The sequence below is a fragment of the Vanellus vanellus genome (assembly GCF_965231255.1).
Source record: "Vanellus vanellus genome assembly, chromosome: 16".
In the NCBI taxonomy this organism is placed as follows: Eukaryota; Metazoa; Chordata; class Aves; order Charadriiformes; family Charadriidae; genus Vanellus; species Vanellus vanellus.
In genome coordinates, this window is record NC_138921.1 from 17,477,659 (window position 1) to 17,528,901 (window position 51,243).

The 51,243-nt window shown below is 53.4% G+C and overlaps 1 protein-coding gene and 3 long non-coding RNA genes across 6 annotated transcripts; all 4 read left to right on the forward strand.

Annotated features, from left to right (window-relative positions):
• Window positions 1-340: 340 nt before the first annotated feature.
• On the forward strand, window positions 341-6,133 carry LOC309678788 (uncharacterized protein; the record flags this gene model as incomplete). Its single annotated transcript, XM_082491940.1, has 5 exons — window positions 341-491; window positions 1,628-1,686; window positions 3,448-3,661; window positions 4,433-4,498; window positions 5,687-6,133. The coding sequence occupies 5 exons, from the start codon at window positions 341-343 to the stop codon at window positions 5,719-5,721; spliced, it is 525 nt and encodes a 174-aa protein (XP_082348066.1). The 3' UTR covers window positions 5,722-6,133.
• Window positions 6,134-8,293: 2,160 nt separating this feature from the next.
• LOC309678567 lies at window positions 8,294-13,774 on the forward strand. 3 transcript variants are annotated; one of them, XR_014269761.1, is made up of 5 exons: window positions 8,294-8,385; window positions 9,522-9,580; window positions 11,342-11,560; window positions 12,387-12,452; window positions 13,640-13,774. It is a non-coding gene; the product is annotated as an uncharacterized lncRNA (long non-coding RNA). The 3 variants fall into 3 exon arrangements; XR_014269763.1 differs by lacking the exons at window positions 8,294-8,385; window positions 9,522-9,580 and adding an exon at window positions 11,189-11,224; XR_014269762.1 differs by lacking the exons at window positions 8,294-8,385; window positions 9,522-9,580 and having other exon boundaries at window positions 11,111-11,560.
• Window positions 13,775-16,246: 2,472 nt separating this feature from the next.
• LOC309678606 lies at window positions 16,247-18,460 on the forward strand. The gene is made up of 4 exons (XR_014269766.1): window positions 16,247-16,333; window positions 17,470-17,528; window positions 18,006-18,100; window positions 18,444-18,460. It is a non-coding gene; the product is annotated as an uncharacterized lncRNA (long non-coding RNA).
• Window positions 18,461-20,622: 2,162 nt separating this feature from the next.
• LOC309678672 lies at window positions 20,623-21,953 on the forward strand. The gene is made up of 3 exons (XR_014269772.1): window positions 20,623-20,692; window positions 20,812-20,865; window positions 21,848-21,953. It is a non-coding gene; the product is annotated as an uncharacterized lncRNA (long non-coding RNA).
• The last annotated feature ends 29,290 nt before the right edge of the window (window positions 21,954-51,243 follow it).

Here is a 51,243-nt window from a genome sequence, read left to right on the forward strand (position 1 = left end):
GTCCCCCCTCGAAGTGCCTGACCCCGGGGAGCGCTGCGGGGACCGGGCTGCGCAACCGGTGTATTTTGTGCTGTGCCACACAAATCTCTACAGCTTTTAAGAAGCCAAAGCCGTGTTTTGGGGGATTACGGCCCCGACAGGCCCGGCAACGGCCCCGCGCCGCCGCGGGCGCCTCCTCACCATGGCAACGGCTCCCGGGCGGATGGGCGGTCCAATCACGGCGCGGGTCCCGCGCTCCGATTGGTCGGATCTCCTCGTCGGCGTGGGGCGCGGCGGCGATTTCCGGCGAGGCCGGGCCAATGGAGCGGGGCCTCTCTGGGAGGAGTGCGGACGGCCACCAATGGGCGCGCGGCATGGGCGGGCCGTGGTGGGCGCTCCGGCAGCGGAAGGGGCCGGGGAAAAATGGCGCCCAGTTCGAAGACGGAGCGGAGCGTCCCTGAGAGAAGCGGGGCTGGGCCGGGCCCGTGCTGAGGCAGCTGGAGCGCGCCGAGGTGAGCGGGAGGCCCGAGGACGCCTCGAGGAGGGCCGCTGAGGGAGGCTGGGGGAACGGGGGGCCTGAGCGGGGGGCACTGTAGGCTCGGAGCGGGGGTGGCTGGGCCCGGCTCCCCGTGGGGTGCCTTCGGCGTGTGGGGCTTGGGGTGCGGGGCTGGTGGTGCCGGAGAAATAAAGGCCGAAAGGGCGATAGTGAAGCGGCGCCCGGGCCGTGCTGGCGCTGCCCTGCAGCGCGGTGGGGTCGGGCCCTCCCCGAAAGTGTCTGTGGGCCCTGGGGGTGGCGGGCTGTAGGGTGGCTGCGCTCGGCCCGGCCCTCAGCGTGGCCCGCGGGGGCTGCCGAGGGGGTGAGGAAGCAGAGAGGGTGAGCCGGTTCGGGGCCCGAGACGGAGAGCAGGTCTTCTGCCCCTGGAGCTGGAAAGCGGGCTCCCAGGGCTGGTTTGGGGGTTCATAAACAGGCGGAGTTGTGTGGCTTTGGGCTGAGGAGCAGGGGTGCAGTCCTGCGTTTTGGGGGCTTGAGAACGGGCCCAGCAGGTGAGGCTTGGGGCTCAGAAGCAGGCACTAAATGAGCTGGTTTGGGGGTTGAGAGCAGAGTCCAGTCTGGCTGGTTTTGCAGGGGCCGGGGGAGGAGGCAGAGAGGGGCGGGAAGGCGTTGGGGGCTGCGGGGAAAAGCAGGGGGTGGGCAAGGTGCGTGGACCCTCCCCGCAGGTGGGGGTCTGGGGCTTCAAGTAGCCAGAGCTTGGCAAGCAGGAGCTGGAGGGAGATGGGGCGTCCTCTGTCCGGAGCGTGCATTAGCCAGAGGCAAGGCTCCCGGCGGCAGCAGTAATGAGCAGGAGCTGCAATTAGCCGGAGCGTGTGTTAGCTGGAGCACCCGCCGGCCAAACTGCGCTTCCCCGCAGGGCTGAAGAGCGGCCGGGCGCAGGCCGGGCTGTCCCGAGCGAGGAGCTGCGAGCAGAGGGGAGGCGAGCGGTCCTTCTGCCGGCGGGGAGCCCGGCCTCTTGCCGGGGGGGCTAAAACCCCGCCAGGCACCTGTCTGGGCCCCGCTCCCGAGGGCAGAGGTGGGGTGGGGGTCCCCCGGCTTGTGCCCGTTGTCTGGCTTGCGACAAAGAGGGTCATTTCTTGCCTCCTCTTTTTCCAGTGTCCCCTTGTGCGTCCCGGGAAGAAAATCCTGCGGGGTTGATTCCGCCAGCTGCTCAGGTAATGGCAGGCGTGGGGCTGGGGGAACGGGGAGAAACGTTTGTGAGTTCAGGGGCGCTACAGGTACTCCGCGTCAAACGGGCAGAAAAGGCAAACTTGCTGCCAGCGCAGACAAGCTCATGCAGGATTGCAGTGAACAGAGCATGCCTCCTTCCCGAATTGGTGCCTGGGTAGTTAGGAATGTCTTCCTCTGGGGTGAAAGAGCCAACTTTCCTCTCGGATAAATTAAGAGCTGCCCGATACCTTCTTTAGGGTCTGGTGTTTCTCGTCTGTTTGTTCGTGCTAATTTTATGGGCAAGTTGGAAACAGCCTTTTCTCTTTCCCTGTGTAACTGAATTGTTAGGAGTCTGTGGTGTGAGCATGGTTAATTTTGGAGCACCTAGGTGCCAGTGGAAATGTAATGAATGAAACGTGGTGGAAACTGATGTTTTGCTTGATTTTTACTTAACTTTTTTTTCTTTTTTTTCTTCGAGCGTTGATGGTATGTTGTCCTGTGGCTCAACCCACCTTCTGCTCCATGGAGCCTTCAATCTAGGGGTTTTAAGTCATAAAAACTTGTCCTTCCAGAAAAGGACTAGTCATTTGGCGGATTGAGGGGACGGCTCGGAGAGTTGCTGAAGTACACGGTCAGCGTTACAGCCAAATTTCACTTAATGTTGCTGCTGCTGGTCTTCCCAGGAGATTCAGGGTTGTGTGTGGCAAAACGCATCCCTCTGCGTGCCCTGCTCCACAAACGTCCGGCAGCAGGGCGGTTGGTCCCCGCCCTGGGTATTGGCATGGTGGTACTGCGATATTGTCCTGGTTTGAGCGACACAGGACTAATTTCTCTTCTAATACTTGGGAAGACCGCACTTTTGAGACGACTCTAGCGTCTGTGTTTGTGAAAATATTGACTTTCTTGCCAGCTATGGTGTGTGGGTCTCAAGGTCTCAGTGTTTTCGAGCTCCCTTGTTCCTGCTCTAAATGTCTCTGAAGCTGCTGCTGCAGCTGCGGGTTTGCAATTTGCGTTGCTGCGTGTTTGTGGAGTTCTCATTATGGATGACTTCTGCTGTGGCTGAGTGTCAGGAGGTGGTTTTCGGTTTAAAGCTTCAGAAATGGCATCCCTTGAAACCAGCGTCGGTGAAGCTGATCCTGCGCATGCGGCTGCGCTCGCAGGGATGCTCGGGGGCTCCTCATGCAAAGAGCGAGGTGCGCGTGGGCACCGGCAGGGTCACGCTGGGGTCTGGGCGCGTGCCGTACTCCTGCATTTGGGAGACGGCAGAGAGCGTGTGCTCGGTAAGGCGGAGGGCAGTCGAAAGCTGGCAGGGACCCTGAGCAGGTTTGGTGGCGCAACGTCAGTTTTAAAAGCTCTTGACCGTCTGGAGAAGGGGCCTGGAAGAAATCATTGCTTTTTTGGAAGGAGGCGGTTCAGCGGGATGGTGGGTTGCTGTACCCTGTAACAAAAATGTTCACCTTGGGCCGTCTAGGGTGAGGAAACCTTGGCTGTACGTAGGCTTGAGAAAACGCACCTGTCCGTGTCTGTCACCTGCGTGCAGCCGGGAAGGTGGCTCTAGTGCAACTGAAGCTGCCGGTGAGTCAACGAAAGGCAGGGTTGTCTGAAAAATGCAAGAGTTCTTGTGGCCTGCCCCAAGAAGCCTCCCAAAGGTGACGCCAAGTACTTTTTCCTCCGCTCAGCTGTCGTCTTGGCAAACCTTCAGGGAAGAAGGCAGCTTGAGATTCCTCCCCAGCTTTACGCTAAAGGTTTTTTTCCTCTCTCGGCAGATCGCCTTTCTCTGCGGGCGCCCTTTCTTCTGCCGTGACGGTACGGGACAGAGGGAAAGGATCCAGAGTGGTCTGCCAGGACGAGGTACGTCTCCCATGTGCGTCTGCCTTTTTCCTAAGGTCCTTGCCGTGTGGGCTTTGAAGCTAACGTCATGGATGTGCCGACACTCCTCCTGTAGTTTTTCGACGAAGTATTTGAACGCGAATACTAAAAGTAAGGTGTGTTCCGGAGCACGTTGCGCCCATGCAAAGCTTGCTTCCCTCCGCTTATTTTCTCCTCCCGCAAGCCTGATCTTTTTCTGTGTGCTTACCGTTAACTGGCACTGTGCAAATAATGTTGTACTAAAAGAGGGAAGAAAGCGTTCGTAAGGGTTCAGGTGTTCTGAAGAAAGAGATTTTGTTTTCGTGGTAAAAGCCTTATGCTTTTTCAGTCCACAAGTTTTTAAAAGATCTTCCAGTAGCTCTGGAAAACCTTACTGAGATACTAGCCTCTGTACGAAAAGCCGTTGAGGTCAGAGAAGAGAGAGGGGCAGAGCGGGGTGGCTTCTGCGTGTTTTCCAGGCTTTGCCAAGAAGCATTACAGCCTTGTAACTGGTGACAACGAGTCCCGATGTGGTTTTGGTGAAAAGAAGGCTTCCAAGGTTTTTGGCAACAAGACTCTTTTTTGGCAACGAGACTTTGCATGCTCTTCCTGTTTGCTTTCCTGTTTGCTTTCCTGTTTGCTTTCCTGTTTGCTTTCCTGTTTGCTTTCCTGTTTGCTTTCCTGTTTGCTTTCCTGTTTGCTTTCCTGTTTGCTTTCCTGTTTGCTTTCCTGTTTGCTTTCCTGTTTGCTTTCCTGTTTGCTTTCCTGTTTGCTTTCCTGTTTGCTTTCCTGTTTGCTTTCCTGTTTGCTTTCCTGTTTGCTTTCCTGTTTGCTTTCCTGTTTGCTTTCCTGTTTGCTTTCCTGTTTGCTTTCTTTTAAAACAAAGTCCACTTCCTTCCCAAGGCCCAAGCACAGCCCATCTTCCGAATTTGGTGTCATCGCCGGTCTTTGGGTTCTCTGTTGTAACAGGTGAGACATCATAAAACCACGTTCCTCTGCGCGTTCAGCACAGCCGAAAGTGTCAGCCCATCTGCTGGTCCTTTTTGGTAGCCTTATGGATTGTGGGAGCGGGGATTTGATCCCCCCACCCCCCCAGTAAACCCGTATGGGGTATTTTTTATCTTGCTGATTTTTCTATCCCAAATTAAACTTTAAAAAAGGTTACGATCGTAGAATTTACAACCGGACTTGTGTTGTTTAAACTGCAACTGCCAAATGGCTGTAGCATACAATCTGTTAGGTGTGCTTTGGCAATTAGGTATTTGTTCTGAAGCTTTAAAAACAGGGCCGTCTTTTAAATTACATTTAAACGTTTACCAAAGGAAATGTTTAAAACCAAATGCGTAAACAAAGGAAACGTTTAAAAAGTGGCAACTGAATGTCAGCAGGGTTTTATTGGCAATCTTGAGACGGAGTGCTCTGAAGTTCTTGAATGCTGTCTGGCTGTCAGCGGCGCCTTTCCCCAGCGGTTCAGCAGCATCTCTCCTGGGCAGGGCAGCCAGCCAGACGTCCCTGCTAATCGTGCAGCACCCAACCCCCCCCTCCCCCCTCCCGAGTCAAATTATAGCTGTGTATTTTGGAGACAGATGGTTTAATGGTATGGATTGACAGCTGGGCAAGTTCATTTAGTGCCAAAGGAAAGTCAAATACTTTTATAGTACAAGTATTTTTATTGGAGAGAGAGAGAGATCTCTCTAAGCATACGTGCTCCTCTTCAGAGTTTTACCGTTCCCTTTTGGCTGTACTGACCCAGCAAGGTGTGCAGCAGCAGTGGCGGCGGCGGTGGCACGAGGGCTGTAGCTGTTTGAGGGGGTGCGTCGCGTCGATTGTGGTCACGGCCCAGCCCTGTGCGGCAGCCTGGCAGGGGGATGTCCCCGTGGCAGCGGCAGCGCCGTGAGGAAGGGAGGAGGTGTTTGCCAGGGCCAGCCCGAGGGTTTACTGTTGTGCTCCGAATGGCACTAATTAGTCTTAATACTGACTAGAAGAGTTGCAGTCGCTCTGGCTTTGAAAGGCCGCGCTGTATTTCACGCTGAGCTGTTTCCCTGGAGTTCTGTAGCTCAGCTGCTGTCCCGTCCCTCGGTGTGAGGGAATTCCTCTGCTTTCTTCTGTGCTCTTTGTTAATCTGCTGAAATATAATTGGGGCTTTTTGTGTTTCAGGTGTCTCGCCGTACGGGTCTGGCGACGCTCAGTAGACCCCCCTGCCCAGGTTTGCCTGCCGGAGGTTGAGCTCCCCGAGGGGACGGGACCAGCCCTAGGTGCGGTGGCTTTGTGCCTTTTTATGTGGTGGGGGTGGTGGGAATAAAAAGGGGTGTGCATGTGTGTGTGTGTGTGATGATGTCATTTGGGGCAGCCCAAGGTCCCCGGGGATGAGGACGACGTGGCGGAGGAGCAGGTGAGTGGGGGCTGGGGAGGGGGTCACGCAGGGGTCGCCCCACAAGAGGCCGGTCACAGCCCCAAACTGTCTGCAAATTCGTGGGGGAGATTAAAAAACCTTGAAAGCTGTAAATATGGGCGTGAGGCATTGAAATAGGGCAAACCCTGTCCTTTTACTGTCTATTGATAAATGCCTCTTCGTTTATGTATCGCAAAGGAGTTCAAAATAAAAGCCTAGTTTAAAAAAAAATCTGCTCTATTACATCAAGGATTTCAGACTCTCAAAAGACGCGTCCCACAGCCCATTTCTGCCTTTATCGTTCTCTCTCTGCCTGACTCTCCCCATCCCTCCTCTTTCTTTGCTGTGTCTGTCCCCTTCAGCTCCTGGAGGTTTTGTGGTGTTTCCCAGGTTTGTCTTTACCCCGGGTGTATCTCTGTCTGTGTCTGTGTAAAGAGATACCAAGTGAAATGTCTATGCTGCGTAAGGTTTTTGAAAGGCTTTCTTTGCGTTTTTGTAGAAAGCGTTTAAAAACTCTCCCCTCCCTTGTAATCTCCCTGGAAGACGTAAAAGCAGTTTGAAAAGCTGCGGCCCGGAGCTGGACATTGCTTGGTGTGAGTGCCAAATAGCCCAGAGCAATGTTGCTCTTTTGACAAAGAAATGGTTTCCATGGAAACTTTTAAATACACCCAAGATGATGTATAAGTTTCTATCCAATCTACCTCTGGAACGTTTGTATTGATAGGTTGCAGAAACACATTTTTAAAAAGAATTTACTTAAATGTCTTTGGCAATTGTTCTTTTTGAGAAAACCAAACAGTTCTGCATAGTGCTTTGCAGTATTTAGTTAATAAGATTCTTGAGCTAAGGGAGGGCAAAGGGGTATGCGATAAACCCAGGTTTGACTGGTAAGGGTTTGGCGGGGCGGGGGAGGTCAGGAGAAGCGAAAACCACAAACCACACCTCCTCTGAATCACCCCAAAGTCGGCCCCGCCTCACGCCTCGTTTCGGCCCCGCCTTCTGCCCGCCTCGGCACGCCTCACGCCTCGTTTCGGCTCTGCCTCACGCCTCATTTTGGCCCCGCCTCCCGGCCCGCCTCACGCCTCGTTTAGGCCCCGCCTCCCGGCGCTCTTGGGCCCCGCCTTCTGCCCGCCTCGGCACGCCTCACGCCTCGTTTCGGGCCCGCCTCGGCCCCGCCTTCTGCCGACCTCGCATGCCTCACGCCTCGTTTGAGCCCCGCCTCCCGGCCCGCCTCGGCCCCGCCTTCTGCCCGCCTCAAGCCTCGTTTGGGCCCCGCCTCCCGGCCCGCCTCGGCCCCGCCTCCTGGCCCGCCACGACCCCGCCTCACGCCTCTTTCGGCCCCGCCTCCCGGCCCGCCTCGGCCCCGCCTCACGCCTCGCTTCGGCCCCGCCTCACGCCTCGCTTCGGCCCCGCCTCCCGGCCCGCCTCGGCCCCGCCTTCTGCCCGCCTCGGCCCCGCCTCCCGGCCCTCCTCGGCCCCGCCTTCTGCCCACCTCGGCCCCGCCTCGGCCGGGCCCGCCGCGTTCTCGCTCGTGCCGCCCCCTCGTGGCCGATGCGCGGTATCGCAGCGCCGGCCGCGCACGGGCGGCCGCGGGGCGCCATCCCTGGCGGCGGGTCTTGGCCAGGAGCACCGCAGTAGGCGAGCGAGCCCTTCGCGGGTGCGGGGGTGTCTCCTGCCCGCTGGCCGCCCGGGGGAGGCGGGCCAGGAAGCCTCAAACTGCCCGCTGCGGCAGGCTGCCGATCCGCTGGAGGCGAGCCGGCTCCGGGCAGCCCCCGGCAGTTACCCGAGAGCTGACAGAACGCAAGAGGGGAAGAAGGCGGGCACCCCCGTCAGGGGCAGACGCCGGGCGCCTCCGCAGCTCGTCAGAGCTCCCCCGGAGTCTCCCCCGTCACCCCCACCGCCCTGTCCCCCCCCCGCAGAGGCGGGCCCTCGCGCCGGCGCAGCGGCCGCTGCCCCCGGAGCTGGGGAGCGCCGTCCCCCCTCGAAGTGCCTGACCCCGGGGAGCGCTGCGGGGACCGGGCTGCGCAACCGGTGTATTTTGTGCTGTGCCACACAAATCTCTACAGCTTTTAAGAAGCCAAAGCCGTGTTTTGGGGGATTACGGCCCCGACAGGCCCGGCAACGGCCCCGCGCCGCCGCGGGCGCCTCCTCACCATGGCAACGGCTCCCGGGCGGATGGGCGGTCCAATCACGGCGCGGGTCCCGCGCTCCGATTGGTCGGATCTCCTCGTCGGCGTGGGGCGCGGCGGCGATTTCCGGCGAGGCCGAGCCAATGGAGCGGGGCCTCTCTGGGAGGAGTGCGGACGGCCACCAATGGGCGCGCGGCATGGGCGGGCCGTGGTGGGCGCTCCGGCAGCGGAAGGGGCCGGGGAAAAATGGCGCCCAGTTCGAAGACGGAGCGGAGCGTCCCTGAGAGAAGCGGGGCTGGGCCGGGCCCGTGCTGAGGCAGCTGGAGCGCGCCGAGGTGAGCGGGAGGCCCGAGGACGCCTCGAGGAGGGCCGCTGAGGGAGGCTAGGGGAACGGGGGGCCTGAGCGGGGGGCACTGTAGGCTCGGAGCGGGGGTGGCTGGGCCCGGCTCCCCGTGGGGTGCCTTCGGCGTGTGGGGCTTGGGGTGCGGGGCTGGTGGTGCCGGAGAAATAAAGGCCGAAAGGGCGATAGTGAAGCGGCGCCCGGGCCGTGCTGGCGCTGCCCTGCAGCGCGGTGGGGTCGGGCCCTCCCCGAAAGCGTCTGTGGGCCCTGGGGGTGGCGGGCTGTAGGGTGGCTGCGCTCGGCCCGGCCCTCAGCGTGGCCCGCGGGGGCTGCCGAGGGGGTGAGGAAGCAGAGAGGGTGAGCCGGTTCGGGGCCCGAGACGGAGAGCAGGTCTTCTGCCCCTGGAGCTGGAAAGCGGGCTCCCGGGGCTGGTTTGGGGGTTCATAAACAGGCGGAGTTGTGTGGCTTTGGGCTGAGGAGCAGGGGTGCAGTCCTGCGTTTTGGGGGCTTGAGAACGGGCCCAGCAGGTGAGGCTTGGGGCTCAGAAGCAGGCACTAAATGAGCTGGTTTGGGGGTTGAGAGCAGAGTCCAGTCTGGCTGGTTTTGCAGGGGCCGGGGGAGGAGGCAGAGAGGGGCGGGAAGGCGTTGGGGGCTGCGGGGAAAAGCAGGGGGTGGGCAAGGTGCGTGGACCCTCCCCGCAGGTGGGGGTCTGGGGCTTCAAGTAGCCAGAGCTTGGCAAGCAGGAGCTGGAGGGAGATGGGGCGTCCTCTGTCCGGAGCGTGCATTAGCCAGAGGCAAGGCTCCCGGCGGCAGCAGTAATGAGCAGGAGCTGCAATTAGCCGGAGCGTGTGTTAGCTGGAGCACCCGCCGGCCAAACTGCGCTCCCCCGCAGGGCTGAAGAGCGGCCGGGCGCAGGCCGGGCTGTCCCGAGCGAGGAGCTGCGAGCAGAGGGGAGGCGAGCGGTCCTTCTGCCGGCGGGGAGCCCGGCCTCTTGCCGGGGGGGCTAAAACCCCGCCAGGCACCTGTCTGGGCCCTGCTCCCGAGGGCAGAGGTGGGGTGGGGGTCCCCCGGCTTGTGCCCGTTGTCTGGCTTGCGACAAAGAGGGTCATTTCTTGCCTCCTCTTTTTCCAGTGTCCCCTTGTGCGTCCCGGGAAGAAAATCCTGCGGGGTTGATTCCGCCAGCTGCTCAGGTAATGGCAGGCGTGGGGCTGGGGGAACGGGGAGAAACGTTTGTGAGTTCAGGGGCGCTACAGGTACTCCACGTCAAACGGGCAGAAAAGGCAAACTTGCTGCCAGCGCAGACAAGCTCATGCAGGATTGCAGTGAACAGAGCATGCCTCCTTCCCGAATTGGTGCCTGGGTAGTTAGGAATGTCTTCCTCTGGGGTGAAAGAGCCAACTTTCCTCTCGGATAAATTAAGAGCTGCCCGATACCTTCTTTAGGGTCTGGTGTTTCTCGTCTGTTTGTTCGTGCTAATTTTATGGGCAAGTTGGAAACAGCCTTTTCTCTTTCCCTGTGTAACTGAATTGTTAGGAGTCTGTGGTGTGAGCATGGTTAATTTTGGAGCACCTAGGTGCCAGTGGAAATGTAATGAATGAAACGTGGTGGAAACTGATGTTTTGCTTGATTTTTACTTAACTTTTTTTTCTTTTTTTTCTTCGAGCGTTGATGGTATGTTGTCCTGTGGCTCAACCCACCTTCTGCTCCATGGAGCCTTCAATCTAGGGGTTTTAAGTCATAAAAACTTGTCCTTCCAGAAAAGGACTAGTCATTTGGCGGATTGAGGGGACGGCTCGGAGAGTTGCTGAAGTACACGGTCAGCGTTACAGCCAAATTTCACTTAATGTTGCTGCTGCTGGTCTTCCCAGGAGATTCAGGGTTGTGTGTGGCAAAACGCATCCCTCTGCGTGCCCTGCTCCACAAACGTCCGGCAGCAGGGCGGTTGGTCCCCGCCCTGGGTATTGGCATGGTGGTACTGCGATATTGTCCTGGTTTGAGCGACACAGGACTAATTTCTCTTCTAATACTTGGGAAGACCGCACTTTTGAGACGACTCTAGCGTCTGTGTTTGTGAAAATATTGACTTTCTTGCCAGCTATGGTGTGTGGGTCTCAAGGTCTCAGTGTTTTCGAGCTCCCTTGTTCCTGCTCTAAATGTCTCTGAAGCTGCTGCTGCAGCTGCGGGTTTGCAATTTGCGTTGCTGCGTGTTTGTGGAGTTCTCATTATGGATGACTTCTGCTGTGGCTGAGTGTCAGGAGGTGGTTTTCGGTTTAAAGCTTCAGAAATGGCATCCCTTGAAACCAGCGTCGGTGAAGCTGATCCTGCGCATGCGGCTGCGCTCGCAGGGATGCTCGGGGGCTCCTCATGCAAAGAGCGAGGTGCGCGTGGGCACCGGCAGGGTCACGCTGGGGTCTGGGCGCGTGCCGTACTCCTGCATTTGGGAGACGGCAGAGAGCGTGTGCTCGGTAAGGCGGAGGGCAGTCGAAAGCTGGCAGGGACCCTGAGCAGGTTTGGTGGCGCAACGTCAGTTTTAAAAGCTCTTGACCGTCTGGAGAAGGGGCCTGGAAGAAATCATTGCTTTTTTGGAAGGAGGCGGTTCAGCGGGATGGTGGGTTGCTGTACCCTGTAACAAAAATGTTCACCTTGGGCCGTCTAGGGTGAGGAAACCTTGGCTGTACGTAGGCTTGAGAAAACGCACCTGTCCGTGTCTGTCACCTGCGTGCAGCCGGGAAGGTGGCTCTAGTGCAACTGAAGCTGCCGGTGAGTCAACGAAAGGCAGGGTTGTCTGAAAAATGCAAGAGTTCTTGTGGCCTGCCCCAAGAAGCCTCCCAAAGGTGACGCCAAGTACTTTTTCCTCCGCTCAGCTGTCGTCTTGGCAAACCTTCAGGGAAGAAGGCAGCTTGAGATTCCTCCCCAGCTTTACGCTAAAGGTTTTTTTCCTCTCTCGGCAGATCGCCTTTCTCTGCGGGCGCCCTTTCTTCTGCCGTGACGGTACGGGACAGAGGGAAAGGATCCAGAGTGGTCTGCCAGGACGAGGTACGTCTCCCATGTGCGTCTGCCTTTTTCCTAAGGTCCTTGCCGTGTGGGCTTTGAAGCTAACGTCATGGATGTGCCGACACTCCTCCTGTAGTTTTTCGACGAAGTATTTGAACGCGAATACTAAAAGTAAGGTGTGTTCCGGAGCACGTTGCGCCCATGCAAAGCTTGCTTCCCTCCGCTTATTTTCTCCTCCCGCAAGCCTGATCTTTTTCTGTGTGCTTACCGTTAACTGGCACTGTGCAAATAATGTTGTACTAAAAGAGGGAAGAAAGCGTTCGTAAGGGTTCAGGTGTTCTGAAGAAAGAGATTTTGTTTTCGTGGTAAAAGCCTTATGCTTTTTCAGTCCACAAGTTTTTAAAAGATCTTCCAGTAGCTCTGGAAAACCTTACTGAGATACTAGCCTCTGTACGAAAAGCCGTTGAGGTCAGAGAAGAGAGAGGGGCAGAGCGGGGTGGCTTCTGCGTGTTTTCCAGGCTTTGCCAAGAAGCATTACAGCCTTGTAACTGGTGACAACGAGTCCCGATGTGGTTTTGGTGAAAAGAAGGCTTCCAAGGTTTTTGGCAACAAGACTCTTTTTTGGCAACGAGACTTTGCATGCTCTTCCTGTTTGCTTTCCTGTTTGCTTTCCTGTTTGCTTTCCTGTTTGCTTTCCTGTTTGCTTTCCTGTTTGCTTTCCTGTTTGCTTTCCTGTTTGCTTTCCTGTTTGCTTTCCTGTTTGCTTTCCTGTTTGCTTTCCTGTTTGCTTTCCTGTTTGCTTTCCTGTTTGCTTTCCTGTTTGCTTTCCTGTTTGCTTTCCTGTTTGCTTTCCTGTTTGCTTTCCTGTTTGCTTTCCTGTTTGCTTTCCTGTTTGCTTTCCTGTTTGCTTTCCTGTTTGCTTTCCTGTTTGCTTTCCTGTTTGCTTTCCTGTTTGCTTTCCTGTTTGCTTTCTTTTAAAACAAAGTCCACTTCCTTCCCAAGGCCCAAGCACAGCCCATCTTCCGAATTTGGTGTCATCGCCGGTCTTTGGGTTCTCTGTTGTAACAGGTGAGACATCATAAAACCACGTTCCTCTGCGCGTTCAGCACAGCCGAAAGTGTCAGCCCATCTGCTGGTCCTTTTTGGTAGCCTTATGGATTGTGGGAGCGGGGATTTGATCCCCCCACCCCCCCAGTAAACCCGTATGGGGTATTTTTTATCTTGCTGATTTTTCTATCCCAAATTAAACTTTAAAAAAGGTTACGATCGTAGAATTTACAACCGGACTTGTGTTGTTTAAACTGCAACTGCCAAATGGCTGTAGCATACAATCTGTTAGGTGTGCTTTGGCAATTAGGTATTTGTTCTGAAGCTTTAAAAACAGGGCCGTCTTTTAAATTACATTTAAACGTTTACCAAAGGAAATGTTTAAAACCAAATGCGTAAACAAAGGAAACGTTTAAAAAGTGGCAACTGAATGTCAGCAGGGTTTTATTGGCAATCTTGAGACGGAGTGCTCTGAAGTTCTTGAATGCTGTCTGGCTGTCAGCGGCGCCTTTCCCCGGCGGTTCAGCAGCATCTCTCCTGGGCAGGGCAGCCAGCCAGACGTCCCTGCTAATCGTGCAGCACCCAACCCCCCCTCCCCCCTCCCGAGTCAAATTATAGCTGTGTATTTTGGAGACAGATGGTTTAATGGTATGGATTGACAGCTGGGCAAGTTCATTTAGTGCCAAAGGAAAGTCAAATACTTTTATAGTACAAGTATTTTTATTGGAGAGAGAGAGAGATCTCTCTAAGCATACGTGCTCCTCTTCAGAGTTTTACCGTTCCCTTTTGGCTGTACTGACCCAGCAAGGTGTGCAGCAGCAGTGGCGGCGGCGGTGGCACGAGGGCTGTAGCTGTTTGAGGGGGTGCGTCGCGTCGATTGTGGTCACGGCCCAGCCCTGTGCGGCAGCCTGGCAGGGGGATGTCCCCGTGGCAGCGGCAGCGCCGTGAGGAAGGGAGGAGGTGTTTGCCAGGGCCAGCCCGAGGGTTTACTGTTGTGCTCCGAATGGCACTAATTAGTCTTAATACTGACTAGAAGAGTTGCAGTCGCTCTGGCTTTGAAAGGCCGCGCTGTATTTCACGCTGAGCTGTTTCCCTGGAGTTCTGTAGCTCAGCTGCTGTCCCGTCCCTCGGTGTGAGGGAATTCCTCTGCTTTCTTCTGTGCTCTTTGTTAATCTGCTGAAATATAATTGGGGCTTTTTGTGTTTCAGGTGTCTCGCCGTACGGGTCTGGCGACGCTCAGTAGACCCCCCTGCCCAGGTTTGCCTGCCGGAGGTTGAGCTCCCCGAGGGGACGGGACCAGCCCTAGGTGCGGTGGCTTTGTGCCTTTTTATGTGGTGGGGTTGGTGGGAATAAAAAGGGGTGTGCGTGTGTGTGTGTGTGATGATGTCATTTGGGGCAGCCCAAGGTCCCCGGGGATGAGGACGACGTGGCGGAGGAGCAGGTGAGTGGGGGCTGGGGAGGGGGTCACGCAGGGGTCGCCCCACAAGAGGCCGGTCACAGCCCCAAACTGTCTGCAAATTCGTGGGGGAGATTAAAAAACCTTGAAAGCTGTAAATATGGGCGTGAGGCATTGAAATAGGGCAAACCCTGTCCTTTTACTGTCTATTGATAAATGCCTCTTCGTTTATGTATCGCAAAGGAGTTCAAAATAAAAGCCTAGTTTAAAAAAAAATCTGCTCTATTACATCAAGGATTTCAGACTCTCAAAAGACGCGTCCCACAGCCCATTTCTGCCTTTATCGTTCTCTCTCTGCCTGACTCTCCCCATCCCTCCTCTTTCTTTGCTGTGTCTGTCCCCTTCAGCTCCTGGAGGTTTTGTGGTGTTTCCCAGGTTTGTCTTTACCCCGGGTGTATCTCTGTCTGTGTCTGTGTAAAGAGATACCAAGTGAAATGTCTATGCTGCGTAAGGTTTTTGAAAGGCTTTCTTTGCGTTTTTGTAGAAAGCGTTTAAAAACTCTCCCCTCCCTTGTAATCTCCCTGGAAGACGTAAAAGCAGTTTGAAAAGCTGCGGCCCGGAGCTGGACATTGCTTGGTGTGAGTGCCAAATAGCCCAGAGCAATGTTGCTCTTTTGACAAAGAAATGGTTTCCATGGAAACTTTTAAATACACCCAAGATGATGTATAAGTTTCTATCCAATCTACCTCTGGAACGTTTGTATTGATAGGTTGCAGAAACACATTTTTAAAAAGAATTTACTTAAATGTCTTTGGCAATTGTTCTTTTTGAGAAAACCAAACAGTTCTGCATAGTGCTTTGCAGTATTTAGTTAAGATTCTTGAGCTAAGGGAGGGCAAAGGGGTATGCGATAAACCCAGGTTTGACTGGTAAGGGTTTGGCGGGGCGGGGGAGGTCAGGAGAAGCGAAAACCACAAACCACACCTCCTCTGAATCACCCCAAAGTCGGCCCCGCCTCACGCCTCGTTTCGGCCCCGCCTTCTGCCCGCCTCGGCACGCCTCACGCCTCGTTTCGGCTCTGCCTCACGCCTCATTTTGGCCCCGCCTCCCGGCCCGCCTCACGCCTCGTTTAGGCCCCGCCTCCCGGCGCTCTTGGGCCCCGCCTTCTGCCCGCCTCGGCACGCCTCACGCCTCGTTTCGGGCCCGCCTCGGCCCCGCCTTCTGCCGACCTCGCATGCCTCACGCCTCGTTTGAGCCCCGCCTCCCGGCCCGCCTCGGCCCCGCCTTCTGCCCGCCTCAAGCCTCGTTTGGGCCCCGCCTCCCGGCCCGCCTCGGCCCCGCCTCCCGGCCCGCCTCGGCCCCGCCTCCTGGCCCGCCACGACCCCGCCTCACGCCTCTTTCGGCCCCGCCTCCCGGCCCGCCTCGGCCCCGCCTCACGCCTCGCTTCGGCCCCGCCTCCCGGCCCGCCTCGGCCCCGCCTTCTGCCCGCCTCGGCCCCGCCTCGGCCCCGCCTCCCGGCCCTCCTCGGCCCCGCCTTCTGCCCACCTCGGCCGGGCCCGCCGCGTTCTCGCTCGTGCCGCCCCCTCGTGGCCGATGCGCGGTATCGCAGCGCCGGCCGCGCACGGGCGGCCGCGGGGCGCCATCCCTGGCGGCGGGTCTTGGCCAGGAGCACCGCAGTAGGCGAGCGAGCCCTTCGCGGGTGCGGGGGTGTCTCCTGCCCGCTGGCCGCCCGGGGGAGGCGGGCCAGGAAGCCTCAAACTGCCCGCTGCGGCAGGCTGCCGATCCGCTGGAGGCGAGCCGGCTCCGGGCAGCCCCCGGCAGTTACCCGAGAGCTGACGGAACGCAAGAGGGGAAGAAGGCGGGCACCCCCGTCAGGGGCAGACGCCGGGCGCCTCCGCAGCTCGTCAGAGCTCCCCCGGAGTCTCCCCCGTCACCCCCACCGCCCTGTCCCCCCCCCGCAGAGGCGGGCCCTCGCGCCGGCGCAGCGGCCGCTGCCCCCGGAGCTGGGGAGCGCCGTCCCCCCTCGAAGTGCCTGACCCCGGGGAGCGCTGCGGGGACCGGGCTGCGCAACCGGTGTATTTTGTGCTGTGCCACACAAATCTCTACAGCTTTTAAGAAGCCAAAGCCGTGTTTTGGGGGATTACGGCCCCGACAGGCCCGGCAACGGCCCCGCGCCGCCGCGGGCGCCTCCTCACCATGGCAACGGCTCCCGGGCGGATGGGCGGTCCAATCACGGCGCGGGTCCCGCGCTCCGATTGGTCGGATCTCCTCGTCGGCGTGGGGCGCGGCGGCGATTTCCGGCGAGGCCGGGCCAATGGAGCGGGGCCTCTCTGGGAGGAGTGCGGACGGCGACCAATGGGCGCGCGGCATGGGCGGGCCGTGGTGGGCGCTCCGGCAGCGGAAGGGGCCGGGGAAAAATGGCGCCCAGTTCGAAGACGGAGCGGAGCGTCCCTGAGAGAAGCGGGGCTGGGCCGGGCCCGTGCTGAGGCAGCTGGAGCGCGCCGAGGTGAGCGGGAGGCCCGAGGACGCCTCGAGGAGGGCCGCTGAGGGAGGCTGGGGGAACGGGGGGCCTGAGCGGGGGGCACTGTAGGCTCGGAGCGGGGGTGGCTGGGCCCGGCTCCCCGTGGGGTGCCTTCGGCGTGTGGGGCTTGGGGTGCGGGGCTGGTGGTGCCGGAGAAATAAAGGCCGAAAGGGCGATAGTGAAGCGGCGCCCGGGCCGTGCTGGCGCTGCCCTGCAGCGCGGTGGGGTCGGGCCCTCCCCGAAAGCGTCTGTGGGCCCTGGGGGTGGCGGGCTGTAGGGTGGCTGCGCTCGGCCCGGCCCTCAGCGTGGCCCGCGGGGGCTGCCGAGGGGGTGAGGAAGCAGAGAGGGTGAGCCGGTTCGGGGCCCGAGACGGAGAGCAGGTCTTCTGCCCCTGGAGCTGGAAAGCGGGCTCCCGGGGCTGGTTTGGGGGTTCATAAACAGGCGGAGTTGTGTGGCTTTGGGCTGAGGAGCAGGGGTGCAGTCCTGCGTTTTGGGGGCTTGAGAACGGGCCCAGCAGGTGAGGCTTGGGGCTCAGAAGCAGGCACTAAATGAGCTGGTTTGGGGGTTGAGAGCAGAGTCCAGTCTGGCTGGTTTTGCAGGGGCCGGGGGAGGAGGCAGAGAGGGGCGGGAAGGCGTTGGGGGCTGCGGGGAAAAGCAGGGGGTGGGCAAGGTGCGTGGACCCTCCCCGCAGGTGGGGGTCTGGGGCTTCAAGTAGCCAGAGCTTGGCAAGCAGGAGCTGGAGGGAGATGGGGCGTCCTCTGTCCGGAGCGTGCATTAGCCAGAGGCAAGGCTCCCGGCGGCAGCAGTAATGAGCAGGAGCTGCAATTAGCCGGAGCGTGTGTTAGCTGGAGCACCCGCCGGCCAAACTGCGCTCCCCCGCAGGGCTGAAGAGCGGCCGGGCGCAGGCCGGGCTGTCCCGAGCGAGGAGCTGCGAGCAGAGGGGAGGCGAGCGGTCCTTCTGCCGGCGGGGAGCCCGGCCTCTTGCCGGGGGGGCTAAAACCCCGCCAGGCACCTGTCTGGGCCCCGCTCCCGAGGGCAGAGGTGGGGTGGGGGTCCCCCGGCTTGTGCCCGTTGTCTGGCTTGCGACAAAGAGGGTCATTTCTTGCCTCCTCTTTTTCCAGTGTCCCCTTGTGCGTCCCGGGAAGAAAATCCTGCGGGGTTGATTCCGCCAGCTGCTCAGGTAATGGCAGGCGTGGGGCTGGGGGAACGGGGAGAAACGTTTGTGAGTTCAGGGGCGCTACAGGTACTCCACGTCAAACGGGCAGAAAAGGCAAACTTGCTGCCAGCGCAGACAAGCTCATGCAGGATTGCAGTGAACAGAGCATGCCTCCTTCCCGAATTGGTGCCTGGGTAGTTAGGAATGTCTTCGTCTGGGGTGAAAGAGCCAACTTCCCTCTCGGATAAATTAAGAGCTGCCCGATACCTTCTTTAGGGTCTGGTGTTTCTCGTCTGTTTGTTCGTGCTAATTTTATGGGCAAGTTGGAAACAGCCTTTTCTCTTTCCCTGTGTAACTGAATTGTTAGGAGTCTGTGGTGTGAGCATGGTTAATTTTGGAGCACCTAGGTGCCAGTGGAAATGTAATGAATGAAACGCGATGGAAACTGATGTTTTGCTTGATTTTTACTTAACTTTTTTTTTTTTTTTTTTTTCCTTTGAGTGTCGACGGCATGTTGTCCTGTGGCTCTTGACCATCTGGAGAACGGGCCTGGAAGAAATCATTGCTTTTTCGGAAGGAGGCGGTTCAGCGGGATGGTGGGTTGCTGTACCCTGTAACAAAAATGTTCACCTTGGGCCGTCTAGGGTGAGGAAACCTTGGCTGTACGTAGGCTTGAGAAAATGCACCTGTCCGTGTCTGTCACCTACGTGCAGCCGGGAAGGTGGCTCTAGTGCAAGTGAAGCTGCTGGTGAGTCAACGAAAGGCAGGCTTGTCTGAAAAATGCAAGAGTTCTTGTGGCCTGCCCCAAGAAGCCTCCCAAAGGTGACGCCAAGTACTTTTTCCTCCGCTCAGCTGTCGTCTTGGCAAACCTTCAGGGAAGAAGGCAGCTTGAGATTCCTCCCCAGCTTTAAGCTAAAGGTTTTTTTCCTCTCTCGGCAGATCGCCTTTCTCTGCGGTCGCCCTTTCTTCTGCCGTGATGGTACGGGGCAGAGGGAAAGGATCCAGAGTGGTCTGCCAGGACGAGGTACGTCTCCCATGTGCGTCTGCCTTTTTCCTAAGGTCCTTGCCGTGTGGGCTTTGAAGCTAACGTCATGGATGTGCCGACTCTCCTCCTGTAGTTTTTCAATGAAATATTTGAACACGATTACTAAAAATAAGGTGTGTTCCGGAGCACGTTGCGCCCATGGGAAGCTTGCTTCCCTCCGCTTATTTTCTCCTCCCGCAAGCCTGATCTTTTTCTGTGTGCTTACCGTTAACTGGCACTGTGCAAACAATGTTGTACTAAAAGAGGGAAGAAAGCGTTCGTAAGGGTTCAGATGTTCCGAAGAAAGACTTTGTTTTCATGGTAAAAGCTTTATGCTTTTTCAGTCTGCAAGTTTTTAAAATACCTTCCAGTAGTACTGGAAAACTTTACTGCGATACTAGCCTCTGTACGAAAAGCCGTTGAGGTCAGAGAAGAGAGAGGGGCAAAGCGGGGTGGCTTCTGCGTGTTTTCCAGGCTTTGCCAAGAAGCATTACAGCCTTGTAACTGGTGACAGTGAGTCCCGATGTGGTTTTGGTGACAAGAAGGGTTCCAAGGTTTTCGGCAACGAGGCTATGTGTGCTCTCCGCTCTGCTCTCCGCTCTGCTCTCCGCTCTGCTCTCCGCTCTGCTCTCCGCTCTGCTCTCCGCTCTGCTCTCCGCTCTGCTCTCCGCTCTGCTCTCCGCTCTGCTTTTTTTTTTTAAACCAAGTCCTCTTCCTTCCCAAGGCCCAAGAACAGCCCATCTTCCAAATTTGGAGGCATTGCCGGTCTTTGGTTCTCCGTAGTAACAGGCGAGGCATCATAAAAACACGTTCTTCTCCATGTTCAGCACAGCCGAAAGCGTCAGCCCATCTGCTGGTCCTTTTTGGTAGCGTTATGGATTGTGGGAGTGGGGATTTTATCTCTCCCCTTCCCCCCCCCCCCCCCCCCCCCCCGAGTAAAACCATATGGGGGATTTTTTATCTTGCTAATTTTTCTATCCCAAATTAAACTTTAAAAAAGATTACGATCGTAGAATTTACAAACGGATTTGCGTTGTTTAAACTGCAACTACCAAATGGCTGTAGCATACAATCTGTTAGGTGTGCTTTGGCAATTAGGTATTTGTTCTGAGGCTTTAAAAACAGGGCCGTTTTTTAAATTACATTTAAACGTTTACCAAAGGAAATGTTTAAAACCAAATGCGTAAACAAAGGAAACGTTTAAAAAGAGGCAACTGAATGTCAGCAGGGTTTTATTGGCAATCTTGAGACGGAGTGCTCTGAAGTTCTTGAATGCTGTCTGGCTGTCAGCGGTGCCTTTCCCCGGCAGTTCAGCAGCATTTCTCCTGGGCAGGGCAGCCAGCCAGACGTCCCTGCTAATCGTGCAGCACCCAACCCCCCCACCCCGAATCAAATTATAGCTGTGTATTTTGGAGATGGATGGCTTAATGGTATGGATTGACAGCTGGGCAAGTTCATTTAGTGCCAAAGGAAAGTCAAATATGGTTATAGTATAAGTATTTTTATTGGAGAGAGAGAGATAGAGAGAGAGCGAGAGAGAGAGAGCTCTCTAAGCATACGTGCACCTCTTCAGCATGGAGTGAAGGACTGAGCTTTGTTGGTTCTTGTTCATTGCCCTCTTCAGAGTTTTACCGTTCCCTTTTGGCTGTACTGACCCAGCAAGGTGTGCAGCAGCGGCGGCGGCAGTGGTGGCCCGAGGGCTGTAGCTGTTTTAGGGGGTCCGTCACGTCGATTGTGGTCACGGCCCAGCCCTGTGCGGCAGCCTGGCAGGGGGATGTCCCCGTGGCAGCGGCAGCGCCGTGAGGAAGGGAGGAGGCGTTCCCCAGGGCCAGCCCGAGGGTTTACTGTTGTGCTCAGAATGGCACCAATTAGTCTTAATACTGACTGGAAGAGTTGCAGTCGCTCTGGCTTTGAAAGGCCACGCTGTATTTCACGCTGAGCTGCTTCCCTGGAGTCCTCCTGTAGCTCAGCTGCTGTCCCGTCCCTCAGTGTGAGGGAATTCCTCTGCTTTCTTCTGTGCTCTTTGTTAATCTGCTGAAATATAATTGGGGCTTTTTGTGTTTCAGGTGTCTCGCTGTACGGTATTAGTGACGCTCAGTAGACCCCCCTGCCCAGGTTTGCCTGCCGGAGGTTGAGCGCCCCGAGGGGACGGGACCAGCCCTGGGTGCGGTTGCTTTGTGCCTTCTTTTGTGGGGCGGGGGGGTGGTGGTGGGGTGGTGGGGGTGGTGGGAATAAAAAGGGGTGTGCATGTCTGTGTGTGTGTGATGATGTCATTTGGGGCAGCCCAAGGTCCCTGGGGACGATGACGATGATGATGACGACGTGGCGGAGGAGCAGGTGAGTGGGGGCTGGTTGTGGATGTGTGTCACACAGGGGTTGTTCCAGAAGAGGTATGTCACAGCCCAAAAATTTTTGAAAAGTTTTTGGGTGTTTATAAAACATGAAAACCTGTAAGTAGGGGCGTGAGGCATTGAAAGAGAGAAAAATCTTTAAATTTTATATATATTGATAAATAATATTTGTGTGTAATTTCAAAATAAAAACCTGTATTTTCAACCATTCTATGATTCTGTATTACAGAAGGGATTTTATATTTTGGAAAATATTTTTAAAATATTTATTTGTAAAAAGATGTTTAAGTGTCAAAATATTTTTCAACAGGCAATTAATTAGGTGTTCTATATAATGAATATTAATATATATTTTGTAATAGATACGTCTAAACAGATATTCTATATTAGTGTAAACCATTAATATATATTCCCTAAATATATCTATGTAAATAGACACATAATTGTAAATGTCTACGCTATGTAATGTTTTTAAAATGCAAAGAATGCTTATTTATCATAAGGATTTAAAATCTTGCCCTCGCTCTAATCTCTATTTGAAGGGGCCATGTATACAGAGCAGGAGCTGCCACCACTGCCCCAAAATACACTAAACCTCCTGACTCTGGGTCCAAATGGATTAAACCGGGCTGAGACCGGTCACTGCGCATCACCCTGATGAGCGCTCAGGGCCAGACAATGAATGGGGTGCTACTGCCCCCCTGGGAGCTGCTCACACGCAGTGGTGCCCCCCCCTTTCCTCTACCCGGTGGTGGTTTGCCGTACTCGCTGTTGCCGCCCGGCCATGTGCGCAGCCTCCCAGAGGCCAGGCTGGCACCCACAGTGCTGACTGAGGGCGAAGCAGCAGCGGCTGGGCTCTGGCGGCCTCCCCGCCACCTGGAGCGGGCACTGTGCCACCCGCCCGCAGCGATGGCTGTCCCGCCCGGCCCTGAGAGCGGCCATCATCGATCTGGTACTGTCTCTAACAGCGCTGCGGAGTCGCACTGAAGTTCCCGTCAGTTTTCCAGAAGTCCATCTGTATGATCCCGCGGTCCTCCAGCACACCGGAACTGCCCATCAGTTTTCCGGAAGTCCATCTCTATTGTCCAGGGGTCCTCCAGCACAGCGGAAGTGCCCGTCAGTCCTCCGCCATTGATTTCTATGGCCCCACGGTCCTCCAGGATACTGGAAATGCCTGTCAGTCCTCATGTCAATATCTATTGCCCCGCAGTCCTGCAGAGCACCCAAAGTGCCTGTGCGTTCTCTGGAAATGATGTGCTCCATAACAGCATGCTTCCCAAGCTACACGAAATGGTTTAGAATTAACTGCAGAAATATCTAAAGATTACAAACCTAAATCCACCAGTATGAAATTGTCTTTTCCACAATAACACATCGACATAATTGAACACAAGGGGTTTGATAATTGCTGGATGCAAGTTGAGACTCCCAGAAGGAAAAAAAACCAGGTTCAGTGCTTTATGGACTCCGACCTGAAGGCAGGTGAGAAAATGAGCTGCTGCTCCTGTGGTGGCTTTTTTATGCCTTCTGTGGTTGGCCCCACACCTTTCCCAGGGGATTGTGGGAAGGGCGGTGGGCAGTGCCAGGGGTCTACCAGCCACAGCCTCTGAAGAGGGAGGTATTTCTGCCCGTGGACTTCTGCTTTGTAGGTGCTCTATTGGTCTTTCAGTTGAATGCAGCTTTGGAGCCAGCTCAGCTATTTGGGCAGGTGTGTTTTGGCGTTTAGAGAAGCAGAGCTAATAAGTTTGTGATAAGACCTTCAGGGCCAGTTAAGGTTCAGCAGCCTATATAGTAGAAAGTAGACTTGTGTGCTGCTTTTCTTTTTTTTTTTTTTTTTTTTTTTTTTAAGGTCAGTAATTTTGTAATGAGTGTTCAGGGATGGTAAGGTGGTGTAATAGTACGCTTTTCTTTTTTATTATTCTAGGTGCACTGCATTTTCCTAGAATTACTGACTTCATTGAAGATTGAACTTTGTTTTTTTTTTTTTTTTCACCAGTTTTGCTGTATACGGTGTAAGTTGCTGATGTAATTTCTCTTAATAGGACCGATGATGAGATTAGCTAGCAGCTATGGAATGTTAGCATTTCTCAAGAAAGCAGCAGGAACATCAGGCACGGTGTCTTTCAGGGTATGGGATGGCTCATCACCTTTCTCCATTGCCCACAGAGTACCACATTGTGCCTAGAACCTTTGCAGCTTGTGGCAGGCTCCTCGTCGATTGTGTCAGGGCTTCCTTTACTTTGTGGGTTTGTAGCAGAGCCCAAAGTCCGTGGGAAGACAGAAGATAGGAGGTGCCTGCAGAACCCAGGGCACGGCTCAGAAGAGCAGCTCCTGAGGAGCGGCTGATGTAGGGGGTTCAGAGGGACTAATACAGGGCAGGAGCTGTCTGGAAGAAGCGGGGTTCCTTCCCTGACAGTTCAGGAGAAGAGAAGGGGTTTCTAAAGCTTTTGGACCGGGGGATGGCTAGGAAAGGGAGGAGCGTTCGTCAGCCTCTCTCAGATTGGATTTCGGTGTCGATGAGGTCTGTTCTGTTCTATTCTCTCTGCATTTGATGGGAGTTATGTCAAAGTCACAAGAGACGTAGCATAAACTATGCAGACCTCTGTATCACAATATGCAGGTCTGAATGTCAGCTGAGTCTCATCTCGTAAGACATGAAGCAGCACCGTGCTGCCTTGTGTTTTGTCTTGCATTGCAGCATGCTGTACCATGTTGTGTCTCGACAGTGAACTAAGAGTGTGTTGTGTTGTGTGGCGTTACATTTGCACGTGCACTGCACAGCTCAATGTATCTGTCTATTGCGTGGCATTGTAGAGCCAGTGTAGAGGGTTAAAGTAACTGAGGTTCCTGTGCACGTGAGTTGGAGTCGAACAGATCACAGTTGGATCGTGAGGTAACACGAGGTGAGCCAGTAACGCAGCTATGGTTTTCTTCTTGTTGCAGGCATGTTCTGGCAAGTCTCTATAAATTGTTGAGGCATTGAGGTCCGAGAAGCAGCGTGACAGGCCTCAGAGCTGTCGGTTCCTTTGGGGCAGATCAGTCATTACGATGCTCTGGATTTTCAAGTGCCACGGAGGATTTTGGGACTCCAGGTTGGCTTTTTTGGGGACTGGCTCTTCCTCTGGGGCTCTGTGTTGGATTTTCCAAGGGCCAGCTTGTCCTCTGGGGTTCCGGCTCGTCTCTTCCAGGTCCTGGCTCCGCCTCTGGGGCTCTGGGTCAGCTGATATGGGGGCTTGTCGGAGTGGGATTGTGTCCCAGAGTAACGACGTAGCCTCAATGTGAGTATGGTTGTTCTTGTTTATTAGGTATTTTAGCAGAGTATATATAGGCTTGCTAGTAGCAGAGTATATAAAGGCTTACAAAAATAACACACACAAACAACATGGTGAATATATATATGTTTACAGAAATAACACATAAACAACACGGTGATTGGTTTAACCCTCTTGCTTACATGTAACGCCCCCCAACCTCATCAGCGATGTGCTATGTCCATGGACATAGCACATGCTGATTGTTTTCCCTTCTGCAGTTTAGCTCTCAGACCAAGTTTGTTCCCACATTGTTCAGAATAGACTTCAAGGACAGCACGCGTAGGCCTCTCTGCCTGGTTAAAATCCTGAGTTGCTCATTGGAATCAGATTGTGACCTCTCGCCCTCGGGAATTCTTCCACAGGGGCTGGCTCCTCCTTTGGGGCTCCAGGTCAGCTTTTCCAAGTCCTGGCTCATCCTCTGGGGCTCCATGTTGGCTTTTCTGGGGGCCAGCTCTTCATTTCAAGCTCTCAGTTGGCTTTTCTGGGGCTGGCTCCACCTTGGGAGCTTTGTGTTGGCTTTTCCAAGGGCTGTCTCTTCTCTGGGTTGCCTTTTCTGGGTGCTAACTGCACTTCCGGGTCTCTGGGTCAAATTTCCCACAGGCCAGCTCCTTTTCTCACACTCCAGTTGGTTTTGGTCTTTTTTTTTTCTTGGGTGCTGACTACTACTTTGGGGTTCTGGGTTGGCCTCTCCAGAGGCTGGCTCCTTTTCTGGGGCTCAAGTCCACAGGCCAGATCCTCCTTTGGGGCTCCAGGTTAGCTTTTCTGGGGCGTGGCTGGCCCTTTTCAACAGGGAGCCCTTGGGGGGGTGGGGATGGTGGTGTGAGTGTACCCTGAGGGTGGCAGGGGGAACTGAGTCCTGTGACTTTTGTGACCCCCCTAGTTGTGTAGCACACACACAAAAAAAAAAACAAACAGTGAAATTATAACTGTATTTTAGAGATAGAATAATGGTATCGATTCACAGCTGGGCAAGTTCAATTAGTGCCAAAGGCAAGTCAAATACTTTTATAGTATAGCTATTTTTATTGGGTGTATATAAACATAGGCACACCTATTCTGCATCAATTGAATGACTGAGCTTTGTTCCTTCTTGTTCCTTGCCCTCTCTGGGTTTTACCCTGCCCTTTCAGCTTTATTGACCCAGCAAGGTGTGCAGCAGCAGCAGCATTGCGAGGGCTGTTTGAGGGGGTTGGTAGCATGGATTCTGGTCACGGCTCAGCCCCGTGTGGCAGCCTGGCAGAGGGATGTCTCCACCGCAGCGTGTGAGGAAGGGAGGAGGTGTTCCCCAGGGCCAGCCCGAGGGTTTACTGTTGTGCTCAGAATGGCGCCAATTAGTCTTAATACTGACTGGAAGAGTTGCAGTCGCTCTGGCTTTGAAAGGCCACGCTGTATTTCATGCTGAGCTGCTTCCCTGGAGTCCTCCTGTAGCTCAGCTGCTGTCCCGTCCCTCAGTGTGAGGGAATTCCCCTGCTCTCTTCTGTGCTCTTTGTTAACCTGCTGAAATATATTTGGGGATTTTTGTTCTACAGGTGTCTGGTTGTCTGGGTCTGGCGATGCTCAATAGATGCCCCGCCCCCAGGTTTGCCTGCCAGTAGTTGAGCGCCCCGAGGGGAAGGGGCCAGCCCTGGGTGCCTTGTGGCTTTGCACCTTTTTTTGGGAAATAAAAAGAGGGGTGTGATGATGTCATTTGGGGCCCTCAATTGTCACCGGGAGGGTGATGATGCGTTGGAGGAGCAGGTGCCTGCGGGACAAGGGGGGTCACAGCCCAAAAATGTTAGACAATTCATGGGGGGATTAAAAAATAAAACCTGTAAATACAGGCGTGAGACAACGAAATAGAGAAAAATCTTTCATTTTTTTATATATTGAAAAATAATATTGATATCTTTATAGAAGGAGTTCAAAATAAAAACCTTTATCTACTCTATTATATAAAGGATTTTAGAATACTAAAAGATGTGTCCCATAGCCCATCTTTGCCTTTATCATTTTCTCTCTGCCTGGCTCCCTGTCCCTATTCCTTAATTGCTCTGTCTCTTCCCTTCAGCTCATGGAGGTTTTTTGGTATGTCTCAATTTATCTCTGTCCACCTCACTGTCCCCTTTTTTAATTCCTTCCTCTCTGTCCTGTGGCCCATTGCGCCTTTTTTTTTTTTCCCCCTCCTATCTCTGTCAGTGTGGTTCCCTGTCGCTGCCTCCTTCCTGGCCTGTTAGCCCATCGCTGTTGTCTTGGGTTTACCATGTGAGGTGGTGTTAGCTGGGGCAGGGCCTACAGGGGTGGGTTCTGTGAGATGGCACTGGGTCTTAGTCCCATGTTGGGCACAGCCAGTTCCCACTCTGCAACGGGTGTGCCTCTGGTCAAAGCTGAGCCCATCAGCAGCGCCGGTAGGAAGCAGAGCAGAGATTCTCCTGCAGCCTGTGGTGAAGACCATGGTGAGGCAGGCTGTCCCCCTGCAGCTTGTGGAGGTCCAGGGTGGAGCCAACATACCCCTGCAGCACATGGAGGAACCGAGGCTGGAGCAGGTGGCTGTGCCTGAAGGAAGCTGAGAGCTTGTGCTGGAGCAGGCTCCTGGCAGGACCTGCGGCCCTGTGGGAGGGACCCCACACTGGAGCAGAAAAAGAGCCTGAGGAGGAAGGATCCACAGAGACAAAGTGTAATGAACTGACCGCCACCCCTGTGCCATGTCCCCCTGCGTTGGTCAGGGGTGGGACGTAGAGAAGTCAGGAGAGAAGAGGAGCGCAGGAAAAGAGGGAGGGGTGGCAGGAAGGTGTTTTTTGGATTTGTTCCTATTTGCATTATCTGAGGAACAATGACTTAATTTCCCCAGGTTGTGCCTGGTTTGCCTGTGACAGTAATTGGTAAATAATCTCTTTGTCTTTATCTTGACCTATAAGCTTGTCTGCTGTATTTTCTCTCCCTCTCCTGTTTCTTAATCCGTTTGCTTTTTAAATTTTATCACTAGGTGAACTTTTATTCAGTTAGCTATCCCCATTTTGTAATGTTTTCCTGTCTGCCTCTTACCCTGTCGCCATATCTCTTTCTATGTCTACTTTTATGAAGTTGCCAATACTGATTTTTTAAGTGTTCTGTGCTGGTCATGTACCCTGTTGCCTTTAAAGATTTTTATTTAGTTTGCTGTCCCTATATTTTCTTTTTTTTTTTTTTATTTCTTTGTCTAATTACTCTTACTTTTAACTTGTTCTTTCTATCTGCTTTTATCTCATCTGTTTTTATTTTAACCTTTTTTCTTCTTTCATTAATGCTGATGTTTTTGAAAATCTTCATTCTACGTGTCTGATTCAGTTAGCTGTTCATATTTTCTGGTTTTTTGCCTGTTTACCTAATACCCGTCTCTTGTTAAATTTTCTACTGTTTTCCCATTTCTCTTTATTGCTTATCTTTTTTAATTTTCTTGTCTTTCCTTAGTGCCATCGCTTTTAAAATTCTCTTTTACATCTGTTTTAGTTTGCCGTTAATCTTTGTCTTTACTTCCCCTGTTGCCTATCGCTTTTTTAATGTTCTTGCTATGCCTACTTTTAGTCTCTTTGCCATCTTTTAAAAATTGCCTTCCTTTGTGCTATTGCTTTTAAAATTTTCTTTCTACTTCTGCATTTTAGTTTGCCTTTACTATTTGCTAATTTTTTCCTTGATTCTTTAATCATGGATGTTCTGAAGACTTTCTGTCAACATTTATCTCCTTTGCTGTCTGTATTTTTAACTATTTCTTGCCTTTCCTTAGTGCCCTCTCTTTTTAGATTTTCTTTCTACGTATTTTGAGATTGCCATCGCTATTTTTTTATTTTCTTTTTTATTTGCTCGATCCCCGTTACTTTTAAAATTTTCTGTCTGAGTTCTTTCCCTGAGACACCTGTCCTCTCTTTGTTTGTGCCTCAGAGCTCTCTTATCGTCCTCTCTGCCATCTAGTGTGCTTCCATTTGGTCCCCAGCCTCTCCGGACTCCCTCCTCACATCCCTGAGTCTTCTTTGGTCTCTCTGGACCATTCAGGACCCCTCTCACCATGTCGCAACACCGACGGATGCTTTCAAGGTTGCCCTTAGCACACCTTTAGCTTTATCGCAGGTGTCATACCCCTCTCGTTCCCTCGGAAGAGTTCCTGAGTCCATATCTGCGACACAGAGTGGGAAACCAAAGTTTTCCTTAGCGTATCTAGCTAGATAGGCAAAGCCTTAGACCGCAAGATGTAACTTAGCAATGTAGCAAACTTTGGCAGAACTCCTTCTTAGCACAAGAACAGCTAATAGTTTTGCATGACTTTGATGCATTGTAACCTAACTAACTTAATGAAATTGTATAAGTAATAATAATGAAGATTGTATACTTAACATTATGAATTAGAGCGACTGTTACAGTCAAGGGGAAACTATAATTCTTTGAAATGAAAAAAGGGACCGTTCTGCCGGGAACCATCAGAAGACAGATGACATACATCAACGGATGAGACAGAGAGATCCTGAAACTGCGTAAGAAAGTAAAATCACCTGCACTAAAACTCCAGTCACCAAAGGGGATACATAACCGTTGAACAATTTATTGGTCGAGAGCCACGCTCATCACGTGAACGTGTGCATGAATAGCTTACGCAATAGAATGTGAGGCTTTAAAAAGCACAGGAAAAGAACTCGCGGGGTTCCTCTTTGGAGGCTCCGAGCTCGAGCTGTTAATAAATCAACTTTGTGACAGAACCCGGGTTACGAACTCTTGATTTACAGTCAGAGGCTAAGACCGGTTCCACCTAGACTCCTTTCTGAGGAGTTTAGAAAGCATGGGGGTCCGGTCTGAATCTCGCGACTCTGGCGGGGAGGTGTTCCCAGACCGTTCTTCAAGACCCAGCCTGATCTTTCCGTCCTCTCTTCCCTCGAGCTGTGCCTCTATTAGTTCCCTGGCCCTCCAATGACACGTTTACTCTGTTGAGATTCAATCATCATGTTTCCAATCATTTTTCTGTCCCTCCGACTCCTGAGACTTTCCCTGCGCTCCACATCCATCTTGTAGCTCTTTAGGTGGGGCCATCTTTGAGCCGTAGAGCACTCATTCGTTCTTCTACACTACCTAGGATTGCTGCGTTCAGTCCCCCGATACCATCTGTACTCCACTCAGAGGATCACCAGAGTTTCTCCTTGTCATCCCCAAGCCTTCTTTTGTCCCTCATAGACACCCCTCTCCTCACCGTCAAGACGCTTCCCGAGACCCTCCTCGATCTCCCCAGTACCTCATAGCACTTAATCTCCCTTTCTTTCGGTCCGTCAGAGCCTCTGGTTTTTCTTTGCCATACAACGCTCCTTTGTTTTTCTCTCTGCTATTGAGGGTATCACCATTAGGTGCTTCTCTCACTCATTCATCTGTGATTTGCCCAGATGCCCTCCTGAAACTCCGAGGCATCCGCTGTGACTCTGAGCCTTCTTTTCTTACTCTGCCCCCTCCTAATGCCTCTACTCTCTATAGCCATGCGTTCCGAGTCCTTTCTCGTACTTCACAGCGCTCTTAGAGCGCTTCAGCTTCCTTTCGGTAGTATTTTTTTTGTGCGCCTCAGAGCTCCCTTAGCTTACTATTTGCAATTTAAGATGCCTTCATTCTGCCCCCAACGCCATGACAATATCTGTACTTTGTCAAAATCCCCTTTGGAATTCCTCATCTTTATTTTTGAGGCTTCTTTGAGCTCTCAGGCCCCATGGGACTCCTCCACTGCCCATGTCGAGCTCTTGTAACACAACCACTACGTCCTGGGGTCCCATTTTAGCTCCGGTGGGCACTCCACACCCCTCTTTTCCCCTCAGAACGCTCCACGAGTCCCCATCTCTTATTCTGGTCTGTCTTTTTGTCCTGTCACCCCTTCGGCGCGCCTCCAGTCAGTCCCCGGGTCCCCGAGGACATCTGTACTTTGCTCAATTCCCTTTCGAGCTCGTCCCATCTCCCCATCTCCTTTGGCCTCTCTGGCCCCTTTGGGACCTTTCTAATTCCTCTGACTGTGTCTCTTGTTCTGACAGAACTTTTTCCGAAGCCATCTGTATGCTCCAGAGCCACCAGTTTGGTGTCTGTCTTATAGTATGTTTCTACATTGTATCTGGTACCCTAAAGAGGCCTATCATCGGCTCAGATGTCCTCTTAGAAAGCCCTCATCTATTTTTATAGACATACTGCCCATGGTGGTTTTTGTTGTCTTTTGCAATTTATTTTTGTTCTACGTACTCAGGTGTTACTTAGAATGCTTCATACCATTTCTGATACTTTTCTTGAATTTCCACATGTTTTGGTGCTTTCTGTCCTTTCGGACTCATCTAGTTCTGTTAACGGTATCGGTCAAGGAGAGATCACGTAGGGCTCTAAATTGTCAGCACTTTACAGTAAATAACGTACGGTACAAGCAGAGATATTTTTGAGAAGATTTTCTCACGGGATCTAGTTCTGCTGTGTCGTTCAGTCCTAACCAGAACATAATTCGGGCAGAAGGTAGGTAGTATGCATGGTCCCTCTAAAAGTAAAGCATGACCCCGTAGCTCTGTATTTTGTTTGAAAGGAAACTAAAGCACATAAATTTTGATGATAACGTCATTATTACATTTAGTAAACTAGTGTCTTTTAGAGCTTAGTATGATTTCTAATTCTTTCTATCTACGCAATGGAACGTTAAGTTGAATTACTTACCCGGTCACGTTGCTGACGCCATTGCTTCGGTCACAGTAGAAAAGCAGGTATCGGCCTTTCTTGTAAGCGCCACTTTCCCTGCTCAGTCCCTCACGTGCTGTAAACTTAAGGCTGATGAGAAAAGGAGCTGCTACCCCTGCGGCGGCCTTTATGGCTTCTGCTGGTCCATCCCACCCCTTCCCGGGGGGTTGTGGGAAGGGCGGAAGGCGGGGCCCGGGGTATATGAGCCACAGCCTCTGTTGAGTGAGCTCATTCTGCAGGTGGGTGTCTCTCGTGAAGGTCTTTTGCTGAGCCTGTGGTCAAATGTAGTTTTGGAGCCAGCTCAGCTGTTCGGGCTGGTGTGCGTTCACATTTAGAGAAGGAGAACTCATAAGTTCTAGGAAAGACCTTCCAGACCAGTTAAAGTTCAGCAGTGTATTTAATAAAAAATAAATAAATGTGTTTTTTTTGGTTTTTTTTTTTTTTCCCTTTAATGTCAGTGGCTTTATGTTGAGCATTCAGGGATGGTAAGATGATTTAACAGTATGTATTTCTTTTTTTTCCAGGTACCCTGCATTTTCCTGGAATTCCTGACTTAATGGGAGATGGAACTTTGTGGGTTTTTCTCACCAGTTTTGTTACATACAGTGTAAGTTGCTAATATAAATTTTCTTAATAGGAGCAACAATAAGATTATTTAGCGGGCGTTAGGGTGAGCACCTTGTATACATCCATATATGAAGTGTTAGCATTTCTCAAGAAAGTAGCAGAGATTTAAGGTATAGTGGTTTTCACTGGTTTTGTGGGTCTGTAATGCAGCTTGGAGTCCGTGGGAAGAAAGGAGCTGCCTGCAGGGCACAGCTTGGAAGAGCAGCTCCCAAGGGGCAGCTGGCAAGGGGGTTCAGAGGCTCTCATACAGGGCAGGAGTTGTCTGGAAGAAGCAGGGTTCCTTCCCTGTCAGTTCAGGAGAAGAGAAGGGGGTTCTGAAGCTTTGGTACAGTGGAAAGGGAGGCAGGTTCCTCAGACTTTCTCAGATGTTTTGCAGTTGGATTTGGGTGTCGATGAGGTCTGTTCCGCTGCGGTCTCTTGCATTTGAGTTGGACTGGGTCGTATCGAGGAGGAGCATGTGACCTGTGGCTTTAACCAAGCGCAATGGTAATTTTGTGTTTCTTTGGTGTCTTAGGTGCTGTAATTAATTGTTGCTTATGACTCTGGATTTGGTGGGGTTTTTTATTTTGCAGATGATGGACCCGGTGACTGAAAGAACATACCAGCTAGCTGTTTTTTGCATGTTAAGTCAAGGATGGATTAGAATGCCCAGTCCTCTGAAAGATGAGTTGAAGAGCAGGCACAGGAGAGGGGACAAGGGAGAAAATTGTGGGAAAGGACTTGTAAAGTTAGCGTAGGGCGGAGGGCTGTCGCGGAGCAATCCCCTTTAGGCAGGTAAAGGGAGCGGGTTACTCTTCAGCCCGACGGTAGCGTGTGCCGGGCAGGGCGGTTCCAGCCTGTGTCTGTGGTGTCATTGGTGTGGTCTGTCTTTGGTGTATTAGACCTTCGTCGGATCTCGATTTTGGGTTTATGCTCCAGGAGCAAGGCACGGTGCCTCAGGCGGCACCCCTGGAGTCTCGAACGCCTGTACTCATCGGCATAGCGCCAGTAGGGCGCCGCTTTTCTTGCCTTAAAGCCTAAAGCGTGGATAGGTGTGGTGTCACAGAAGTGTCTGGACGGTCCTCATTTGCGGCGCGGTTCCCAGCTGCGTGAGCAGCTCTGCTCTCTGGCCATCCGTTTTCAGGGCGCGGGCCTTGTGCCCCGCATCGTTACGCTCTTAGGTCTTGAAGCCCGGTTTTCTGCATGTACATCTTTGCATTTTGGCGAGTCACTTCTTGTCACGGGTCGTGACGTTCTGCCTGTTCTCCGGGATTTCCGTCGATGCCCCTCACTTCACTTCAGCATTACGGTCTCGCTCATCATTTTGCTCGATGACGTCTTTGGTCGAGGTGCCGTCATTCTCGCTGAGAGTTTTCTCTCATCTTTGAGGTACATTGTAGGATTTTGTGTAGCGTCAGTCTGTCTATCTGTGTGTTTGTGTGGCTTGGAGCTGCCCTGCCCGGGGGTGTTGAGTCAGGGGTAGTTGGGATGGCAGTAAGAGTGTGTGCTTAACCCAGTGTTCTGGCTAGGCTGTTGGGCCAAGGTGGTACGGTCACCTGGGACTGAGTAGCCATCGGCGGGTTGCGTGAGCAGCTTTTTTTGGTAATGTTCTTAGGGGCGCAGCAGAGCTATGAGGGAGAGGCTGTTAAGCAGTATCGACGGAGATTGCCTCTCCAAGGTATTGAGGCTGCTTTGTGTGGAGTTTAAGACTAGTGGGCTTTGGTTCTGGCAGGTTGTAGTTGGGCTGTAGATGACACTTGTCCATGGGAACGCTTGTCATTATGAAGCTATCTCTCCGTCTCCAGGTGACTTCTTTGATATTGTTTTTTCAGGCGCAGGGGGACGCGCTGTGCGGGGCGACGTAGGGGAGCCGAGCGGAGCTCCGTCAGAAGGTGGGTAGGTGCGTGGTCTCTTAGAGGGAAGCTGTGAGCGGTGGCTCTGTGAGGACTACATCAGGGTATTTTTCTGTTTCAGTTGGAAGCTTGAAGCAAGGAGCGCTGTGGGATACAGGCACCAGGGCTGATTCAGTGCAGGTAAGATGAGTGATTGGGTAGCAGTTAGTTGTCTGGGTGTTGTATTGCCAGTGAAGTGATAAGCGACTGGTGTTGTTTGTGTCTTACAGGTGGTGCGCAAGGGTGAAGGCGGTGACCCAAAGCGGTAGAGGACGGGCCGGCGAGTTGTCACGTGGAAGGGGCGGGAGATGAGAATCGGTGGCCAGGGGCTACGGTTGAGGGCAGTGTCTCAGCACGTGCTGTATCGGTTGGACTTTTGCAGGTGCCGCACGCAGGCTCGGTGGGGTGCTGCCGCGTGCTATCGAGCCGTAGGAGCAGGTGAGGGGGGTTGTGGGCAGGGTAGGCGTCTTGTAGCAAAGTATTCTGTGGTAGCTCAGTGAAGCATTTCCCTTTGGATTTGCAGGTACTGTGCAGGCTGCATTTGGAATGGGAGGAGAATTTTAGGTGAGCTGTGTTGTAGAGAGGAGGCGCCTGGGGCTGGTGAGTTATTTAAATGCAATTGCAATTTTGTGACTCTTGTGACTCTTAAGCGCTACAAACAATGAGCGTCACAGCGTGTGACTGTGGCATCAGTGGAGAGCAGGTGGGCAGAATGCCACGGTGCATCTGAGCTGGGGATGGCACAGGAAAATTGCGTGTTGACCGATGCGATGTTGACTGATGACGCTGTTGTCTGTAGATTCATGTGTGGTTTTGTTGTGTGAATAACTCATTTTTTCTTTTATTATTTTTTTTTTTTCAGATGATGAAGAGAAACCTGGTGAATGCAGGATCAATCCGCTTGGCTGCCTGTGGTGTTTTTGTTGTTGAGGGTGGCTTTGGACCCATCGCTCTTTGAGAGATAAGCTGAGGAAATGTCGGTGGAACCTGTTCAGGGGAGGGATGGGACCAGTTTGGGAGTCGCAGGGATGGCTTTTAAAGTTAGCGTAGGCTGTCGCGGGGCAATCCCCTTTTAGGCAGGTAAAGGGAGCGGGTTACTCTTCAGCCCGACGGTAGCGTGTGCCGGGCAGGGCGGTTCCAGCCTGTGTCTGTGGTGTCATCGGTGTGGTCTGTCTTTGGTGTATTAGACCTTCGTTGGATCTCGATTTTGGGTTTATGCTCCAGGAGCAAGGCACGGTGCCTCAGGCGACACCCCTGGAGTCTCGAACGCCTGTACTCATCGGCATAGCGCCAGTAGGGCGCCGCTTTTCTTGCCTTAAAAGCCTAAAGCGTGGATAGGTGTGGTGTCACAGAAGTGTCTGGACGGTCCTCATTTGCGGCGCGGTTCCCAGCTGCGTGAGCAGCTCTGCTCTCTGGCCATCCGTTTTCAGGGCGCGGGCCTTGTGCCCCGCATCGTTACGCTCCTAGGTCTTGAAGCCCGGTTTTCTGCATGTACATCTTTGCATTTTGGCGAGTCACTTCTTGTCACGGGTCGTGACGTTCTGCCTGTTCTCCGGGGTTTCCGTCGAGGCCCCTCACTTCACTTCAGCATTACGGTCTCGCTCATCATTTTGCTCGATGACGTCTTTGGTCGAGGTGCCGTCATTCTCGCTGAGAGTTTTCTCTCATCTTTGAGGTACATTGTAGGATTTTGTGTAGCGTCAGTCTGTCTATCTGTGTGTTTGTGTGGCTTGGAGCTGCCCTGCCCGGGGGTGTTGAGTCAGGGGTAGTTGGGATGGCAGTAAGAGTGTGTGCTTAACCCAGTGTTCTGGCTAGGCTGTTGGGCCAAGGTGGTACAGTCACCTGGGACTGAGTAGCCATCGGCGGGTTGCGTGAGCAGCTTTTTTTGGTAATGTTCTTAGGGGCGCAGCAGAGCTATGAGGGAGAGGCTGTTAAGCAGTATCGACGGAGATTGCCTCTCCAAGGTATTGAGGCTGCTTTGTGTGGAGTTTAAGACTAGTGGGCTTTGGTTCTGGCAGGCTGTAGTTGGGCTGTAGATGACACTTGTCCATGGGAACGCTTGTCATTATGAAGCTATCTCTCCGTCTCCAGGTGACTTCTTTGATATTGTTTTTTCAGGCGCAGGGGGACGCGCTGTGCGGGGCGACGTAGGGGAGCCGAGCGGAGCTCCGTCAGAAGGTGGGTAGGTGCGTGGTCTCTTAGAGGGAAGCTGTGAGCGGTGGCTCTGTGAGGACTACATCAGGGTATTTTTCTGTTTCAGTTGGAAGCTTGAAGCAAGGAGCGCTGTGGGATACAGGCACCAGGGCTGATTCAGTGCAGGTAAGATGAGTGATTGGGTAGCAGTTAGTTGTCTGGGTGTTGTATTGCCAGTGAAGTGATAAGCGACTGGTGTTGTTTGTGTCTTACAGGTGGTGCGCAAGGGTGAAGGCGGTGACCCAAAGCGGTAGAGGACGGGCCGGCGAGTTGTCACGTGGAAGGGGCGGGAGATGAGAATCGGTGGCCAGGGGCTACGGTTGAGGGCAGTGTCTCAGCACGTGCTGTATCGGTTGGACTTTTGCAGGTGCCGCACGCAGGCTCGGTGGGGTGCTGCCGCGTGCTATCGAGCCGTAGGAGCAGGTGAGGGGGGTTGTGGGCAGGGTAGGCGTCTTGTAGCAAAGTATTCTGTGGTAGCTCAGTGAAGCATTTCCCTTTGGATTTGCAGGTACTGTGCAGGCTGCATTTGGAATGGGAGGAGAATTTTAGGTGAGCTGTGTTGTAGAGAGGAGGCGCCTGGGGCTGGTGAGTTATTTAAATGCAATTGCAATTTTGTGACTCTTGTGACTCTTAAGCGCTACAAACAATGAGCGTCACAGCGTGTGACTGTGGCATCAGTGGAGAGCAGGTGGGCAGAATGCCACGGTGCATCTGAGCTGGGGATGGCACAGGAAAATTGCGTGTTGACCGATGCGATGTTGACTGATGACGCTGTTGTCTGTAGATTCATGTGTGGTTTTGTTGTGTGAATAACTCATTTTTTCTTTTATTATTTTTTTTTTTTCAGATGATGAAGAGAAACCTGGTGAATGCAGGATCAATCCGCTTGGCTGCCTGTGGTGTTTTTGTTGTTGAGGGTGGCTTTGGACCCATCGCTCTTTGAGAGATAAGCTGAGGAAATGTCGGTGGAACCTGTTCAGGGGAGGGATGGGACCAGTTTGGGAGTCGCAGGGATGGCTTTTAAAGTTAGCGTAGGCTGTCGCGGGGCAATCCCCTTTTAGGCAGGTAAAGGGAGCGGGTTACTCTTCAGCCCGACGGTAGCGTGTGCCGGGCAGGGCGGTTCCAGCCTGTGTCTGTGGTGTCATCGGTGTGGTCTGTCTTTGGTGTATTAGACCTTTGTTGGATCTCGATTTTGGGTTTATGCTCCAGGAGCAAGGCACGGTGCCTCAGGCGACACCCCTGGAGTCTCGAACGCCTGTACTCATCGGCATAGCGCCAGTAGGGCGCCGCTTTTCTTGCCTTAAAAGCCTAAAGCGTGGATAGGTGTGGTGTCACAGAAGTGTCTGGACGGTCCTCATTTGCGGCGCGGTTCCCAGCTGCGTGAGCAGCTCTGCTCTCTGGCCATCCGTTTTCAGGGCGCGGGCCTTGTGCCCCGCATCGTTACGCTCCTAGGTCTTGAAGCCCGGTTTTCTGCATGTACATCTTTGCATTTTGGCGAGTCAATTCTTGTCACGGGTCGTGACGTTCTGCCTGTTCTCCGGGATTTCCGTCGAGGCCCCTCACTTCACTTCAGCATTACGGTCTCGCTCATCATTTTGCTCGATGACGTCTTTGGTCGAGGTGCCGTCATTCTCGCTGAGAGTTTTCTCTCATCTTTGAGGTACATTGTAGGATTTTGTGTAGCGTCAGTCTGTCTATCTGTGTGTTTGTGTGGCTTGGAGCTGCCCTGCCCGGGGGTGTTGAGTCAGGGGTAGTTGGGATGGCAGTAAGAGTGTGTGCTTAACCCAGTGTTCTGGCTAGGCTGTTGGGCCAAGGTGGTACAGTCACCTGGGACTGAGTAGCCATCGGCGGGTTGCGTGAGCAGCTTTTTTTGGTAATGTTCTTAGGGGCGCAGCAGAGCTATGAGGGAGAGGCTGTTAAGCAGTATCGACGGAGATTGCCTCTCCAAGGTATTGAGGCTGCTTTGTGTGGAGTTTAAGACTAGTGGGCTTTGGTTCTGGCAGGTTGTAGTTGGGCTGTAGATGACACTTGTCCATGGGAACGCTTGTCATTATGAAGCTATCTCTCCGTCTCCAGGTGACTTCTTTGATATTGTTTTTTCAGGCGCAGGGGGACGCGCTGTGCGGGGCGACGTAGGGGAGCCGAGCGGAGCTCCGTCAGAAGGTGGGTAGGTGCGTGGTCTCTTAGAGGGAAGCTGTGAGCGGTGGCTCTGTGAGGACTACATCAGGGTATTTTTCTGTTTCAGTTGGAAGCTTGAAGCAAGGAGCGCTGTGGGATACAGGCACCAGGGCTGATTCAGTGCAGGTAAGATGAGTGATTGGGTAGCAGTTAGTTGTCTGGGTGTTGTATTGCCAGTGAAGTGATAAGCGACTGGTGTTGTTTGTGTCTTACAGGTGGTGCGCAAGGGTGAAGGCGGTGACCCAAAGCGGTAGAGGACGGGCCGGCGAGTTGTCACGTGGAAGGGGCGGGAGATGAGAATCGGTGGCCAGGGGCTACGGTTGAGGGCAGTGTCTCAGCACGTGCTGTATCGGTTGGACTTTTGCAGGTGCCGCACGCAGGCTCGGTGGGGTGCTGCCGCGTGCTATCGAGCCGTAGGAGCAGGTGAGGGGGGTTGTGGGCAGGGTAGGCGTCTTGTAGCAAAGTATTCTGTGGTAGCTCAGTGAAGCATTTCCCTTTGGATTTGCAGGTACTGTGCAGGCTGCATTTGGAATGGGAGGAGAATTTTAGGTGAGCTGTGTTGTAGAGAGGAGGCGCCTGGGGCTGGTGAGTTATTTAAATGCAATTGCAATTTTGTGACTCTTGTGACTCTTAAGCGCTACAAACAATGAGCGTCACAGCGTGTGACTGTGGCATCAGTGGAGAGCAGGTGGGCAGAATGCCACGGTGCATCTGAGCTGGGGATGGCACAGGAAAATTGCGTGTTGACCGATGCGATGTTGACTGATGACGCTGTTGTCTGTAGATTCATGTGTGGTTTTGTTGTGTGAATAACTCATTTTTTCTTTTATTATTTTTTTTTTTTCAGATGATGAAGAGAAACCTAGTGAATGCAGGATCAATCCGCTTGGCTGCCTGTGGTGTTTTTGTTGTTGAGGGTGGCTTTGGACCCATCGCTCTTTGAGAGATAAGCTGAGGAAATGTCGGTGGAACCTGTTCAGGGGAGGGATGGGACCAGTTTGGGAGTCGCAGGGATGGCTTTTAAAGTTAGCGTAGGCTGTCGCGGGGCAATCCCCTTTTAGGCAGGTAAAGGGAGCGGGTTACTCTTCAGCCCGACGGTAGCGTGTGCCGGGCAGGGCGGTTCCAGCCTGTGTCTGTGGTGTCATCGGTGTGGTCTGTCTTTGGTGTATTAGACCTTCGTCGGATCTCGATTTTGGGTTTATGCTCCAGGAGCAAGGCACGGTGCCTCAGGCGGCACCCCTGGAGTCTCAAACGCCTGTACTCATCGGCATAGCGCCAGTAGGGCGCCGCTTTTCTTGCCTTAAAAGCCTAAAGCGTGGATAGGTGTGGTGTCACAGAAGTGTCTGGACGGTCCTCATTTGCGGCGCGGTTCCCAGCTGCGTGAGCAGCTCTGCTCTCTGGCCATCCGTTTTCAGGGCGTGGGCCTTGTGCCCCGCATCGTTACGCTCTTATGTCTTGAAGCCCGGTTTTCTGCATGTACATCTTCTCAGTTTGGCGAGTCACTTCTTGTCACGGGTCGTGACGTTCTGCCTGTTCTCTGGGGTTTCCGTCGAGGCCCCTCACTTCACTTCAGCATTACGGTCTCGCTCATCATTTTGCTTGATGACGTCTTTGGTCGAGGTGCCGTCATTCTCGCTGAGAGTTTTCTCTCATCTTTGAGGTACATTGTAGGATTTTGTGTAGCGTCAGTCTGTCTATCTGTGTGTTTGTGTGGCTTGGAGCTGCCCTGCCCGGGGGTGTCGAGTCAGGGGTAGGTGGGATAGGTGTAGGAGTCTATGGTTAACATGTTGCTGTGTCCAAGCTTTTGGGGCCAAGGTGGTACAGTCATCTTGGATTGAGTAGCCATTAGCAGGCTGTACGGACAGCTCTTCCATTAGTGGTTTATGAGATGAGCAGTGCCACGTTGGACATGCTGGTCAGCAGTAGTGCAGGAGTCTGCACCTTAAAGACAAAAAATGCCGCTTCATATGGCGCTTTGAGTTTGGTATATTTTTGTGTGTTTGATTTTTTTATTTTATGGCAGGCTGTAGTTGGAGTCTGGATAGTATTTGTACTTGGGAATGTGACCATTGGAATGAGGAAGCCATCGCTTCCCATCTAGGTGACTCGTTTGATGTTGTTTTTCAGATGCAGAGGGACAAGGTGAGCAGGGCGACGTAGCAGAGCTGATTGGAGCACTATAAGAAGGCGGGTCTCCATGTGCGGCATGAGAGGGAAGATGTGACCGGTGGCTCTATGACGGCATTTATGGTACCATTTATTTCCATTTCAATCCTTGAAGCGATGAGCTAACTCAGTGGCCGATTCTGTCCAGGTGACCAGCTGAAGTATCAGTCTTTTTGCACGTGATCCATGGGCTGAAGTATCAGTCTTTTTTCAGGCCAGTCAAGTTGTAAGGAACCTGTGCTGCTTGTGTTTTACAGGTGGGGCGCAAGACCCAAGGCAGCAATCCAAATTGAAGGAGGCTGGGCCGGCAAGCTGTCAAGGTAAAGCAGTGGGAGATGGGAATTGTTATCCACAGCCTAAAGTTTCAGACTGTATCTCAGCATGTGCTGCTCTGCTTGTGTTTTTGCAGGTGCCGCACACAGGCTCAGATGGAAAAATGCTGCAAGCCGATGAACGGTTCGAGCCGGCGAGGCCGTCGCGGGCCCCTTTAGTGTCTAATAGCAAAGTATCACATGTCAGCTCAGTGAAGCTTTTCTCTCTTTTACTTTGCAGGCACTGTGCGGGCTGCCTTTGGGAGCGGATGAGGGTTTAAGGCGAGCCAGGTAGTCGAGAGGAGGCACACAGGGTCGGTGAGTTCTTGCGACCGCAATGGTAATTTTGAGTCTCTAGGTCTTTTAGGTGCCACAAACGACGACCGTCTGCACGGGAGAAGAAACGGAAGGATGTTAAGGAGGATTCTAAACCTGCTTAAGTGACTCAAAGCTGGGGTGTAGAAGAACAGGTATACCATACTAATCATTGTTTAGTCTCGTGTGCTTGACAGGCAGACCATCTGCGTTTTGATAACAGGCCTGTAAGAGACTCGGAAGCACCCAGTTGGCCAAGCTTGAGGTTCCTGCCCCCTGTGGGAAAGGGCAAAGCGTGGCAGTGAACTTTGGCTGCGCAATCCCCAATATACGGGTGCAAGCAGCACATTTGGCGATCCTCGAGCACAGACAGATCGGTGCCTGGATCTGTGCTCGTGTGCCTCTGCCCGGGCCCCCCTTTGGGAATTCCCCGGCTGGTGATGTAATGACAAAAAATTTACTCGTCGCACTTCACCTGTGGTTTTGTGCCTCTTCCTGCACCCTGCCCGTGCCGGCTCACACGCAGCTGCAGCATTCGACTTTGTAGTTGACACGGAGCAGGTAATCAGAAATGCAGTGGCACTGCTGAGGAGGGGCGTGTTGCGGTAAAGGTCTGTGACTGATGTGATGCCGGCTGACGGCACTGTTGTGTGCTGTTTGGGTATTTCTTTAAAGGTGATGAAGAGGAGCCTGGTGACAGCAGGATGAATCCTGTTGGCGGACTGTGGTTTTCCTTGTTGCGAATGGATTAAGCCTCCCGGCCCTCTGAAAGATAAGTCGAGGGAGCGGCACCACGGTGGGGTCGGGGGAAGGAGGGGACGAGGTTGGCAATTGCAGGGACAGGTTTTAAATGTAGCGTAGGGCAGAGGGCTGTCCAGGAGCGGTCCCCTTTGGGCAGGTAAAGGGGGAGCAGGTTACTCCTCAGCACAACGGTAGCATGTGCTGGGCAGGGCGGTTTCAGCCTGCGTCTGTTGTTGTATAGTCTGTGTGATACGTCTTATGTGTCGTAGAGCTTCCTGAGTTCTTAATGTCCTCGTTGCTCTTTGCACGAGGAGCATGACACGCGCCTCAGGTGCAGCCCATGGGGTTCAATCGCCAGTACTCATCAGCATGGTGCCAATCAGGTGTCACTTTTTTCACCTTATGAGCTTAAAGCGTGGATCGGTCTTGATCGGAAGAGTTTTTGGTCGCTCTGCTTTTGCAGCATCATTCCCGGCTGCACGAGCAGCTCTGCTCTCTACCCATCCATTTTCAGGGACCGGGTGTCATTCCCTTCATCCTTATGTTTGTAGGTGTTGAAGATGGGCTTCGTGCACATACATAATCTCGGTTTTGAGAGTCGTTTCTCGTCACAGGCCCTGACCTCCTACTCTTTTTTTTTTTTTTTTTTTTGGGGGGGGGGGGGGGGGTTGGGGGTGTTTCCCAGAGCCTCCTCATATCACCGTTGCAGTCTCGCAGGTCTTCTTGCCTGACAGCGACTTCCGTCCCGGTGTCGTTCTTCTCACTGAGAGTTTTCTCTCACCTTTGAGGCACATTGTTTGTCGTGTTCTGTGTAGTAACTGTGCATGTCTGCGTGGCTCGGAGTCGCCTTGCCCAGGGGTGTAGAGTCAGGGGTAGGTGGGATAGCTGTAAGATTCTACAGTTAATATGTTGGTGTGTCGAGGCAAAGGCGGTAAGGTTATTTTGGACTGAGCAACCATCAGCGGGTTTTGCAAACAGGTTTTTCATTAACCTTTTATGGGGAAGGGTAGACCTCTACAGGAGGGGCCATTTAGCGGTAGTGCCGTAGACTGCATCTCAAAGACGCAAAGGCTGCTATGCGTGGGGCGTGGGGCTTGAAGTTTGTGGGTGTGTTTTCTGGTGAGCTGCCAGATGAGGTTTCTAAATTGGAACCACACTTGAGTGTTATGAAGCTATCTCTCTGCGTCCAGCTGATCGTCGATGTTGTTTTTTCAGACATAGCGGGACCAGCTGCGCAGGGTGATGCAGCAGAGCCGAGCGGAGTACCGTGAGAAGGTGGGTTGTCGTTTCCGCTATTAGAGGGAAGATGTGACCGCTGCCTCTACGAGTGCGGTTACACTTGGTTGTTTTGTTGTTGTTTTTCCCCAGTTTGAATTCTTGAATCTGTCAGGTGTCAGAAACAATGACGGTCACAGCATCCAACTCTGGAATCTGTGCAGAGCAGGTGAGCAGAACACCACGGTGTGTCCGAGGCAGGGGCTGTCACAGGAGAAGTCTATGTTGACCAACGCGATGCTTCCCAATGGCAGTGTTGTGTGTGCATTTTTTTGTTTGTTTTTGCAGGCGATGAAGAATCCACTGCCTGCAGGATTAACGCTGTTTGCCAATCGGGGTTTTTTTCTTCAAGGATGGCTTTGGAGCCCAGGCTCTCAAAGCTCAGCGGAGGGACTCGCGGCCAAGATTGTTTGGGGTGGGAGGGGACAGGGTCAGCAACCGTAGAGATGGGTTTTAAAGTTAGCGTAGGGCAGAGGGCTGTCCCGGAGCTGTCACCTTCGGGCAGGTAAAGAGAGGGGGTTACTTCTCAGCGCTATGGTAGCGTGCACCGGTCAGGGCAGTTCCGGCTCACTTTTTGTCATCATATAGTTTGCTTGGCCTGTCTTATGTGTCTTGTGTAATACCTTCCTCCGGTCTCAAAGTCTCCATAGCTCCTTTTTTTGATCAGGAGGCACCTTGCTAGCCCTCCCAAGTGTCTAGAGAGCATCACCTCATCAGCGTAGTGCCTGTCGAGCAGTTCTCATCTCGGTAGTCTACTTTAAAGCGTCCTTCCTTCCAGCGCGTATTATGTTGCGGATCATTCCGATTGGTCTCCACTTGCGGTGGCAAGCCAGGCGGCACGTGCGGCTCTGTCGTTGAGATTCCCGTTTCCACAGAGTAGTCTTCTGGGGTTTCGTTCCCATGTCCTTAAGAGGTTTAGGTCTTAAAGCCTGCCTTCTCATGCATCCACCATTATGACTTTGATGGTCGCTCTGTGTCACAGGCGGCAGCTGTCGCCTCTCTAGCAGGGCCGCTACAAGGCATTTGCGTCATCGTGGCACCATAGGGCTTCTGCACCGGCATCATCGACCCTACGGGAGTCATTGTCACCTGCAGTCTTATAGCGTCTCACGGTTGCTCTTGCATCCTCTGCACGCGCCACGGGTCCGCGTCTGCCACCTGCGATCGGAGCTTCAAGTGTACTTAGCATCACAGATGTATCCGGAGGGTCACCTTTGGGGAGGCGATCTGGCCTGGAAGGACCCCTCTGCTTTTGTACTTTCTGGTTCCATAGAGATGTTCTATGGAATCTCATCCACGTGTCCTTCTGAGGAAGGATCCTAAAGCCAAGCTTCTCAAGTACGTGTCATTCTAGAGTTGCGTTGCATCGCAGCGCTCTAGTTTTGACTGCCATCCGAGACCGCCTCACCAGGCGGCGCTTACTTTTTCTTTTGCTTTGTAAAGGTCTGTATTTGGTTATGAGTCACATCGTACCGCCCTGTAATTGTCTCGACTGCCTTCAGAGAACGTCTCGCAGCGTCACTCCCCATCTTGCGTTTTGCGTCAGACCGTTCTCTATCTGAATGGGTACGGCATTGTTAGGTTCTATTGGGTTTGCATCATACTGCCCTGTAATTGTCGCAACCTCCATCTGAGACCGTTTCACATGGTATCGGCCCGTATTGCATTTTGTCTCACATCGTGCCACTCCGTAACGATCTCGACCACCATGTGAGACAGTCTTGCTTCATACCGCCCCCTACTGCTTTTTTTTTCTATCGGATCATTCTGTTCTGCAATGCACATCGGATTGTTTGGCATTGTAGTGGCTTTGCATCGTATAGCTCTGTAATGGTCTTGACTGCCATTTGAGACAGTCTTTTATTATATCACCCTGTATCGCATCGTGTGTCTCATCGTATAGCTCCGTAATGGTCTCGACTGACATTGGAGGAGGTTTTGCATTTTACAACTGTGTATTTTCTTTTTTTTTTTTTTTTGAATCGGATCATTGCCTATTTGGATGCCTATTGCACTGTACCTCTCTGTAGTGGTTTTGCATTGTATTCCTCTGTAATAGTCTTGACTGACATTGGAGACCATCTTATATTGTGTAGCTCTACTTTGTATCGCATTGTGACGCTCCGTAACCATCTTGCCCGCCAGCAGAGACCATCTGGCTTTGTGTCACCCTGTATTGTGTGGTGTTATTGGATCACTGTGTATTTGAATGTGTATTGTATTGTTCTGCTGAGTATGGGTTTTGCATTGTACTACCCTGAAATTGTCTTGACTGCCGTCTGAGATGGTCTCGCATCATACCACCCCCTATTGCGGTTTTGTTATTGGAGTGTTCCGTATTTGAATGCACACTGCCTTGTTCGGCTCTGTATCGGATTTGCCTCGTCTGGGTCCGCATTGGCGTCTACCCACATCCGCGAGCGTCTCGCATCGTATCGCCCCATATCGGCATTTGCCATTTGTCGGCATCCACTCTGCGAGGTGACACTCATTGCCAAAGTTTGGGTGGAGGTCAGGCACGGGCCAGGGATTTTGCAGGCAGGGTCACCTGTGAGGCTACCCTGGGGGGCGCTCTTGAGGCGCGCCAGAGACGGGCCCGTGGCCACTTATGGCCAGCAGGTGCTGGAGCGCAGGAGCCGTGTGGTTCGGCTGGCCTCTGCGGTAGCAGAGGGAGCGGGGAGACTGGAATCTGTGTGTGTGTTTTGGTGGTTGTGTGGCCCCACAACTTGGCTGCGGAGGTGCGCGTGTTTTCCTCTGCAGGCTCGTAGGGCAAAAAAAAAAAACTAGAATAAAAAAAAAACAGCTGGGGGATTTTTTTTTTTTCCCCCCCGGCTGTTTTTTTTTTCCCCAGTCCTGGCCGCTCTGCGAGGTGACGTTCATTGCCAAAGTTTGGGCGGAGGCCAGGCACGGGCCGGGGTTTTTGCAGGCAGGGTCACCTGCGAGACCCCTCTGGGTGAATGTAGGAGCCAAGCGGGGAGGTCAGGCTTGTGGGGTAGCGGAGGGGGCGGGGTGTCTGGCAGGTGTATGTGTATGTTCTGGTGGTTGTGTTGAACTGCAGCTTGGCTGCGGAGGTGTGTGTGTTTTCCTTTGCAGGCTTGTAGGGCAAACTACTCGAATAAAAAAACCCCAGCCAGGGGATTTTTTTTTTTTTTCCCCCCCGGCTGGTTTTTTTTTTCCCCAGTCCTGGCCGCTCTGCGAGGCGACGTTCATTGCCAAAGTTTCGGCAGAGGCCAGGCACGGGCTGGGGTTTTTGCAGGCAGGGTCACTTGGCTCCTGGATTTGGAGTTCTTAGGGCACATCATTGTCTTGGTAGGTGAATAGGGTTTCTCATTTTTGGAAGTTGTGTGTAGCAGTTGTTAAGGGTCAGGGAGCAATGTAGGGGGAGCTGGCCAGTATGGAGGAGGAAGGGGTATTGCAGCAGGGGCACTTTTCAGTATTTGGCAATAGAGGTACAGTGTTGGGAAGGGGTGTGAGAAATATGGCATCATTAGCTTTAAATGGCAAAACAAAGCAACAACCAAGGTCTGCAGATGTTTCCAGAGAAGCAGCCGTCACCCCTTCCCTCTTCGAGCAGCAAGTTTTGCAGATGCCATCGCCAAGAAGAAGGAACCTGACGCACAGGTGGGAAGAGAGCGCATCCCTGAGGGGAGCGGGAGCTATAGGAAGGCACATACTTATTGCAGCGAGGCGAGGAAGAACTGGACGGAGGCCACGGTGTTGAGGGTTATGCGGGATAGGAGTTTTTTTACTGTCTTAGCCCCTGTGGACTTTTGGCCTGTACTCAATGTCGCAGTAGCCCTTATGGGATGCCCTCGGATCCAAGTTGTTATTGTTTGTCATTGTCCACTGGGGCCAGAACTGTTCCTTTGAGTAAATTGGGTTGGGGGAAAGGAAGGTAGGCGTAGTTATCAGGATGAGCTCTAAGTCAATGTAGGTGCAGATGAGGTGGTTCCTTTACTAGCGTTAGCTACATCCAAGTTAATCTAGAAGTTTTGCAGGTGCCCCCTAGGGCCAGGCACTTTCTGTCATGTGGGAGAGGCGGTAGGGAGATAGTAGCAGTACTAAATGAGGTTTCAGGAGTAGCGTAAAGAAGAGGGCAGTCTGAGGAGTAAAGAAGTGAAATGTCCAGTAGGAGCCCACAAAGTCCTTCGGTTCATTAAATGCCAAATGTTGTCGTCTGCATGTGTAATTATTAAAGTATCATTTGCTCTCATCCCACTCCCCTTTGTTTTGCCACACATTTGGGGTTTGGCCAGGTACACGGGCGTGCACGACTAGGTTGCAGAGCATGTGTGTGAGCACGCATATGTCAGACGAGAGGTGTGCATGGTGGAATGTGGCTGGGCATTGTTGATGTCATGCATATCTGACTTGGAATATTCTTAGAGGTGTGTGCGTGTGAGAGTCATTTGTGACTGGTTGTGTGCAACAGGAGAGCTTTAGAGCTGCAGTTTGGGGGTGTTTGGTTATCCATTTGACTATGCTGTAGTGAAACTCCTACAGCACCTAAGTTAGACACATGAAATAGCCAAACTAGGAAAGGGCATGCCTGGTGGCATTCGAAGAGATGTTCCTATAGTAAAGGGGAGGGCCTGTGCGCACGTCCGTTCCTAGTGCCATGCCACACTTCTATTATTTGCAGGGTTTTCCTATATACAGACACTCTCCAGCACTGGAACACCTGTACAGTAATTACCCATCCAATAACCACAGGGAATTCTTAGCACCTTATTATGCAAATAAGCAAAGTAATTATGCAAATGAGGAAAATTACTCTTTTTTACTTTCGGGCCTCCACTTTCCGGCCTCCACGTTCCGGCCTCTGGCCTCCACTTTCCGGCCTCAGGTCTCCACTTTCCGGCCTCCACTTTCCGGCCTCCGGTCTCCACTTTCCGGCCTCAACTTTCTGGCCTCCGGCCTCCACTTTCCGGCCTCCGGCCTCCACTTTCTGGCCTCCGGCCTCCACTTTCCGGCCTCCAGCCTCCACTTTCCGGCCTCCATTTTCTGGCCTCCACTTTCCGGCCTCCGGCCTCCACTTTCCGGCCTCCACTTTCCGGCCTCCAGCCTCCACTTTCCGGCCTCCATTTTCTGGCCTCCACTTTCCGGCCTCCGGCCTCCACTTTCCGGCCTCCACTTATCAGCCTCCAGCCTCCACTTTCCGGCCTCCATTTTCTGGCCTCCACTTTCCGGCCTCCGGCCTCCAGCCTCCACTTTCCGGCCTCCATTTTCTGGCCTCCACTTTCCGGCCTCCGGCCTCCACTTTCCGGCCTCCACTTATCAGCCTCCAGCCTCCACTTTCCGGCCTCCATTTTCTGGCCTCCACTTTCCGGCCTCCACTTTCTGGCCTCCGGCCTCCACTTTCCGGCCTCCGGCCTCCACTTTCCGGCCTCCACTTTCCAGCCTCCGGCCTCCACTTTCCGGCCTCCACTTTCCAGCCTCCACTTTCCGGCCTCCACTTTCCGGCCTCCACTTTCCAGCCTCCAGCCTCCACTTTCCGGCTTCCACTTTCCGGCCTCCACTTTCTGGCCTCCGGCCTCCACTTTCCGGCCTCCACTTTCTGGCCTCCACTTTCCGGCCTCCACTTTCCAGCCTCCAGCCTCCACTTTCCGGCCTCCACTTTCCGGCCTCCACTTTCCAGCCTCCACTTTCCGGCCTCCACTTTCCGGCCTCCACTTTCCGGCCTCCGGCCTCCACTTTCCGGCCTCCACTTTCCAGCCTCCAGCCTCCACTTTCCGGCCTCCACTTTCCGGCCTCCACTTTCCAGCCTCCACTTTCCGGCCTCCACTTTCCGGCCTCCACTTTCCGGCCTCCGGCCTCCACTTTCCAGCCTCCACTTTCCGGCCTCCACTTTCCGGCCTCCAGCCTCCACTTTCCGGCCTCCACTTTCTGGCCTCCGGCCTCCACTTTCCGGCCTCCGGCCTCCACTTTCTGGCCTCCACTTTCTGGCCTCCACTTTCTGGCCTCCGGCCTCCACTTTCCGGCCTCCACTTTCCGGCCTCCACTTTCCGGCCTCCACTTTCCAGCCTCCAGCCTCCACTTTCCGGCCTCCACTTTCCAGCCTCCACTTTCTGGCCTCCACTTTCCGGCCTCCACTTTCCAGCCTCCACTTTCCGGCCTCCACTTTCCGGCCTCCACTTTCCGGCCTCCAGCCTCCACTTTCCGGCCTCCACTTTCCGGCCTCCGGCCTCCACTTTCCAGCCTCCAGCCTCCACTTTCCGGCCTCCACTTTCCGGCCTCCACTTTCCAGCCTCCACTTTCCGGCCTCCACTTTCCAGCCTCCAGCCTCCACTTTCCGGCCTCCACTTTCCGGCCTCCGGCCTCCACTTTCCTGCCTCCACTTTCCAGCCTCCACTTTCCGGCCTCCACTTTCCGGCCTCCACGTTCCAGCCTCCGGCCTCCATTTTCTGGCCTCCACTTTCCGGCCTCCAGCCTCCACTTTCTGGCCTCCACTTTCCGGCCTCCACTTTCCGGCCTCCACCTCCTAACTATTGCTCCTGGTTTTTCCATCTTTACACCTTGCCCGTCCCCCCTTCTCCCCCACCGCGTCTACTTTCCCTTCCCCCCTTTCCTTTTTTCCCCTCATCCCCCCTTTTTGTTTTCCTTTTTGTTCTGCACTGTTCCGTCCCCCCTTTCCTCCTTTCTTTCTGCACTGTTCCATCCTCCCTTTCCCCTCTCCCCCTTATTCCCACATCATCCTTGTCCCTGCTTTCCCCTTTCCTTGCCCCCACCCAAAGCCCTCTCTGCACTTCCCCCTTTCTGTTTTCTTCCCTCCAGTTGCACTCTCCCTCTTCCTGACCCTCATACTCTGTACCCCCTTTCTGTCTTTCCCCCTTGGCTTCCCCGCCATTGCCACGTTCTTTCTTTCTCCGTCCCTTCCCAACATATCTGGTATCTCTTTGTCCCTCTCCTTCCCCCCGGTCCCTTTTTTCTCCCTTTCCTTCCATCCCTGTCCTCCCTTTCCTCATTTCCTTGCCTCCGCATCACCCCTTTTTTTCCTTTCTCCGTTTTTCCACTGTCCCATATCCCTTCTTTCCTCCTTTCTTTCCTCCCTATCCCATTCTCTCCTTCCCCCACTCCATCTGCTGTCCCCCCTTTCCACCTGTGTTGTCTCTCCTGTTCCATATCTCTCCTCTCTCTCTTTCTACTCCCCTTGCCCCTGTTTTTCCATCTTTACACCTCACCCCCCCCCTTTATTGTTTCTTCCCTGCTGCCCTCCCTTTCTTCCCCCCCCCGCTGTCTCCTCTTTCCTCCCCATCTCCTATTTTCTCTTCCCCCTTTCTCCCTTGTCTTCCACCTACATCACCTCTTTTCCCCTTGCTGTCCCCCTTCCTGTCGCCCTGTTCCCCTACCATCCCGCCCCATGTCGCACCTTTCCTCCTTACTGTTCCCCTTTGTCATACCTCTTGCCCTTTGCCTTCCCTCTTTGTTGCCCCTTTCCCCCTTGCCTTGCGTGCTTTTGCCTTCCCTCCTTCCAGCATTGCCTCTTTCCCATGTTGCCATTCCCCAGATCCCCCCTTTACCCTTTCCTTCGTTCTCAGTTCCCCCTGTACCCCATGTGTCCCCTTTCTCCCACATCCCATTTCTCTCTTTCCTTCCCCCCACTCCATCTCTTGTCTCCCCCTTTCTGCTTTTCTTTTCTCCCCAGTCTGCTGTCTCCCCTTTCCCCTTTTCTTTCCACCTCCCCTTTTCTCCCTTTCCCGCTCCTCTTTCCCTGTACTCCCTTTGCCCTTCCACCCCTTTGTCCTCTGTTCTCCATTTGCTCTTTTTTGCTCTGTCTCCTCTTTCCTGATTGAAATTTTCTTTCTCCATCCTATTCCATTTTCCCCTTTCTTTGCTTCCATTCTCTGTCCCCCTTTTCATTCTTTCTCCTTTTCTCCCACTGCTTTCTACCCATCCTCTATTTCTCCTTTCTTACTTTTCCCTTTTTTCCCCTCCCATTCTGTGTTCTCCCTTTCCTTTACTCCTCCACCCTCCCGTGTCCCTCTTTCCTGTTTTCCTGCTGTTCCCTCTCCCCCTTTCCTTCTTTCCCCTTTCTTTCTGCCATCTTCCCCCTCACCTTTTCTGTCCGTTCCCTGTTCCCCTCCCACTTCTTTCTCCCTTATACCCCCCATCTTCCCCTGCTGTTGTTTTCACTCCTTTTCCCCCCCTTGCCATTTCTTTCCCTCCTGTTCCCCCATTTCTGCCTTTCCTCCCCCGTGTCCCGTTTCCCCAGTTAACTTTTCTTCCTCCCATTCCACCTTTCCCATTCTTCCCCTGCTGTTCCCTGTTTTCACCTTCACATCCACTTTCCACCTTTTCTCTCCTCCTTGCCTCACTCTCCCTTACTCCCCTGTCCCTCCTTGCTCCTTTTCATCGTTCTTTCCCCTCCCTCCTCCCCCCCCCTTTCCCTCCCTCCTCCCCCCCCTTTCCCTCCCTCCTCCCCCCCCTTTCCCCTCCCTCCTCCCCCCCTTTCCCCTCCCTCCTCCCCCCCTTTCCCCTCCCTCCTCCCCCCCCCTTTCCCCTCCCTCCTCCCCCCCCCTTTCCCCTCCCTCCTCCCCCCCTTTCCCCTCCCTCCTCCCCCCCCCTTTCCCCTCCCTCCTCCCCCCCCCCCTTTCCCCTCCCTCCTCCCCCCCCCCCCCTTTCCCCTCCCTCCTCCCCCCCCCCCTTTCCCCTCCCTCCTCCCCCCCCCTTCCCCTCCCTCCTCCCCCCC